At 49.1% G+C, this 62,189-nt stretch overlaps 1 protein-coding gene across 1 annotated transcript; it reads right to left on the reverse strand.

Moving 5' to 3' along the window:
* Positions 1-18,579: 18,579 nt before the first annotated feature.
* Positions 18,580-57,296, reverse strand: ADAMTS15 (ADAM metallopeptidase with thrombospondin type 1 motif 15). The gene is made up of 8 exons (XM_077305290.1): positions 54,446-57,296; positions 36,806-36,938; positions 32,935-33,102; positions 29,288-29,571; positions 28,424-28,601; positions 27,025-27,206; positions 25,721-25,896; positions 18,580-24,706 (listed from the first exon to the last, which is right to left on the reverse strand). The coding sequence occupies exons 1-8, from the start codon at positions 55,412-55,414 to the stop codon at positions 23,926-23,928; spliced, it is 2,871 nt and encodes a 956-aa protein (XP_077161405.1). The 5' UTR covers positions 55,415-57,296; the 3' UTR covers positions 18,580-23,925.
* Between the last annotated feature and the right edge of the window lie 4,893 nt (positions 57,297-62,189).

Genomic DNA, 62,189 nt, shown 5'->3' on the forward strand with positions numbered 1-62,189 from the left:
GCTTTCGTGGCCAGTCAGATTGGCCCTGCAGAGCTCCTAAGCCTCCTTTGCCTGGTAGCTAATGGAAAATTACATGCCTTGAGGGCATTGGGGATGTTCCGAAAGCTGCCAGGGGGCATACATGCCACAGGGATAATCAGCTTTAAAAGGGGATTGCATAGATAGGTAAGTCTATCAGTGGCTACTATTCTTGGTGGTTGAGGCTAACCTCCATATTCAGAGGTACCGAGCCTCTGAATCCCAGAGCCAGGAGGCAACATCAGAGGAAGAATTTGCCCTGTTGAGGGCCATCTAGAGCAGGGGTAGTCAACCTGTGGTCCTCCAGATGTCCATGGACCACAATTCCCATGAGCCACTGAGTGTTTGCTGGCAGGGGCTCATGGGAATTGTAGTCCATGAACATCTGGAGGCCCACAGGTTGACTACCCCTGATCTAGAGGAACTGGTTGACCACTATGCCAGGGAGGAGGCTGGACTAGTTGGACCACTGGTCTGATCCAGAACAGCTCTTGTTATGTCCCTGTACTGATTAGCTGCTCTGTGGGGTGCAACCAAGGCACCACCCTGCATCTTTTACTCCCTCCCTCTGAGCGACATAACTGCCCATCCATTGGCTGAGAGAAAAATCCTTCACGGGTCACTTTGTTCTATGGGCTGCAGAGTGGCATAAGCATTCATCGATCAATGCACACTTTAACACATCTTGAAGCCCCGCTAGAGAGCATGACTAGGGAATGAGTGCCCCTGAACGTTGCATTGGATTCTTACGCAGCACATCAAAAGACATATGGAAACTACAAAACCGGTTCCTTGTTCCTGTACTCTCTCACACCCCAGTGATTAAGGAACTGTATTTTATGAGCAAAGTTATTTGTGGGAGCCAAGCGTGGCTGTTTGCAGAGCTGCCTGTGGAAATCTCGGAGAGACCTCGTTCCAGAAGCACACATGTCTGTCATTTTCTAACCCCCCAACACTTTCCCAACCCCGACCTTTTCTTTTTCTGCATGTATTTCCCAAGCATTTGCCTTGTTTGTGAGCCGAGCCCTGTAGGGTGCCTTCCTATATAAGGTAACAAAGTGGTGGCTACATGTTACAAATAAACACACCAAGCTCCGGTTGTCAGGAAGCACAAGCCACTTGCCAGGAAACTGCCGTTTCCCAGAGTCCTTTGCACCTGGTCCTTTGACAGATCTGTTGGGTTACTTCTTAGTGGTTGCTGGCACTGTTTTTTTTCCAGTCTTTCTTTTCCACTTATGGAAGGCTTAGTGAGCACCCCAAAGGAAAAATGGTTGGGTTTGATGTCACTCCAAACTTTTAACAGGGAAAATAACACACACACAAAGCTGGGGTGGGGTGAGGAATATATTTTCATATAAACATAGCATTTTTAAAAGATCATTATCATGGAGACTTAGTTCTCCTAAGGACTCAATATTATGAATGCATTGCCAACATACTAAAGTAGGCAGGGTGATGCTCAGAATGGATTCACTAGATTAGAAGAGAGGCTATTAATAGTCACAAGCCCAATTTTGAGTTGGGCCCAAACATCATCAGGAATTACAACTGGTTTTCAGATGAGGTCCCTGATAAGGTCTATCATAGAATCATAGAGTTGGAAGGGACCTCATGGGTCATCTAGTCCAATCCACTGCACTATGCAGGAAACCCACTTGCCGTCCCCTTGAACCTTCACAGAATCTACCTCTCTGTCAGATGGCTATCCAGCCTCTGTTTAAAAATCTCCAAAGATGGAGAACCCACCACTTCCCGAGGAAGCCTGTTCCACTGAGAAAGTGCTGTGTCAGGAACTTCTTCCGGATGTTTAGACAGAATTTCTTTTGCATTAATTTCATCCCAGTGGATGTGGTCCATCTCTCCAGAGCAAGAGAGAACAATTCTGCTCCATCCTCTTCATGGCAGCCTTTTAAATACTTGAAGACAGTTATCAGATCCTTTCTCAGCTGTCTCCTCTCCAGGCTAAACAGACCAAGCTCCCCCAACCTTTCCTCATATGTCTAAGTCTCCAAATTCCTCACCATCTTTGTTGCCCTCCTCTGGACATGCTCCAGTTTATTGCCTCTCCAAACTCTGCCTTCCCCAGTCTGTACACCCAAATCTCCAAGAATTTCACAAATTTGACAGCCTTATGATTGAAGCCAAGTAGGCCCACTTTCTTGTGCTTTCATTTCCTCCCCGTTGATTATAACTCTACCAGTGCCATCCTAACCATTGAGATCAATGGGCTGAAAAGGATGCAACTCTGTTTGTTTAGGATAACACTGTGCATTGTGTACTGTTTTGTTTGGAGTGCTGAACCTTAGAGAAGGGTATTTTGACATGCTGAGCATGGAAATTAATTGGCCTCCTTTTAAGAATTCAGAATTTGATAGCAAAATCAATATCTGGCATTGCTCATCTGCCAGCCAGATGCAAGTATAATACACAAATCTTTTTGCATAACTGCAGCGTAATGATTCTCTGGGTGTTTTTTTTTCCTTCCGCAAGGAACAGATATGTGTGTTTTTGGGGCTAATCTCTCTGCTCTGAGCTTCCTCAGAGTTGATAACGAGGAATGTTTTCCTGCTTTCAAACTGTAGGGTTATTTCCTAGATGGACATGAATCCATTAGAGATCTCTGGTTTTACAAGAAAAACAGGAATGATTAGAGCAACATCTTTGCATTGGGAATCTCATCTGTGTTTCTCAAACGGCCTTAGCAGCTTGGGAAAAGGAAAGCTGACTCTGCTTACTGAGACATCTACTTGCTGCAGCTGCAAAATGAAGCAAGCCGGGTTTGACCTCCCACCAAGACAGCATGGCTCCCTCCAGATTCAGAAGGTGCCCCCTCTGTAGATGATGGGCTGGGTGACTTCTTCTGCAACGTTATGCATTTACAGTCAACTCACCAATTCCCACCTTCTGGGCTCCAATCCAGCATTCCAGCTGACCTAAATAAAAAATTCTGAGTGAGCCACAAAGCAAGAATTGACCTTTTACTTCAACTCTGTACAACTGCCCAAGTATGACACTATAAAGAGGCTAACAATGCCGCAGGGAGCTGCAGGAATGAATGGGCCCTATCCACTATGTTTGTTCTATAAAGTGCAATAAACAGGTATCTGAAAGCTCACCTGTGCCTTCAGGTACATTTCTGAGAAAACTGGCACAGACTTGCCGAGTCTATACTTCCTGGCAACACTGGCTTTGTTGCCATATTATGCACAATGACTTTGCTGGGAAAGCAAAAAATGAAACAGGGTCTAAAAAGTGAAATCTGGGAGAGCAAGAACTTTTTCTATTTGAAAAATAGATAGAATCAGCGGGCAAACCTAAGGACACTTTTCTCAGAGTAGGCCCCATTGAATAAAATGGGGCTTACTTCGAAGGAGGTCTGATTCATCCCCTGACTTGGATGGCCAAGGCTAGCCTGATCTCATCAGATCTCACTGTCTTTTTTTAATTTGAACATCTGAATCTGAACATCTGAATAAAACAGTAAGGGGGTGGTGGGAGGAGTTGGGACTCATCGCCTAACTATCAATCAAGTAGGCTGTCCTGGCTCTGAATAGCCACCCGTCCAATGAACAGCCAATGAGGTAGGATGCTCCACCCCTAACTGCATCCCCCTCCAAGTTCTTCCATATGGAAGAAGTGCCAGCCTGCAGTAAGCTAAGCAGTCAGTGGGAGCTGGGAGAGAGTGCAGAGGTCCTGGGACTGTGGGCATGGGGGAGAAAGGAAGGAGAGATTCCCCACCAGCACTCACCCCACCCCAAGCAGCCCCGGCTGCGGCCTTGCCAGGCCTCAGAGGTGCTCATTGGGGGAAAGAGGGTGAGCCAGTCCCTGCCAGCACCCCCCCCCCCATACATACCAAAAAGGCCCACCGAGGCCTCTCCAACTCCAGATCATTAAAGAACAAGTGCCAAAGCACCAGATCCTGTAGTACCCACTGCTTCCCACCTCCCACTATGAAAATTGCCCAATTAAACTCGCTCTCCTGTTAGTTTACTAGTTTTAATCCACAAGAGCACATGTCCTCTTATCCTATGGATGCTGAGTGAGTTAGGAGCCTTTGATTAGGAACTTTATCAAAAGCTTTCTGGAAGTCTAGGTAAACAATATCTATTGGGTCACCCTTGGCCACCTGCTTGTTCACCATTTCAAAGAACTCTAAAAGGTTCGTAGGACAAGGTCCTCCCTTACAGAATCCATGCTGATGTTTCCTCAATACCTTTTGTTCACCAACGTGTCTGCTAGTTCTATCTTTAATAACAGATTCCACCAACTTACCTAGACTCAGCATCAGAATGACCAGCCTGTAGTTTCCTGGAACTCCTCTGGAGCCTTTTTTTTTTTTTTAAAGATGGGAGTTAATTACCTTTTAGCCCTCAGGAATGGAGACAGATCTTAATGAGAGATTGCAGAAATACCTGGAGGTTTGACAGCAGAATCTGGTAGAATTGGATTTAGACAGGGAAAGGGTCTTCCTTCCAGAGTAGCCACTTTCTCTAGAAGTGAAATAAACATTTAAATAAATAAATAAATAAATAAATAAATAAATAAATAAGTGGTTTTTGTGGTTTACAGATCAGTTGCAATTCTGTGGAATCTCCAGCCCTCTCCCTGGAGGTTGGCAACCCTCTGTGGATCCCTCTTACAGCACCTTGGTCTTGGAAGGTGGCCCATGTTTGGGTTTTTTTGGCAAATAAATGCCTTTCCCCCAAATCCACACCAGCCCTTTCAAATCTATTAAACTGCTGAAAAGTGGTTTGAATGCTATTACACTCTGCCAATGCCTTCCCTGGAGTAATGAATTACAGACACTTTCTCAGGCTCTGAGAGCCATTTTGCTTGCTTTTAATCATCTTGACCTCTTTTTAACAGGCCTGGTCCAACCCCTCCCTCCCTCCCTCCGCTCTCTGCATCCCCCTCTAGCCCATCCCTAGGCCTGAATTCTTCTTCTCTCAACTGGCCCCAGAAGCCTCCCACCGCAGCCCCCTCCTTCAACCCAACAAGCCCCCTCATTTATCCCACAGAACAAACCAGATTTCCCTCCTCCCCTATAAAAGTGCTCCAAACACCCTCTCATTACGCATTTACAGCTGGCTCGCCCCTCACCAGCTAGTTAGCTAGGCCTTTAATGGCTCCCTAGTGGAAGCAATTAGTTAACAGAAAGTAGCTGACACCCACAGGGTCAAAGCCCTCAAATTCTACCACGTTGACACTTCCTCAGGGCTAAGGTTGCTAACAGGCCTTGCTAACAAGGAAAGGGCCATGTCCTTCAGCTTGGTGTGGTGGTTAGGAGCCCTGACTTCTAATCTAGCGAGCTGGGTTTGATTCCCCGCTCCCCCATACGCAGCCAGCTGGGTGACCTTGGGCTTGTCACAACATTGATAGAGTTGTTCTGATGGAGCAGGAATCTCAGGGCTCTCTCAGCCTCACCTGCCTCACAGGGTGTCTGTTTTGGGAAGAGGAAAGAGGAAAGGGAAGGTGACTGTAAGCCACTTTGAGCCTCCTTCAGATAGAGAAAAGTAGCATATAAGAACCAACTCTTCTTCTTCAATATAGTGTGGAAATGGCTAGCTGAAACTTTTTTGTGGCATGGAAATCAGAGCTGCCATAAGAAGAGCCCTGCTGGATCAGACCAGTGGTCCATCTAGTCCAGCATCCTGTCTCACTCAAACTGTGGCCAGCCAGTTCCTCTAGAGAGCCAATGACAGGGAATAGAGGTTGAGGTCTTCCCCCAGTGTTGATTCCCAGCACTGGGATTCTGAGGCTGCCTGCCTTGGAATGTGGAGGTTCCTCTATGTCACCATGGGTAGTAGAAGGCTTGCCAGCTCTGGGTTGGGAAATACCTGGAGACTTTGGAGGTGGAGCCAGGAGTGGGTGGAATTTGGGGCAAGGATCCCTCCCTCAGAGTTACTTTGGCATCTTTGGTGAAGTATGCTGTCAAAAGCCTCTTGAAGTCCACATACATAATGCCTACCAGGGCAGAGTCTGCACTTACTTTCTTTATTCCATTGTCAATCCTGTTGAATTCGCTTTGAACTCGGGTCTTCCTCTCTCCCCCCCTTCCCCATTGAAAGAGGAAAGTCTTCTGCACGTGGTTAGGGAGGCTCAGAAGGTGTGGGGGGGAGCTAAGCCTCTTTCTTTCTTTTCTTGAAGGGGGGGGGGGAGAGGAGCCAGGCAGGGAGCCTCTTTCTTTTCTTGGAGGGGAGGGGGAGAGGATCAAAAAAGGTAGAGGAGGGAGGAAAAATCCAGGACTGGCAGAAGTTGAGAGAAATTAGGGGCTTCTCCTATAAGGCAAGCATGTCACATGACCAGGTGTAACCTATCAGAGATTCTCTACCACGGAGCTTTCTTTCCCAATCCAGATATGGAGGATTAAAAGCAGTCTGAGATATCGCACAATAAAGGTAGGGTCACTCCGGATCAATCCTTCTTGCTGCAGAAGGAAAATCGCCCAAAATCCAAACAGAAATTGCATTCTGTGTAGAGGGCAGGAACTGAATTGATCTGGGGTTGGAATAAAAGCTCTGTGCAGTTTACACCCAGGTCACCATTGCAAATTCTGAATTCGGAAATTCCTGGAGCCATGACTGTAAGTCTCGGGCCAATCTTCTTGGACTGCCAAACTTTCCACTTCTTAAGTAGCTTGCCAGGGGATATAATGAGGCTCTGTGGCAGAGAAAGAAAATAGACCCATTGTCCAAATTTCCTGAGAACATTCTAGCCTTAAAACTACCTGCATTTTCCTAAGTCCCATTGTTCTAGCCTGATTCGCTTCTGGTATCCATCACAGACTCAGACGTCCGAAAGTTATCTGTCCACCACTTTGATAAGGCTGTTTTTTTGTTTATCATGTTTTCCCCAGTATTTTGCATGGGAAATTGCCATTTTTTAAAATCTCTTTTCTGTTGGAGCTTATCAGCTATTTATTCATTGGTCTTTTTGGAGATGGGATTAAATCTCCATTCTCTCAAGGGAAAATGAGAGCTGGTAGATGCACACACGTACCCACAAGCAGACCAAACCCCCTGTGTGTGTATTGGGTACATGCCAGTGAAAAGTCTCTGAAGTAGGAATGAATGAGCTTTTCCTGTTTTATTTCTTTTGATATTCAGTTTTCTGTGTATATTGTCAAAAGATTTGGTTTTCCGCTTTTCACTGTTGGTTTTATAGATACAGTTGCACTGAGCACGCAATTTGTGTGCCCTTTCTGTCTTTTATGCATATACCTCTAATGCATAATACAGCATTTGACACACAAATAAGGTTGAAATGTGCATATTTTCCAGGGTGGGGATGGGGGGGACTGGCGGAACAAAAAATGATGTGGAAATCATCACGAATTCAATTTCACCAAGGGAGAAATGAAATTAAAGACGGGAATTTGCAGGTCTCAAAAAGCAGGGAGGAGAAATCCCAAAACATCCCTGGAGAAGACTCCACCCACACTCTTTGGTGCAGGGCTGGGTGCAAGACGCACTTTGCCACAAGGAATTTTGATCCAGATGCATTCCATGAAATAATATTTCCCCCATCATCCCTGATCCAATGGATAGGAATGTCCAGGGGCAGCTCTTAAAGGCCTTGTTCAAGGTGCTGAGAAAACTTTACAGGGCCTGAGATAGGGTGGACAAGAATCTTAGAAGTACCAGGGATTTAAGGCAATGTCTTTATTTGCACAAATATAAATTTAAGGAGAGCAGACTATCTCCTACTGGGCGAATTGTCTGTCAGCTTGCATGAAGTGACATTTCTTGCCACTTTTCTAACCCATCAGCATCCACAAGGGAGAGCCTCTGAAGTGCCATCCATTATCCAGAACCAAATGGATCACCTAGGAGACCCCACCCACCCATACCAACCTCCAGGTGGGGGCAGGAGATCTCCCAGAATTACAGTGGCTCTCCTGATCACGTAGATTGTTTGTTTGTTTATTTAGTATCAAGATGGGTAGCCGTGTTTATCTATCTGTATCAGGAGAAAAAAGCAAGAGGCCAGGAGCATCCTCAAAAAATAACACCACTTGTGGCAGGGGAGGTGTGTTTGTGTATCAGTGCTCACCTCTGAAGACAGACCAAGGTGAGTGGCCGTGTTTGTGTGTTGGAGGAGAAAAGAGCAAGACCCCAATTGCACCATAAGGCTAACAAAATTGGTGGCATTTCCTGAGTCGTGGCACAATGCTGTAGCTGAAGAAGTGGACAGTGACCCACGAAAACTTTTACCCTGCTCCAATTCCCCTTTTTCTTTAAGGTGCTGCTGGCCGCTTGCTCTTTCCTTTACAATTTCTTAAATCTCTGAGATGGGAGAGAGGTGCCAAACTGGGAATCCTCAGGCCCCGACTGGAGACTGGCAACCCTAAATTCATGGGGCCGTTTCAAATTAGGATTGCCAAACTGGGAAATCCGTTTTCAGGGAACTCCCAGCAAGTCTGAACAAAGTTTCTCTTGGGGACCGTGTGAGATGGACTTTGGGACGTGTAAATCAGCCATCAGTGAGGCTGCAGCCCGAGAAAAGGAACAAGGCATGATGGGAAAGAGGAAGCAGGCTCCAGGAGACTGGAAATGGAATAAAGCCTATTGGGGAATTTCCAGGTGGCACTTAGGCATCTCCCACTACTACCATTGATCTCCAGACACCCCTGGAGAAAACATCTGCTTCGGAGGATTATTTCTATGGCCCTGTATTATGCTGAGGTTCCTCCCCCCCCCCACACACACACCCTGTCCTCCTGAGACTCTATCCCCAAATCTTCAGATATTCCCCAACCCAGAGCTGGCAACCATAAGGCAAACCGGAGCAGTCCTTCACCCCCACTGTTCAGCCACAGCCTCTTTATGATCCAAAAAACATTCCAGACATGAGGAGTATGACAGTGAGTAGATCATCTACATCGTCTCAGATTCCCTCGGATTACAAAGAAATCACTGTCCTTGTAACTGAAGGACACCTTTAAGAGTAAGGACCCTGCACAGCCAATAAGAATCAGTCACACATACGGTAAATGAACTGCCTGGAAACTCTCTGTGGGATGCAGCCATGGCGGCTTTTCCTCTTCCCCTCTTTCTGATCTCACAGCCAAAGCAACTGGCTGATCTTTGGCATGCCATTCTGGAGACAGACCTTGGGCAACCCAGAGCTGAACCCCTGAGAGTGTTTATGGTGTTTCTTTACTGTGGTTGCCATTTGCAGTCATTAAATCCCACCCCATCATTATCCTCTAACGAGACCGCAATCCCAACAAGGCCAATCGTCCTCAGAACGAGATCCAAGGCAGCGGATCCAATTAAGAACCTCCTTGAAGACAATACGAGGACCAGCAGAGGGCCTTTTCCCATGACACAGTGACCCCCATGGCAGCGTGGGGTTCCCCTCCCCAATCCATTTGAGAACGGGACGGCTTTTGTCAGGCCACCTCAAGCCCTGTGACTATTCGTAGCATGGGAGGAAGTGAACTGTGCTTGGTCCTTTACGCACCCCACCACCACCACCCTCCATCTCATAAAACACGACAACCACAAATAGCTGAGCGAAAATTCAATTATTCTCCAGCTGACCTTACATGGATTCAGCAACCTCCAGGGTTCAGCATCTTTCCACTGAGGTCAACGTTAATTGTACAAAATGCGAAAACAACTGGCGACAGGTGGGAAGGGGGTGGGAGAGTCTGCCGTAAAGTCCATCATGTTCAGGCCTGACCACAACTGCAGGAAGATTTACCAAGTTTAGAGTTATAATCTTTAACAGATGCCTGATTTCTTTCTTTTTCCCACTTGGGATAAATATGTAATAAATCCTGAAAGAGTTGCCTTAAATCTCTCCACTCTTGTCAAGAACCATTAGAGAGGTGAAACCTTACCAATCAAAGAAGATGGTGCTCCCTTTGAGGAGGGGCTATGGAAGAACCTTCGCTTTGCAGGTCCTGGGTTCAACCTCCAGCATCTGTTCAATGGACCAGAGAGGAGATGATAGAGAAGCCCTCTGTCTGAAACCTAGGAGGGCTGCTGCCAATCTGAGTAGATGATATGAACCTTGTTGGGCTGAGGGTCTGATCCAAGATGAAGTAATGTCATGTGTGTGTTCGTGTTAGCTTTAATTCCATTCCAGTAACACATGAAACTTCTTCTGTTGCTTGTTCCTATGCAAGGAAAAACATCACACTTACAGTTGCATATGTCAAGACCAGTTATAAAAAGTGTCAACCTTTTTTAAAGGTGATTATGAGGCTGGGACCATCCAGGTGAATTGGATGCAACAGCTGAGTAGGATTCATTGCAAACTGACTTCAGACCAGGATATAATCTGAAGCCATCTTGATCTATCTGACTGATGTCCTTCATTAAGAGATGATGGATGGATGGATGGATGGATGGATGGATGGATGGATGATGGATGGATGGATGGATTAAATGGCCTGTATGGCCCCTTCCAACTCTGTGATTCTATGATGCTATGGATGGATGGATGGATGGATGGATGGATGGATGGATGGATGGATGGGTGGGTGGGTGGGTGGGTGGGTGGGTGGGTGGGTGGGTGGATGATAGTGGATCTGCCTGGAGGGTGGACTCCATAGCATTAGACTCCACTGAGGTCCCTCCCTGCCCCAAATCCCACCCATTTCCAACTCCACCCTCAAAGTCTCCAGGTATTTCCCAACCCAAAGCTGACAACCCAACTTGAAACACCACCCTCTCCAGACACTGTCTTCCCCATTCTCCTGCGATTTGTCTGAACACAGATGCTAGCCTTAAAATAGTCTCCTTAGGCTTCCTCTGCAAAGAATGTTTTTAAATTGCCAATTAAACCAAGATGCTTCCTCCTGAAATCTGGGGTGGAGGCTTCCTTGGATGTAGAATTGATTCTCTGAACATTTCATTCCAGTGCACTTGGAGGGAGCGGAATTACAGGTAAGGAATGATTTCCCAGTGGAAATTACTGCCACGCCGATGGCCAACCCTGAATATGAAGCATGACATTCAACAAATCAAATAAAGGTTTCCATGAACAAGGCAAGCAAAATCCAAAAAATGTATTGGAACACCCCTAAAAAAAAAGCACCATTTGGCTAGTAGAAAATCAGTTTAGCCAATATATTCAAAACTGTCTCCAGAGCCGTGAAAGAATGGATGTTACAACATTTGGAAGCTATGATAGTTATGAGAAGAGGTTTGCTTTATTTAAATATAAGATTATGCATTTTTAGACATTGAGGAGTGTTATTAAAGTTACATGTTTTTGTAGAACTTTGATAACTTCACTGCTGAATTACTCTGGCTGTGAAAAGGTTTCTCCTGATTTCTAGCCGGTACCATTCTACATGTGATTTAAACCCATTACTGCAGGTCCTCTCCTCTGCTGCCAACAGGAACCTCTCTCCTTGTCTTCTTCCAAGTGACAACCTTTCAAATACATGAGAGCCATCCTGCCCCCTCTCAACCTTCTCCAGTCTGAACATTCCCAGGTCCCTCAGCCTTTCTTCTTAGTTCTTGGTCCCCAGGCCCTGGGTCATCCTCATTGCTGACCCTCTCAATTTTGTCCACACCCCTTTTGAAATGAGGCCTCCACAGCTGCACACAGGACTCCAGATGGGATCTGACCAATGCAGTATACACTACAGGTGCACACTACAGGCACACTATGCCCACAGATACACTACTAATACACATTACAGAGCTTGCATATTCCAATAAAATCTCCAGGTATTTCCAAACCCAGAGTTGGCAAGCCTATGTACAACACAGGAAGTTGGTTCCTCTTGAGTCCTACACCCCTGGTCTAGCCCGGGTCTATATTGTCCATCTACTTTCATTGGTGGAAGCTCTCCAGGGTCTCAGGGAAAGGTCTTCCACATTGACCACTGATCCTGATAACTAGAGATGCTGGGATTGAACCTGAGACCTTCTGCATGCCAAGCAGGTGCTCAGCCATGAGGAACAGCCTCTTCTCTATCATTACGCTTTAGGATGCTTAGGGCTGATCCTGCATTGAGCAAGGGGTTGGACTAGATGGCCTGTATGGCCCCTTCCAACTCTATGAGTCTGTGATTCTATGATTCTATGATAAAGTTCTGCATTATTCTCTTGTGAGGCATGCCAGCCATCAGGGCACGGTGCCTGCTGCCTGCCCCTTCGTAGGCATCCATGCAAACATACTTATTTTTAGCTGGCAGATGTCGGAGGGTATGAGACCCAAACTCTCTCCCCCACCTCCCATGTTCTCCTGCCAGGAGACCAAAATGTGCTGCAATGCCTCCAGCTCAGGGTGAACAGATTTTTTAAAATATGTAAATATTCACGTTACAAGCCAAGGATGGAGCAAAGCCCCAGAGAGCAGAAAATAAGTTGTTAAAACACAGAACAGCCTTCTCAGAAAAATGTGCAGTTTCTAACGCTGTCCAAAAATCACATGTTGAATGATTACTTAGACATTCCAGTGAGAATGGCTGAGGGGGATGGGAAGGAAGCAGAGGAGAAATGGAGATGGCCTTTGGGTACCTGCTAGGAATTGGGCTGGCCTGTTCCAAATTGAGAAGGCTTCAGTGGTCCCCAGTGCAATGCCCATGGGGGCCTGCAAATACCTTTCCCAGTGCCCATCGAGCATTTTGAGAAAGAGGGCAGGGCCCTGTGTGGCCATTGGCCATTGGCCATTGGAGAGTTGATCGTCCAAATGTAAGATGTGGCAGCCGTTCCAAGGCAGATGTTTTGTGGCTGTACCCACCACCATGTGCCATAATCCCAAAGGCACCCACAGGCTCAGAAAGGTCTGGGGTCTCTTGCTTTAGTTAGATAGATGGTTGGGAACTGATCCAGATCCTGTGGTGATAACATGGGAATACACCATCTCCAAGGAAGCCAAAGCTTGTCTGTCCAGGGTTGCCAACTCCATGTTGGGAAATTTCAGGAGATCTGAGGGGGAGGTAGGGTTGCCAGCCTCCAGGGGATTCCTGGAGATTGCCTGGGATTACACTGATCTCCCAGCAACAGAGCTAAGTTCACCTGGAGAAAATGTCCACTTTGGAAAGTGAACTCTACCTCATTGAAGTCCCTGTCCTCCCATCCATAAACCTCCTCCTCAGGTTCAGGGGGAGATCTGAGAAGTGCATTCTGAAATCGTCAAGCCATCTTGTTGGCCATCTGCCAAATCCCGATGACATTTTCATAGGCCGGAATGGGCCACCTGCAGTCTTTTTGACCTTGAAGCCATCCCGTCCCCGATTTTAAAGTCATATGATCTCTTTTGGAAGGTGAGCTGATGCACATCTAAAAGGTTGTGGCAGTCTTAAAAAGCCATTCTTATCTGTGCATGTTTTTAATTCCAACCACTTGAGAGCTCCTCAGCTCTGGCCTCCAAGGAGCAAACGTTGCTTCTGCTTCATTTGTTGATATGCTCAAGAGCTGCTGTAGGAAGGAAGTAAATTAAGAGGTTGGAGCTAGGAATCATTTTTTTTAAAAAACTGGCCACTTAAAGTTGGCCCAGGTCCTGAAAGGAAATCTATGTAGAGACGTCACAACATAGTGCCTTCTGAAGAGCAGATGAAAGCTCCGGGGTTACTCTGACCTTGCTGGAGAAAAGTGGAACAAGAGGTTCTCAATTTAATAACAGCTTTGCAAAGTTCACTATATCCAGAGAGAGTACGAAGGGTTTCACGAGGAGAGCCAGAGAGAGAAATCATGGGATGAATGATTGACAGACCTATGAGTGGAAAATCTTAAATGCTTTCTTGGGACAAACATCTGGTGCCACTTTCTGAAGCAGAACCCTTTTATGGCACCTCCATTGAGCTCAGAGATGGCCCAGCAGTCGCTTTCCTGGCCTTGAACAGCATCTAAGAGCTGCCCCTGGTGGGATTCACACTGCCTGGAGGCAGGAGCGGTCCTGGGAACGTAGGACAAAAGGCACTGTGCAGAAACAGTGACAAATAAGGTAGCATCATGTGCATCCCTGAGAGCATCCAGCTTAGCAGACATGGAAAAATCTCAATCAGAGGAAATGACAGCTTGGGGACAACTTCTCCCATCGCATCCATAAACAATCCTGGACGAAAAATAGCATCTCTCACCCAGACTTGCCAAGAGAGTCCCCATTGTTTCTCAAGGACTTCGAAAGCCCTGAGGACTCCAAAAGCCATATGAAGATGAGTCACATGTCCTGTTCGTACACAATAAATTCCACTTGCTGGCAAACTGGTTCCCAAGAATGGCTCTCCTGTGAAGAGTTGGCTTTCTGAGTCTTTATTTTGTTATCCCGCCCTTCCTCTAAGAAGTCCTGGATGGCTGAAAGAAAAGTCTGACAAAGAGTGACAGTCAACTCATGGAGACTCCATGAAGTTCCATCTCATGTGGGCTTTCAAGGTGAGTGAGGAGCAGAGGTAGTCTGCCATTGTTGGCCTCTGCATAGCAACCCCGGACTTCCTTGGTGGTCTCACTTCCAAGTACTTGGCCCTGCTTCACACCCAAGGTCTGACAAGATTGGGCTAGTCTGGACTTTATGGTCTGCTACTCGGGACAGATGGCTTATTTGGTCTTACTCATGTGACCTGGGGAAGTCATGCTTGGAAATAGTGGTTTGGATCCGACAGACCTCAACGGCAGCCTTTCAAAGGGCTGAGTGGGGAGGGGAGAAGCAAGAGTGTAGAGATCCTTTCTTCCAGAACGCTCCCTTAGATCCTAGCCTGGGAGTTGTCGAAGGCTGCCCAGAGCTGACAGTGGTGTTGAAATCTCTGGAAGAGATTGGCTAACCTACCCTGATGTCACAGAGAAGCAAGCAATCACAGAAGAGTCTGGGCTCTCGGTGCCATTGGCAAAAAATGTTCAGTTCCCAATAAAAATAGACACGGTGGGTGTAGGAAAGGTAGGATTAAAGATGTCAGAATTGTCCTGGAGAAGACAGAAAGAAAGGGAAGCAGGGGGGTTGGGAAGCAGGAGTTAGAATTCAGAAGGGGAACAGGAGGGAAAGCAGAAGGCTATGAGGACGAAACTGGGAACAGGCAGACAGGAGAATCGGGCAGGGCCAAGGGTTGAAGAGGTGAGGAACTGGATATGCAATTGGAATCACCAGCCAAATCTTTGACAGCAAAGTCTCTGGAGATACGCTGCTATGCTGACTGCAGGGTGAATTTCAATGCCATGTTTTTCCCAGAACAGAAGAGGAATGCATGGGAAGAATTCATGTTGAGATGCGGGAGGGGGGGGGGGTCAAAGCAAAACCTATTCACAAGGTCCAGGAAAGATCTGTGAACAAAAGCATGCAGGCATCTTGGTTCCTAAGAGCCACTCTGATTTGAAGCCGGAGTCTGAAAGGAGCTCAGCACAGAATGGGCCTCAGGTCTCCTATGCGGACCTTGGCTGAGGCCATGTACTGTATAGCAGACTGTGTCAAGATTGAACCGGATCCAGAACCAAGCAAAGAAGCAGCCAGTTGGCTGGCAACGCAATTATTATTCCATCATTCTTCTATAAAATTTACCATCTCTAATGCTTTGAACCCCAGAGTCAGGACAGAAGTGATCAACAGGGACAATTCTCAGAACCACGTCACAATTCCATTCAAAGAGCGCCCAAGAACACCAGTCCTTTTCTTGTTAGCACATCTCCACCCCATCCCCAGAAGGGTGTGCCTTTCTTGACACCATGGAAATACACGTCATCTCTATATGACAGACATGGATAGGGTTGCCAACTGCCAGGTGGCTCCTGGAGATCTGCTATCACAATTGAGCTCCAGGCTACAGAGATCACTACTCCTGGAGAAAGCAGATGTTTTGGATAGGGGGCTTTATTACTAGGGGCCAAGCCTGTTGCATTTAGGAATGCAACAGGTGCTAGATTAGGGGGCTGGAGTAGAAGAACTCTGCGAATGGCCTCCCCCTCCCCCCCAGGACCAGGAAAGGCTGCAGGCAGCTGCAGTGGTCCCCAACCCCCGGTCCGGGGACTGGTGCCAGTCCGTTGATCAGTTGGTACCGGTCCGCGACTCCTCCTCGTCCTCCTTTCTGGCTGCTGCCTTGGGGGCTGCCCTGCCACTCTGCCGCCAGCTCACCTTTGGTGCTCTCTGTCGGCCGCCATGGCTGGGGCTCCCCCTTGGCATGGCACTGCGCAGCTGCTGCTGGCAGAGCCCCCCAGCGGACGGCGGGAAAGCAAGCGGAGCAGGGACTCAGGCGGCGGTGACGTCCATTGGCAAAAAGACTACCCCCCGTTCGGGCCTCAGTAAAATTGTCAAGTGTTGACCGGTCCCCGGTGATAAAAAGGTTGGGGACCACTGAGTTAGAGAACTCACCAGCAGGGGCAGCTCTCATGCAGCAGGGATCTGCAGTCTCCAAGCCTCAGAGGGAAGGGAAAAGAGGAGGGGGTAGTCAGGGGTGGGGGGGCAGAAGGCGATTGGCTGGCCGCTGGACAGAGAGTCAAGCTGGTTGGAGGAGGAGGCACTCAGGGGCAGGACAGCCACCCTGAGTGGGTGTTAAGAGCTGAGTGGCACTTAAGCCATGAGATCAGCTCCTCCTCCAAAGCCTTACCAGAAATATATTATGTGGAGCAGATACCTTGCTGTGGTCCCCAAACCCAGCCCTTCTCAGACTTCACACTCAAAATCTCCAGGTGTTTCTTCAACCTAATGCTGGCTCTCCTAAAACATATCCGTTTTAGTTTGGCAGTCATATCATCTCTGAGGAATCCTGGGGATTGTAGTTTGACAAACATGCAAAGGATCCTACTGGTGATTCCTAACCACCAACCTTGTACTCTGTTCCTGGGTACCCAAAAGCCTGAAAAATATTTTAGGGGTTCTCCAGAGTCAAGAGAAAAGCTGCCTTATACCATATTGGATCACTGAGACCTCCTAGTGCCTGCCATTGAGTTCTCTGACCCACAATGGCTCTCAGACTACTGTCTCTCCCAGTGAAATTTTTTTTGTGAAGGCCAGGACTGAACCGGAGGAGGCCTGCATGAAGGGCTTATTCCCAGTTAATGCTGTGTCATGGCTCCTCTCCTTACTAGATTCGATGGCCATGTGTTCTTAATAAAGTTGTTTGTCATAGTAAAAAGGGAACACAAACAAGATCCTTCTTTCGTGGAAAGAAAACCATCCATCACGTTCTGTGGATTTTTTTGGAGAGCACTTCGGGAGAGAATTTTTACGACACGGAAGTTTTCTCTCGTCCCTTGACGCAATTGGATCTCTCGTCTTTCCCTTCAAATGGAGATGACCTTGGAATTTGCTCAAGCAATTACAAAAAAATGACAATCCAGAGGCAACATAATTCATTTGCTTGAGAGGGGGGAGGGGGGAAAATGCCCTTACGACGTGTCCTCGAATGGCATTGCCAAGAACCTCCCTAGAAGGATGGAAAAAGGGCTTTATCTCAAGACCCGTGCTGCTGTTGCTGGCAGAGGTAGGACTGAGTCATCCTGGGCTGGGCTGGGAAAGAGGTGGCAAGAGATTGGCCAACACACTGAATTTTAATGGGGAGAAGTGTAAAAGATTTGGGTAATAATAACATGATGCACGAATATCAAACAGGGGGCGCCTGACTTGATAATCCTACATCTGAAAGGGACTTTAGGAGTTCTGGTGGACGATAAGTTGAATAGGAGCCAACAGTGCAATATGGCTGCATTGCTAGAATAGAATCCAGAGCAAGGAGAGTTATAATACTCTCATTGGTTAGATCTCTTTTGGAATATTGTGTCCAGTTCTAGGCCCCACTATTCAAGAAGGATATTGACAAGTTGGAACATGTTCAGAGAAAGGTGACTAGGATGGTTGAGAAATTGGAATCCATTCTATGAGTAGTGGTTGAGAGAGTTGGGTATGGGCAGCTTGGAGAAGAGGAGGGCAAGGGGTGATATAATAGCTGTGTTTAACTACATAAAAGCTCGACATGTTGAAGGGGGGGCAGCTTGTTTACTGTAGTTTTAGAAACAAGGACTAGGAGCCATGAGTTCGCATTACGGGATAAGAGGTTCCACTTAAATATTGGAAAACATTTTCTGATGGTGAGGACTGCTCATAGATGGAATGTACTGCCCCGGAGAGGGGCAGAGTCTCCATTGGAAGTTTCTAGGAGGAGATTGCATGAGCACCTGTTGGGAAATCTTGGCTTAGCAGCAATGTGCATGTCCCATCTTCAGTCATTAGTCTCTCAATGAAAGGATTTCAGGGAACAGGTGGCGGGAAAGTCCTTTCTCCCTCTGAGACCCAGGTAAGCTGTAGCAAATCAGATTAAAGAGCACTGAGACAGTACAGTTCCGCAGGTTTTGCAGGACAGACCAGTGGAACGCACTGCCAGGTTACCAAAATCAGTTCCCCTAGAGCAGGGGTAGTCAACCTGTAGTCCTCCAGATGTTCATGGACTACAATTCCCATGAGCCCCCTGCCAGCAAACACTGGCAGGGGGCTCATGGGAATTGTAGTCCATGAACACCTGGAGGACCACAGGTTGACTACCCCTGCCCTAGAGGAAATGGCTGCTTTGGATGGTGGACTCTTAGCTATATCCTAATGGGGTCCCTCCCATTCTCCAAACCCTCTCCATGCTCCACCCCCAAGATGTAAAAAGATGCCCCAAGGGACTGCTGGGATTTTAAATACTTAACACATTTATTTCAGGTTTGCTATTGACACACAAACAGCAGAGACCAACATACAGTATACACGGTATACACAAAGCAGCCAGTACAATAGGCATCTCTATCCTTTTGCCGTACACTTAGCAAAAGAACCATATTCAAAGGTGTTAAAAGCCCCACCCCCTCCCTCCCCAATACACCAGAGTAGGCGTGGATGTCAGTGCTGTACAGTTTCTGGGAACCAATGTTTTTATCCGACCTTGTGAAGGGAACCCTCTCGGAAAATCAGAAGCTGATCAATACATTACTAGTATTCCAGAGTAAACAAGGACAAAACCCACCAAATAATGTGCATCTTTTTTTCAGGAGGAGTGCATAAGTAAACTTGAGAGCTATGCAACCCATGGAAACGACAGATTATCTAAACAACAGACTTGAACCGGTTCAATAGTTGTTCTCTTTCCCCAGGGAACTCTGGGAACTTAAGTTTTTTAAGGTCTTTAATGAATGATTTTCAACTGCACTCTACAAAGCTACTCACCGCTCTCAGCACATATATCTAAATTACACATATATCTAAACTCACACCAATCCAGATGCTGAAGTATCTACTGTGGACTGTGAATACCTCTAAGGACAGTTCATTGTTTGCTCAGTGGAGCCTCTTGGAAGCATTTCTCTGGATTTGGAGAAAAGCAATTTTGATTTGCGAATGTTTTAAACCACAGTCCCAAAGATCTGTTGCCCCCACTTTCAAACCAAAATCATTCCTACATCTCCCAGGGGAGGAATGACAGGGAAATGATGGATCTTAATGCTGAAGAATGATGCTTAGGGATGGGTATGAACTGGCTGACCAATTAATTTGTCACAAATTTTGGCCATTTGTGATTCACAAAGTAATATTTGTAAACTGAAGAACCAGTATGAACTTCCATGAATTTTGGTGCAATTCATGGTGGTTCATGAAGAGAAAGTTTCTGCTCTTCACAAAAACTCTTTGGTTTAAACCTTGCAGAATTTATTTTCTGGAAACCCTTGCTTTCTGCTCCCCACAGCTTTCAACAGGGAGCAGAAAACAGGATTTAAATGACTCCGAGCCATTTAAACCAAGCAGCTGAATACTCTGCTGTTTGAAAATCGTTGCTTTCTCTTCCTCACAACAATAATATGGGGAGCAGAAAGCAGGGGCTTAAAATTCACGAACAAACTTCCTGGCTCCTATGAGTTCATCATTCAGCCACAAATCATGAACTAAACTACCCAAAAGAGTTTTGTGCCCATCCCCAATGATGTTTGCTATCCTAGTGCTGAAGAAAAGGTAGGGCAATGAAATGAAGTCCTGGTTTCTAGAAACAGAGAAGTTCATCAACAGCCATTAATTAAGGATACGGAGGATATTATGTTCTGCACGATTGTACTGGATCACAAAGAGAAGAATCTGTGAACAATGGGCAAAGTTAGGAAAGCAACTGCCATTGTGAATAAAGGTTTATTTAACCTACAGTCTTACAGAACAGTCCAAAGCACCATTATGCTAATAGACTTAGAAGGATGTAACTCTGCTTAGGATCACATTGTTCAGGTGCAGAAGTCAACTGCAGATCGAGTTATCAACTTCCAGGAGGGGACTGGAAATTTTATCCCCTAATTAAAATGGCTGCTTTGGAGAGCAGATTTGGCGGCATTATGCCCTTCTGAGGACTCTCCCCAGGCTCCACTCCAGATCTCCAGAAATTTTCCAGCCCCATCTGGCAATCTGAGCAGCACCCAAACAACTAAGCATCTCCTGGCAACTTAAAGACTCACAAATATATTGTGGCAGAAGTTTTTGAAATCCAGAGCCCACTCGGTGCCATCCTGTTCCAAGAAATCCATACAGAATACGGGCCAAGATTAGGGTTTTGAATGGTGGAGGCCTTCTGGCCTCATTCCTCCTTTTGATGCTCATGTCTATCTTCCAGCCGGCTGAAGGCATTAAGTAATTCAAGCATTTGAGGAAGAGGCCCCTGAGTTGTGAAAGCTTGAACACACAATGCTGCCCTATCATGATGAAACTCATTGGTCCATCTAGCTCCCTCGGGCCTCTAGGAACTCCTGCAGACAAAACTATTATTCAAGGGATGCATCTTGGATGTTTTTAATGGGAGGGATCAGACCTGGAACCTTCGGCATGCAAGGCATGTTCTCTGACACTAGGCCACAACTTTCCCCTCAAAGACTGTGAAGAATAAACTGGATTGTCTTTAAAGCTCCACACTGCACTCTGGTTAAGCCTAAGTGGGATTTAAACAACTGCACCCTCTCTCCAAGGAAACCCCAGAGCCATAGTTCTATGAATGGTGGTAAAAGACTTCAAATAGAGAAATCTCACACCAACCTAGGGAAGAATTCAGAAGGCCACGTCATTATTCTAATACTACTGCGAAACCATTCGTTTCAATAGCAGCTTTTTGATGTTACAGCAAAACAGTGGGCCCTGCTTCTTTAGGTATCCCATCCCATAATTTCTTTTACGTATAATAAGGTGTGTAAAAAAAAAACTGTAAACAGTCTTGAAGGAAGGGGTGGCATGCTACTCAAAGGCTCCTCTAAATACTCCCAGAACAAGCGCCATTTTGAAAGCAGCAGAGAGTTTGTATTTGCTACACGTGGCATCAAAACAAAGCCACGACAGTATTTCTTGCTCCAGAAAGAAAGCAAACCCCTCTGCAAGGAGAATGACGGCAGGAAACTGGGCTGGGTTTTCAAGTTCTATGGGAAAATGTTTGCTGAAGTGAACTAAAAGGCACAGATGGTAGAGGACCCAAAGTTCAGTAGCCAAGAAAGACAATTCAGGGGGGGGGGCAGGTAAACCATCCAGGAAATGGTACCTATTTTCACTTGGAAAGGAAATGTACGTTGGCTCTTCCTCACACATCTGCAAGTTGCACATTGGGTCTTCATTGTAACTCGTGAACAGGCCCGCTGACTCCTCATCATGCAGGAAATAGTTCAGTCTTTGGGAAGTCCAGGTTAACGCTGACTTATTTTTCCAGGTGTGGGGGGGAAACACCTGCCTTTTAAGAAATAAACTGACCAGCACACTCTAGTACCTACACTCCAGGGGAGCATGCTTCAAAATGGACAGACACAGGAAGACCTTTCCAGATAAGGGCTCCAGAGAATGAGATCTAATACAACAAAGATCCTGTAATATATTTTACAAAACGGCTGACTGAGATCTGGGCTTAATAGTGGCTGTAACTTCCCACAATTGCATAATCTTCCCTGTCACACATGCAGTTGTTGAAGTCACCTCAAAGGATCACAGTGGTAACAAGTGTCTGATCTTAAGATTTTAGTGGGGGATGCTACAAACTTGGCAAGTCTGCACATGAACACGTGAAGCTGCCTAATGATCAGACCCTCGGCCCGTTAAAATCAGTACTGCCTACTCAGACTAGCAGTGGCTCTCCATAGTTACAGGCAGTGGTCTTTTGCATTGTGTACTACTTGATTTTTAAGAGGGGTTGAACCTGGGACCGTCTGCAAGTGCTCAACCACCAATGAGAAGGAACAAATGGTGCAAAGGAAAAAGAACTTTTAATGGTTGAATAACCCCAATGCGTTTTGCACCCAGCATTGGCAGGGGGGATTTACTTTTCGGTACTTTTTCAATTCATAGAATCATAGAGTTGGAAGGCACCTCCAGGGTCATCTAGTCCAACCCCCTGTAGAATTCAGGGAATTCACAACTACCTGCCCTACAACAGTGACCCCAATTCCATGCCCAGATGATGCCCCGCACAGACACACAAAACCCCCCCAGAATCCCTGACTTCCCATACATACACTTGAAACAGAGTGAGCTGTCCAGCCAATTCCTGGCTCTTACTTACATGAGCGCCTGCCAAGAGATGTTCTCGTTTTGAAGTATGGGAAGGAATTGAAAAAGGATCAAAAAGTAAATACCCGGAATGTGAAATTCAAAGGGGTTATTCAGCCATCAAAGATTCTTCTCCTTTTGCACCTTTTGTCCTTCTCTTTGTTTTGCCTTGCGGCGGCCCTGTTTCTCTTCGCTCTGCCACCGAGCCACAAGCTCTCCCCAAATACAAAACGGTTCACGTACAAAGCTGCCTTATACCAAGCAGACCATTGGTACATCCGGCTCCGTTAGGTCTTTTCTGACAGGCAATGGCTCTTCAGGATCTCAGGCAACATCTTTCCTAACTTTCATTTGAGATGCCAAGCCAGGGACCTTCTGCATACAAAGCCTCATACCGGAGCTTCCGTTTAGGCAAAATTCAGATGCATGTTTTTTTCTGCAAAGGGTTACACTGATCTCTGGGAATATACACATAATAGCAAACATGGAAGATGTGGCTTTTGAATAACTGAAAAGCCCATAAAAAATAAAAAATCTGGGTCCACTAGATCCCCTTCGTGGTAAGTATTTGGGATAGGTAAAGTGCACCTCTGCCCCTCCCCCGCTCTATGGCACAGTCTTCTGAGAAGAACGGCTTGGACAAGCGACCAGGGGAGAGTAGGCTTCCGCCAAGGAGGACTCTCAAAAGGAAATGAGGTTCAGCACCATAAACATTTGCACTGTTCAGTCCATACAGGTCGACAGAAATACTGCTACTGAGCCAAAACTGGCTGCCAGCCCTGCATGAAAGCAGGAAGGAAGGAAGGAAGGAAGGAAGGAAGGAAGGAAGGAAGGAAGGAAGGAAGGAAGGAAGGAAGGAAGGAAGGAAGGAAGGAAGGAAGGAAAAGTTTCTGGATACCCGCAAATGGATCAGGACTGAAGCGTCACATGTCGGTAGGCCTCAGAGGTACCTTATTGTACCAGTTGTTAAGCCTTATCTTTTTTTTTTTTTTGCAGGTGCAAAGATAATTCTGTAGGGTCCTCTCCCTATTGCGGGGAAGGGGGAACCTCAGGAGAAGGCCCTTTCTTATACTTCACAAGAGATCAGGCCATAGCTCTAAGGATTGACCATCCCTGCCTTCAGACCATCTTGGACGGCAAGTTGTTTCCATCCCAATCTGGAACTCTCTCCTACACACCGTTGAGCTCTGATGGAGTTTGGGTGGTTTGGCAGCTTCGAGGTAGTTGTTGATTCCTGCGTCATCTCTGAGCAACCGCTATCGGCAACCCGGCCTCCCCGCCCTGCCCCTTCTTGCTGGCACTCTTGTTTCAGCCCACTTAAATCCTTTTGTTTGTTGAAATGCATTATGTAACAGATACCCTCCCCCCTTTCGACTCGGTCAGCTCCCTCTCCCTCCCCCCCTGGAGGCTCTTGAAACCTCCAGCCTCTCGGCTGCTGAGAACCGGAACGGTACATCAACGTCTCGGTCAAAAGTGGGTCCAGCCCGATCAGCAAGGTCTCGGGGTACAAAAGTCCAGCTCCTGGGGCTTCTTCCTGAGGTTGCAACGGTCGCGGGGCAGCAGGACACCCCCCCGCCCTGTGCATTTTAGTATGCGCCTCTTGAACCCCCTGCCACAGGTTTTGGAGCAGGGTGACCAGGGCCCCGCTTCCCACGCAGGGCAGGGGTCGCCGCATATCCGGATGTCCATGGGCCGCTGGGTGGCGTCACAAGCGGAGGCCAGCTGGCCGAGGGCGTCGCGGCACAGCACCATGCGCTTCTGCAGCCCGTTGCCGCAGGTGACGGAGCAGTCCTCCCAGCTGGTGGTGGCCCACTTGTACGAGGGGCGTTTGTAATCCGGCCGGCCTGAGTCCAGGCGGTTCGAGAGGCTGAGGATGCTGTTGTTGAGGACTGGCGGGCGTTTGCCGTCTTTGCGGTAGGAAGACTTGTCCTCCCTGTTCTCCTTGGGCAGGTAGAAGGAATAGCGTACCCGGGGCGGGGTCATCTTCCCGACCGACAAGACCTCCACGGTCAGGGGCTCCTGGATGGGCATAAAGGCCTGGAGGCTTTCTACCGCCGTCCCAGTTCCGCTGTAGCGCAGCACACTGCCCTTCACCATCAGGTCCCTCTCCACCGCCGAGACGATGAAATGCCCGTTCAGGAGGTATTTGCCATGCCCGTTCTTCACGGCCAGGTAGTTGTCGTCGCTGATTAGCCCCTTATAGCCACGCTGTCGGATATCGATGCTGGAGGCTCCCGCTGGGATGAGCACCACAAAGTTATAGCCGTGCCTAGAGAGGGAGAGAGGCCTTTGAGACGGGGCAGAAAAGGTCACGCTCTACGGATTGTCTTACAGCCCTGACAATTTATTTATTTGTGTGTTTGTCTGTTTATAATTACATTTATAACCCGCCCTTCTCGGTCATGCTATCCTGGGGCACTGTATATCATAGAGCAATAAGAGTACAGCGTAAAACATACAATAAAGAGTTTAAAATTTGATAGAAATGTGGTCCAATGTTTTCATCTGTTAAACTGAGAGCTCACCATCATTAATTAGTTTTTAAGGGCACAATTGTATATTTCAAGTTTTTTTTAAAGTGGACAAGTGTCTCAATTTCATACCTTTCTGTCCCTCTAAATGTATTATAGCAGCATTTCTGCATACTACCAATACCTATTTTGTCCTAATGGTTGCAATGAAGGAAGGAAGGAAGGAAGGAAGGAAGGAAGGAAGGAAGGAAGGAAGGAAGGAAGGAAGGAAGGAAGGAAGGAAGGAAGGAAGGAAGGAAGGAAGGAAGATTTTATTTCTCTACCATGCTTTCCTGGAAGACTCAGGTGAATCAAAACAAAACATTTTTACATCAATAAAATAATAAACACCACCTCCTTTAAAACTTTGTCCCTATGAGGGCTGCACAGAGTTTGGAGGGGTTTTCTAACTGCGGGTTGATTTTTCGGCAGGGACGCCCAGATGTTATTCTTCTGGCCTCAACCACAGGCTTGGCTGAACAGAAGTATTAAATAAAAGCGACCCCCACTGGGTTTTTATTTGTTGGGAAGCTACAGTCTTCCTGTAAACCAGTATGTCTGCCCTAGACCAGCCGTATAACCCCGAGAGTTACACCTTTCTAAGTCCATTGACCTCAATGGATTTGGGAAGACGGTTTTGGACTGCAAATGCTGAATGCCGTAACAAAGGTCAGGAAGGAAACACAGGTATTGCCCTCTAAAGCCAGGCATCCCTTTGCTCGTTCTCAATGGCCGAACAGTTTATCCCCTGCCTGAAAAAGCAGTTCACTCACATGGGTTTGGTGAACAAGCCGGAGACTTTCTTACAGCTCTTGTTGTCCCCGCCGCACACACCGCACTTATCAAACTTCGTCTTCGAGCCAAGTTTCCCGTCGCATCCAGCCTTGATGCATTTGCCCTGGACGCATAGCGAGGTGGAATCTGGGGAGCACGGAGTGCCATCTACCACCTAGAAGTCATCAAGACAGAGGGTGCCTTTTATCGGTCAAGGGGGGGAGCAGTGGGGGTGCACAACATGGTCTTTGCAACAAGCGGAACACATCCTTATTCGCACTACCTGCGCGCTGAACATAAAGGAGGGCGCACACCGTGAATGGTGAAGAACACCTGTTTTATCTGGCCGCAGTGCTGTATTAAATAAATTTGAACCTGCACAAAGTAGGAGCAGCTGTAGACCAGATTCTAGACAGAGTAATTAACACATGAGGGAAAGGGAAAGGCTTTTCCTTTGCCCTTTAAGGCCTTACTTCATAAAGGATGTGGACAAAATGGAGATCAGGAGAACCACAGTTGGCCACCCCTGGTCTGGACTATCCCAGTCAGGGCTCATCCCTGCAACATCCGGAAAAATAAAAGATTTCCAAGAAGTACCAGACTTTTTCTACATTCTCCAATCATTTTCACTATCCAGAAGTGCCATTAAGGCCTCAGGAAGCTTAAACACCAGGGATTCAAAATAACAGGCTGCTCTACTGGGCCCTATACCACCAGTAGGATTGTGGGTAGCACTTTCTGGATTTATTCTAGAGGGTCCCTTTCATGTCTGCTACTCAAAATGTGATGCCGTTTATCCATGGTTTCAAATAACAGAATTAGTAGCCGAATTCTTGGCCATTTGCAGTTGGTGTACATGACTGATTGCTGAGCATTCTAGGGAGGAATATATAATTGGTTATTACTTATTTTACCTCATTTATTAGTTTTATCTTAGACTAGGCAATCATTATTTAATGACTCATTAATTATTAATTATTGCTCTATAGACGTTGTCTTTATATGCCATTAAAGTTTTTTTTTATTTGAATTTTGCATTTGATTGCAAGTAACGACAACCTATTTGTGCATTTCATATATTCCAAGGGAAGTTTATTCTCAATATATTCAAATCTTTGCCCTTTTATGAGAGTCAAAAGATTATCTTTGGTCCCAATTTGAATGTTTGTAAAGCTCCATTGTTTTTACTTCAATTCCCATGGAATGGGTCTCTTTTGCCAGCCCGCTCTGCCAACTGGTTGTGCCTAGAAATGGACTTCTTTTCCAACGTGGTGCCAACAAGTTGACTGGTTCCGCAACTCACCTTTGGAGCCAAGACATAAAAGTATCCGGTCCCATTGGCCCTGCAGATCAGCTTGCATTTGTCCCGCGGAGAAACTCCGGAATATTTGGGGACCCAGGAGACGGTGGCGGTGAGCCGGTTCGTGCTGTGGTTGTACCCGTTGAAAGCCTCACACTGCTCTTCCCGAAAACTCTTCCCCGGGACTGTGAGAAAACAGTTCAGTTCAATCTCAAAGACCATTTGGGGCTCATTAGGTTGTGGTCGGTACATAATGCAGCAAGCATACTGTAGCTAAGCATGAGCAAACATCATGGATATTGTTGAGTCTCCCTGTTCCAACATGAGTTCATCTGGAGGGCTATGGTCTTAAGTTAAGGACTTGGCATAGTCACTGCCAATTAGCATTGACTCTGAAGCGGGTTTACGTCTCAGTTATGCGTATTTGAGTTCTGGGATCTGAGCACAATGTACATATACCATGTCATAACAAGGCAAGAACTGGTTCTTTGCCACATGAGGGTCCACCCAGCTAGTCCATAAACTGTGTACCCTAGGAAATATGTTTTTGTGCAAGGGGGTTCCATTCAGCAGAGAACATATGAAGAGCACTGCCGGATTAGATCAGTGGTCCCATGAAGCTGCCTTCTACTTGACCATATCATTGGTCCATCAGGGCCATTATTGCCCATTCAAGACTGGCGGAAGTTCTCCAGGGTTTCAGGCAGAGGTCTTTTCCCACCCCTCCTCCATGATCCTTTGACCGTAGATGCCAAGGATTGAATCTGGGACTTCTTCCATGCCAGGCAGATGTGCTTCCACTGAGCCAAGGCCCCTCACCGAGCCCAACATCCTGTTTCATGCGGCAGCCAAAATGTTGCCCTGCAGGGCCAACCAACAGGGCAAAGAGGCCTCCAAGTGAATGGGTGAAGGCTTTCATGGCTGGACTCCACCAGCTGCTGTGGGTTTTCCAGGCTGTGTGGTCATGGTCTGGTAGTTTTATAGGGATGCCAGTCCCCAGTGGGACCTGGGATCCCCTTAAATTATAGCTTAGAAATGGCTGCTTTGGAGGGTGGACTTAATAGCATAATACTCCACTGAGGACCCTCCCCACCTCAAATCCCACCCACTCCCATCCCCCAAAGTCTCCAGGTATTTCCCAACCCAGAACTGGCAACCCTATCGTTTTATTCCCTGCTGCGTCACACCAATAACTGTGGCTGGCATCATCAGAGGTAGGATACGGCAAGAGGGGAATCTCTTTGGCACAGAGAGAGTTACCTGTCTTGCTGTGTCCTACCCCTGAAGTTGCCAGTCAGTGTTACTGGCAAAACATTAGGGGTTAAAACTACCAGTCAGCAGCCGCACAGCCGTGTGGGATAGAAAAGCCTGTATCCAAGGCCACATCATTACAGAGCCTCACCTGAGTCAGAGCAGGGATCCAGACTGCAGGAACGGTACTTCACTCGGACCCCTTCACAGTACTTCCCTTCATTGGCGGGTGCGGGGTTGTTGCAATCACGCTTTGCCAGCTGGACTCCTCCGCCACAGGTCCGAGAGCACGGGCCATAGGGCGCCCACTTCCCCCAGTTGCCATCCACCTGCAATAAAAGAGGGCATTGAGCGCATGCAGAACTCACAGCCATCACTGGTCGTGCTTGAGTTGGCCCTTGCTGCCATATTCCCGTGGAGCTCTCTAGCCTCTGCACATCAGAACCTGAACTTCCTGTTTCCTGTTTTGTGCGCCGGCTAGCTAGCTAGGAAACAACATCTTCGAGCATCAAGTGCTGATCTTTCACCGCAGCCAGTCTGTACACAAAACAGGCAGCAGGTTTGGGAATGTTCTCACCTGCTCCGTGGGGATGGGAAGCAGCAGCTCGATATACAAGAGCTAATCTGCAGTGAGGCCAGTGGAAAATGAAAGGCACATCCACGATTGAGGCGCTCGCCGCTTTGCTTAGACAGCCGTGATCAGCACTTGCGCAGCAGGGGAAAGTTGGTGCACAAAAGATGTAGGAGTATATTGCAAAAATCAGACAGGAACATGAAAACCTTGGAAGTCCAAAATCCCTTACAGCACAGATTTTTGCAAATTAAGACAATCCCCCACCGCCCCCAGAATTAATCTTGCTTCCAGAATTTATAACCTTGCAGCAGAGAAAGCCCAGCCTTGGCAGACGTGGGCATCGCATTGCATTCAATGACGGAAGAGAAGCCAAAGTGCCATCAAGAACTCAATCCCACCACCCGGCCTCTCCCTGGATCCACACAGCGCACAGGTACTCACCCGGTACTTACTGATGTTATGCCTCTCGACACAGACACCCTTCAAGCAGAACCTCCCTTCTCCGCAGCTGGTGCCATCAGCCCAAGGGAAGTGACGGGTCTGGCACATGATGTGGCCGCGAGCTTTGCCCGTGCACCACAGCTTGGTGCAGTACTGCATGTACGGGCAGGGCTTGGAGCCGATCCCAAAGGCCAGCTCGCATTGCCGGTTGAGGTTGTAGTTGGTCCCGGGGAGGTCTTCTGGCAATGCAATAGGCTTGGTGGGCTGGTCCAAGAGGCAGTCACCTGGGCAGGCAGAGAGGGGAGGCGCAAATTGAGCTCCCTTGCTATGGTGGTCTGAAGCAGCAAGACAAAGTTGGAGCCCAGTGGCAGCTTGAAGACCAACCAAGTCTTATTCAAGGTATAAGCTTTCACGGATCTGAAGAAGCATGCAGGCACAGGGCCGGTTTATCAATGAAGAACATGTAGAAGGCGACTGTAAGCCGCTTTGAGCCTCCTTCGGGTAGAGAAAAGTGGCATATAAGAACCAACTCTTCTTCTTCTGCGGGACCCTTCAACGTTCCGCAGGGCCTGCAAGACGGAGCTCTTCCGCCAGGTCTATGGTTGAGGCTGGGGCTGCTGGGGTACATCGACTGCTCTCCCCCGGGCTTCTTGAACATCGTTGACCTCCTTCTCCTCCACCCCCCCCCTTTTTTAGGAATGGGGGTAGGAAGGGGATCTTATTATTGTGCCGCCATGTTGTGACATTTTAAAGTCTTTTAATGGGAGTTTTAATGGGGTTTTTAAGACACTGTAACCCGCCACGAGCCATTTGGGAGTGGCGGGAAATAAATCGAAATAATAATAATAATAATAACAATAACAACAACAACAACAACAACAACAACAATAATTCTACAGGTCCCGCACTTCCAGGGCCCGACAAAGTGGCCCCCCCATGGATCATGTCTGTAGTCTCTCTACTCTCCCCTTTTCTCTCTTTAAGGACACTTGGAGTGACACCCCTTTCCACTATATGGCACCCCTCTGCCTCCAGTCTGGGTACTCCTGCCAATATTCTGCTCTGCTAGGGCCCTATGAATCCATAAACTGGCTCAAGTGCTGCAGGCCCCACAGATCCTTAGCCCAATCCTGTGCATGCACACAGAAGCTGATACCTTGAACAAAAGGTATGGTTGGTCTTAACGGTGCTACTGGAATTAAACTTTATTCTTCCTCATTCTGCTATTATTGTTTTGTTTTTTTTTCTGGCAAAAGCGTCATGCCCACCAGATGGCATGTTTTGCTCTATATCGGAAACAGTGTTTCCCAGCAAGCGTGTGTGTGTGTGTGTGTCTTGGTTCCTCCACGTACACACCCACCTTTCTCACAAAACGCTAGTTGTGTTACTGCTTCTGCAGACCATTCCTCGAGGCCAGTAATTATCACCCTCCCCTAAGATCTCTGTCCCCTCCCCTCCCTGTGATTCTCTTGTCAAGCTCTGTGTTTGTGCTTATTGTGTTTTATTTTGTGTTTGTGCTTATTGTGTTTTTGCTTATCGTGTTTTATTCTTCTTCCGTTTTTTAAATAAAGAAAGCTTTCCAGTTGCACATCTGCCTGGTTTATTTCAAGAATTCTCCTCAGGGGGAAATCCCCATAAACATGGGTGGAGAATCCCAGCTTCTCTCCCCCTCTCCCTCTCTCTCTCTGACTCCTTTAAGCTAATTCAGCTAATTAGGAGACCACCTCTTTGGGTGATACCTACCCACACTCAGCTCCCCCCAATGTCCAGGCAGTCTGAGTCACTCACTCCAACATTTTAAGTGCAAGCGAGCCATCAGGACAGAATCGATGGACTCATATCTTGACATCAAGGGATATAAATCTCAAAGGTTATGCTTACTCAAAGAAATATACAGCTCAGTCCAGGACCAGTTCTAAACAGCGATACATTTACTGTCGGAAATTGTCCCCAATTAAAAAAAAAATTAGAGAGCCGTCCAGATAGCAGACTTAGGAGCAGCCAGACTCTGAAATCTTGTCTTTTTCACATGGGAGCAATCTGGAGCAATCGCCTCCAGGTGCAAACCCGATATGGTCCAAACCTCCAATGAGGACTACAGCATCATCCAGATCTGCATCAGAATCGGCCTTGACACGAGCAAGAGGCAGGAAACCAGGCCCTCCTTTCCTGCCCATCGACAAGAAGCAATGGATTCCGAGCGCAATTAGTCCGGAACGCTGAATTCACACACATGCCTCGAAGCATTTTTTTCAGAACTCGGTGCCCACGTGGGCAAACTGAAAGGTGTTTCTGAATGTGCGAGAATCAGGCACTGGACATTTAAAAGAGCAAGATGGTTTTTAAAGCGCTGAAGCTATCGGTGGCCCTGCAGGAAGGCTGATTTACAACTTGCATTCCAAAACTTGCCGGGTTTTACGATGCAAGTGCGATTTCGGTTACAGCAAATGAAGACTTCTTAAAAGACAAATGAGCCGGAGTTTGCCTGGCCCTCCGTCAGGCATCCTTCAGCCCCTCTCTTAGGTGGCTGCTCCGGAGCGGTTTGTAATGATTTACTGTCCTCCAAGTGTAAATTGTTTAATGGAAAGGGAGAACCGGGCCAAGGCGGCAGGTCAGGCAGTATCCCTGCAGCCTGTGATGACGCCGACCTGTGAACAGCTGGTCCTAAGGAACGCAGACAGCCTTTGCTTTCTTCTGCTGGGTCTGAGCCGCGGCTACAATGGCTCAGATGACAGAATCTGCCTACATAGGGTTGCCAGGGCCACTGGCCCCACCAGGGCCCATTCCGCACACCTAGGATAATGCACTTTCAGTGTGCTTTGGCAGCTGGGTTTTCCTGCGCAGAACAGGAAAATCTACTTCCCAAGTGCATTGAAAGTGCATTATCTATTGTGTGCAGAATAGGCCCAGGAGTCCCTCACTTTGCAGACACCCCTTGCCTCTGATCCCCAACCCGGAAGAATGCTGCATTTTAACACAATGTGCTGATGTCACCCACAAGTGATGAAGGTCATCAGGAAGAGAAGGAAGCACCATTTGGTAACGAGGGATATGTTCAGATAGGAATGATTGTTCACGTAGTACTGGTTTTGGTAGGGTTGCCAGCGCTACTGATCCAGGAGATCCCCTGCTTTCCAGGCTTACCTCACCTGCACTTCCCCCCCAAACACATCCAAACCTGGAAGAACGACCCAAGATGCTGACATCACCTGGAAGTGACATTGGGACACTGGGGTCTTGGTGTGTGTGTGTGGGGGGGGGGGTTGGGTGCAAAACTATGGCTTGAAGCTAATTCTAACCTAGAGTCTTGCCAAAATGCCAAAGCATTCTCACCTGATATCTCTGACATCACCTCCAGGTGATTTCAGGATGTGAGGGGGCTCCCAGAAAGGGTCCCCCCCACCCATCCTGCACCACTAGCCCAATTCAACATGGCAACCCTAGGTGCTTGTAGAACACACCTCTCTTTTCTCTCTTCTGTGACTGAAGCAATAAAGGCCCAGGTCCAGAAACACGGCTGCCTGGGGTGGTTGGTCCATCCTGTGACCACTCAGGAATCTAGGCCACTCAGCTCTTCCACCCAAATTGCTCTCACTGCCTTGCCCGACTTTTCCTGCATCAGCACCCCCCTCCCATCCCACGCTCACCATGCCCGCTGTCCAAGAAGTCTGTGATGATGGCGGCACTGCAGGCTGACCAAGGGTTGGTGCGGTCAATCTGTATGAGAGTGGGCGACATCATGTGGTTGGTCCTCAGCTTCCCGAAGACCTCCTCGCACACCTTCACGTTGTCATGGGGCATGTTAAACACATGGCCTGGAAGGATAAAGGTTTCAACATCACCAACAGAATTTGTGCAACCTCCACAACGTGGAGCTCTCGTTTTTGAAAGAGCCCCCATGCTTTTCCGCAGGTTAGGGCCGTCCCACCTGAAGCGGCAACACACCTGGCCAGCTGTGTTTGGCAACCAATACACCATTTGTCAGTCCGTGGGCAACCAGTATGTATAGAAGCCCTTTATGATCTGAAGCCCACATACCTGAAGGTCCATCTCTCCTTGCTCATTCCTATTTGGCAGCTACAATCATCCCAGCAGGAAAACGTAACCCTAGGCCCTTTTGTTCTTTGAAACTTCCTGCAAAATCCATGGCACCATTTTTGCACATGGGGGTCCCAGAGCAGGATATACCTCCACAGTACAGTTATGGCTGCCCTGGATCTCCTTCTTGGCTCCGCCAATTTCTCTCTGCTCGTGTTCTAATCAGATTGCCCCCAAAGGTAGACAAAGTTACAACAGATGCGTGTCTCTTAGCCAACGGGAAGACTGCAAGCCAGCAGTTCCCTGGCCAAAGTTCACACCATCTGCTTCATGCATGGACACAAAGTTCTCGCAAATGCAACAAGAAGGAAACCTGAGCAACGCAGAGCAGGAAAAAGAGGAATTTAGAAGAAAGCCCAAAAACACCCGCATTTCCTTGTTCAGGCTTCCTGGCCGCTCCAGTTAACAAAATTCCACAGAAGGGGGCACAGAAGGTCTGTCCCGCTGCTGCATGCATCTTCCATCAGCAGGATGTTTACCCTGGATCCAACCCAGCAGTTCCTATGCCAGTCAAGCTGGTCGGAACTTGAATTTGCAGTGAAGACATAACTGGTGGCTCCCAAACATGTTTTCCAGGTGACCAGCATATTTGGGAGTCCCTAACTTCCTCAAGTCAATACAAGGAATCACCAAGTTCAAATGACAGGCAGAGGGTCAGCATGATCCATGGGGCTGTCTGTCTTGTGGTTACAGTACTGGACTCAGACTGGGAAGATGTGAATGTCCATCTTCAATTCAACCATGAAGTTCACAGGGGCCCCTTGGGCACGTAACTCTCTTCTGGCATGGCCTGCCTCACAGGATGCATGTGGAAGGGAGAATGATTCATGTCATTCCCAAGCTCCTTGAAGGAAGGGTGAATTAAAACAAGAGGGTGCCTTGCAAAATATGCAGCACATGAAGCCTTTTACTAACTGGCACATCTTTCCAGCATTTCGTCTCCCACCCGCCCCCCTCACACACACACACACACACACACACACATTCTATAGACATCCCATTTAGTCCTTTAGTGTTTATCCAGCCAATGGGGATCTGCCATTGGAACAAGATTCTGCACTCTAAATATCAGACTTTAATGACAATGATGATGCTATGCAGAGATTCTCTGAGATCATTACATTCCCCCCCCCCCAATAAGGTTTCCAAAGCGAGAGACATTCAAAGGTGGTTTTGCCATTGCCTGCCTCTGTGAAGCAACCGTGGTCCCCTTTCTGAGTACAAACCAGGGCCCATTCCGCACACAGAGGATAATGCACTTTCAACGTGCTTTGGCAGCTGGATTTACCTGTGCAGAACAGGAAAATCGACTTCTAAAGTGCACTGAATGTGCATCATCTATCGTGTGCAGAACAGGCCAGGGCTGATCTTGCTTAGCTTGAGATCTGACCTGGGCCATCTGTCCTGGGCTGAATCAATCTGCCAGCTCCATTGGATAATACTGTGGGTGCATTTGACCACAGGTAATCTGGAAATTCTGTCGGCAGCACTTAACCCATGGCTGCGCATCCCCACATGCAAGCCACCATGGCTGGATGCTTCAATCCACGATTCATGGGCCAGCTTACTCAGACTGAAAAATCCAGTTCCCCGAAAATTCTGGTTCAGTGCAGCTCGTTCCAAAACTGAGTTTCAACCGCCGAATTTCTTGCGCTCCTAATCGGAACTGGAGTCTCTTCCTGCACAACGAAGAAGAGCCAAAGCAAGTTGGCTGCAAACCCTCGACAATCTGGCACGAGGTTTCTCCGGATCTAGGTGTGTGTCTAATGCATCCTGGCCATGACATGTTACTGCAGGGTTTCTTAAGCCTGGGAACGGCAGCAAAGCCAGAAGGCCTGTATCCGTGGCTTGGGCGTCCTTGCCTCGCTAGCAGCTGTGCTCTAACCGTTCCAGTCAAACCTCCTGGTAGTATCGGGAACAATGCTGCAGGGTCTCTTTCACTCTTGCTCACACACACTCCGAGGCGGAGCCCCCCCCCCCACCCCCCTCCCGAAAGCTGTCCTGGAAGCTTTGCTATTGTCTAAACTTCCCGAGCGAAAGCATTCGGGGTTATTTTAAACATCAGGCCTGTCCCCTCTCCTAATTACGAACCGAGAGGCTTTCAAAGCCAAATTGGATCCAGTCCCTCCCCTACCCCCACTCCTAAATCCGCCTCACAGGTGGCAACCGCAGAAACAGGCCCTGCCTCTCTGCAGTGGCTTAGATTTTAAGTGGCCATTTCCTAAGCCACAGGATGACGGATGAAGGCGCCGAGCCAAGAACGGTCTGGCACACACTGGATGGGGAATGCGCAAGGCCAGACAGACGCCGAGCAGAGGCAGTGAGCATCGATGCTGCTTCACTTAGGGTTGCCCGCTCTACGTTGTGAAATTGCTGGAGGTTTGGGGAGGGGTCTGGGGAGGGCAGAGTTTGGGCCGGGGAGGGTATATTGGGGTATAATGGCACAAAATCCAACCTTTGGGTCAGCAGTTTCCTCCACCCACCTCCAAATGCTGGAGAACCGCTGTCATTGTGGGGGTCTCCAGGCCCCACCTAGAGGGTTGGCAAACCCAGCTTCGGTACAAGGTTACATTGTTGGTACTGAACAATATCTCAGGGTTCCATGCTTCTCTGGGTTCTGGGCCAGCTTCCCTTTTCTGGCTGCATTCACAAGACCTCTATGGTGGTCGTTATAGACTGGGAAAACAACGGACAACGCTGGAATACCGGCAAGTTGGAAAGTCACAAAGCCAGCCTGGGCCATGGACAACCTCAGGAAGCAGAACTGGAATGTGTGTCTCCAATTCAGGACAACTCCATATCCTAGACCAGGGGTAGTCAAACTGCGGCCCTCCAGATGTCCATGGACTACAATTCCCAGGAGCCCCTGCCAGCATTCGCTGGCAGGGGCTCCTGGGAATTGTAGTCCATGGACATCTGGAGGGCCACAGTTTGACTACCCCTGTCCTAGACATTGCAGGGAGGTTCCATCGCTCTAAGTATTCATAAGTGCAAGCTCTTTGAATGGGATGCCTCCCTTTGCCTTGATCTGGGGGCTGCCCTCTGACCCCTTCCTCTCTGGCTCGCTTTGTCCTCTCACCGACTCCACATGGCCTTCCACGGAAGCACATGTCTCAGCAGGTCTCTTCTGTACTGACAATGTCAAGGCTAGCCAGCACCCAACCCAGGGGTCACACGGTCCCCAAAGCAATAGCAAACAACCCCGGCAGCACGGCCGGTTTTTAAACAGCAGAGGGCCCAGTCTTAACCAAAGAAAACATTAACGTTGCGCTTCATGTCATGTGCAGCCATGCCCGTGCACATTATAACCATTGCAATGAGCAGGCAGAAATCCACAGCAAAAGGCTGTTTTCCCAAGAGACCTCCATCACTGCATCTTCCAAAACATACGATCCCACCACATCACTCTTTGCTCCTTACCCAGCTCGTGAGCCGTGGTGAAAGCAGAAGGGAGGCCATCGTCTTCGATGACTGAGCAGCTGCGCTTGGGGTCGCACATGGTGCCCACATCCGCCATTCCCAAGGTGTCGCAGGTGGTAGCTCCACACAGATCCTGCAGGAAGCATAAGAAGGATTCATTGGTGAGACCAACCGTTTTTATCTCATCCAGCATCCTGCGTCCCACAGTGCGTGTGCATCCAGAGATGTGTGTGTAAGGTGTTGTCGAGTCACAGCCTATTTAGGGTGACCCTATGTGCTTTCCAAGGCAAGTGACTGAGCAAAAGTGGTTGGAATTGCCTGCCTCTGCATAGTCTTGCTTGGTGGTCCCTCATCCAAGTACCCGTCTTGCTTAGCTTCTGAGATTGGACAAGATCAAGCTGTATTACACCACTCCACACCCCAGCATGCAGACGTACCCAAGCCAAAATGAAACCCCCAAATCCACTGTTTCGAGTAATCTCAGGATCACTGAAATCACCCCAAAAATGGCTGGCATTTCAGGAATGCTGGTCGTCTCTTTCCAAAATTTCAGGAGTGTTTCAAGGAAGCAGAGGGATGCAGGTGAAGGGGAAGGAGGAGCAGAAGAAGAAGAAGAACAAGGAGGAGGAGGAGGAGGAGGAGGAGGAGGAGAAGCAGAAGAATGGCCCAGATCTCAGCAGTTCCACGGTACAATGTCCCTTGAGACATTAAGGAACCATTGTTTTCTATGAGAAGACCCAGCCTCCAAGCTTGCACTGAAAATAATGGCCTTTTACAATTGTCAAGCACTGCCACTCAGCTTGACATAGGGACTGAAGACAGACCTGGCATTAGACCTAGAAAATAACAGCCCCAGTAATTCCTACAAGCATTAAGGCTGGCCTCTTTACCACCCCTAAGAAACAGCAGGGTCATTGGTGCACAAGGCGTTTAACGACCGGCTGAGCAAGATCCCTCTTCTTTTCGCTCTGCCAAAGAGATCAAGCCAACAGAGTCATTCTTCCCGTGCTTTCCCTACCACTGTTCCTTCCTTGCTTTTCGTGCCATGGATTTGCACACATCGTTTTGGTTGACAGAGCTCTAAGTCCCAAATTGTACTCTGGGCCAACCCACATCGTGAAGGTGTTCCAGGTCATGTTGAGTCATGATCCGCATGTGAGCAGAGCCAGTTGAACGGGCTCAAAGTAGAATTATTTTGATAGCATGAACAGGCCACAACCAACACAGGAAGGCACCTTCTATTGACTCTCAACGTGGATCTATCAAGACCAGTATTGGGGATCCTCAAATATTTGCTGGTCACAAGCAAGGAGGTGACCCCACAAGGGGCCCTATCAGACCACTCCTCACCCACCCACCACTGCCACTCAGCAGCCCACATACCTTCCGCTCCCCTGCAGATCTGCTGCCACTCAAAGTCAAAGACATGCAAGGCTCAGCCTGCAGCATCCCTAGTCAGCATTGCCTGCTCCAGCTGGCAGCAAGTCTCTAGAATCTCCGGCATGGATCCTTCATGCCAGATTTTACCATATCCTGGAAATGCCAGGGATTGAACCTGGGACTTTCTCCATGCAAAGCAGGTGCTGAGCCCCAGCGCCTCCCTCTAAGTAAGCAGGTTCAAGCAAACAGGGATGCACTTTCCCAGGTTCCTTACAAACCGTCACGGATTAAATGGCAAATCTGCCTTTTATGTGTGCACAAACTTCAACTGAATACTGGGATCATCACATAATCCCTGTTTTGTTTCTTTTCATAGTCATCGGTGCATTTTCTCAATAGTTTTGCTTACGTGTTCATATTGCACATACATGCATGTGTGTAAAGTGTCATCCATTCTCAGCTGACTCATGGCGACCCTGTGGCGTTTTCAAGGAAAGAGCAACAAACGTCACTCAGAGGGCACAACTGCCCCCACTGTGACCCCTAAGCAAAGACATACACAGCCTTATTTCCGATTGCAGTACTACAGAAACCTCTTGGTCAGTCTGCTCCATGTATCACCATGCCTCCACATACCTACCCTATATATTGCTAAGGGTAGTGCCAACAATTCCAGTGTAGACCACTTTCTCTGCCTCTAACTGGCAGAAACCCAGGTTGAAGGCTGCCGATACTGTTGTGGTTACCTAGCAACCCTCATAATGGATGCGGTAGAGAGCATTCATTTCTTAAAGGTACAGGCCTCCAATCATCCTTTCCTGCTCCATTGCTCTAATCCCCCCTTAGATTCTAAGAAACTCATTCTAATAACCAACCTGACATGTTTTACTTGATCCAGACATAAAAACGCCAATTAATGTATGACATATAAGGTGCTGTTTCCAGGTCAGATCTTAGTTTCCCAGATACCAAAGAGAGCAATGGGAAGGTCAGGGGTCCCCACTAGGGAAGACTGACCCGCAACCCCCTTTCAGAGGCTTTGTGACCTATTTCGGAGTCCCGACCCACAGGCTGGGCATTCTTGCGAATGAGATCGATGTTTCTGAAACCTGAGGGCCTATTCTGCACACAATAGATAATGCACTTTCAATGCACTTTCGAAGTAGATTTTCCTGTTCCGCACAGGAAAATCCAGCTGCCAAAGCACATTGAAAGTGCATTATCCTATGTCTACTAGACCTGGCTGGGGAAAGACTTCTTCCACCGCAAACGAGCCAGGAAAGGAGAAAGAAGATACGGAATGTCATTTGGAGACAAGATAACTACTTGGAAAAGCATTCGGAGAATGGGGCAGAGGAGGGGAAATTTGCAGCGCCAAGAACAGAAGCCAGGCAGCTTTGTTTTCAGAACTGAAAATGGTTGTTTTCCCAGTGGAAGACATTCCTCCAGCTATTGACAAGGTCTCCCTTGAGGGAACTTCCAAGCATGACAGAACCCACAGCAGCCTGGAAAGCCTGAAATGATGTTTGCAGAGCAGCAAGAGGAAAAAGCAACCTCCTCCCCTAGCTGGGAGCTAAAACAGGGACTGGCCTTCTGGAGTTGCCAACCTCCAGGTTGTGTCTGCAGGGCTCCTCTGGAATTGCAACTGATCTCCAGGCAACTCAGATTTAGTTCATCGGGAGAAAAGCTCTGCTTTGCACTGAGGTCCAAAGTAGTGCTTCACTCTTGCACCGAGGCCCCTCCCCTCCCCAAATCTTGCTCTCCCCAAGGATTTCGCAGCCTGGAGTTGGCAACTCTACTGCCCTCTCCTCTCACAGGCCTGGTGGTGCGAAAGGCCAAGAGCGCCACCCTCCCAATGGCAGCAGAGGGACTCGTGGTGCGGCTAGAAGCCCTCTGTGGGCGGCTGCCAAGGACCAGGAGTGACATTGTGGCTCCCAGATGTTGCTCGGCAAGGCCGGGGCAGAGCCATTATTAGTATAAGACAAATTGCTTCCATGCCTAACAACTGCAAAGCAGCAAGCCTCAGAAACACAAACCAGCTTCCAGCAGGAATGCCTGACGGAGTCATGGGGAGGGCGGGGAGGGCAGATGGAGGAAAGCCCGGCCCAAAGAGTTCGGCTGAAGTGCCAAAGGGCCTGACGTGGCAACAGCTGTTTTGTACGTTACAATCATAGAATTGGAAGGGGCCCTCCAGGGTCATCTAGTCCAACCCACTGCAGAATGCAAGAAATTCACAACTACAGTAAGCCCAATTCCATGCCCATATGATACCCCCCACCCAAAAAAAACCCCAGAATCCTTGGCCAGTCTGGGCAGGAGGAAATGCATGAACCTCCTGATGCCAAAGTGGCGATTGGCATTCCCCTGGCCATGCAAGAAAGGGCCACAAGAGCCAAGCACCAACACAGTCCCTTCTGCCCACCCACTCACCATCTGCCTAAGTTCACAGAATCCATGCTAAAGGTAAAGGTATCCCCTGTGCAAGCACCGAGTCATGTCTGACCCTTGGGGTGACACCCTCTAGCGTTTTCATGGCAGACTCAATACGGGGTGGTTTGCCAGTGCCTTCCCCAGTCATTACTGTTTACCCCCCAGCAAGCTGGGTACTCATTTTACCGACCTCAGAAGGATGGAAGGCTGAGTCAACCTTGAGCCAGCTGCTGGGATCAAACTCCCAGCCTCATGGGCAAAGCTTCAGACTGCATGTCGCTGCTTTACCACTCTGCGCCACAAGAATCCATGCTACACAGATGCAAACCTGTGTTTGCTACTGTCAAGGGTATGTTCCTCGTTGTGGCTGACAGAGATGGCAGGGAGCCATGTGACGCTGCCTTCTGCTGAATCAGGCCATCCTGAGTGTAGTCTGCACGGGGCTTTTTACCCAGTCCCAGTCTGAATAAATCCCTGTCATCTACACCGATTTCGATATGCATTTTGATTTCGCGTGCTTTAAATTTCCCCTCTGCAGCACGCAGGATTGATCCGGAGTGACCCGGCCTCAAATAAACGGGGACTGCTGTGTCATGGTACCAAAAAGATTGTGAACCGCTGCCCTAGAGATCCCACAGGGGTGGACAAACAGTGGCTCTCCAGTCCATGGGCATCTGAAGAGCCACATTTCGGCCACCCCTGCTGCATACACCCCTGCTGCTTGGTTTTCACGTTGGCAGAAGGTGGGATACAAATAAGCTTCCTTTATTAAACAGTACAGTTCGTTGTCTTAAAAAAAAAGGCTCACATTCAGCACTTCCCCTTGATGCAAGTGAAAAATTACTTCCTCTGGTCAGTCCAGACCAGGGGTAGTCAAACTGCGGCCCTCCAGATGTCCATGGACTACAATTCCCAGCAGCCCCTGCCAGCATTCGCTGGCAGGGGCTCCTGGGAATTGTAGTCCACGGACATCTGGAGGGCCGCAGTTTGACTACCCCTGGTCCAGAAGCTCAATTTGATACCTCTGCACCTGCAAAGCGGCTGAGCTTTAGGCCTGTGTTACAAGAGGGGCATTTTCTCCCCGGAGCATCAGAATGGGGCTCCCATCCAGAACTGTCAGATCCCACAAAAGTCCTCAGGTGTGTCTCTCCCTCCCAGAGGCTGCCCCGGCCTCCTCCTTCCCACCCCACCCCCCGGGGCTCATCTCCTTTGAAGCGCACCCACACAGAAGAGTCAAGAGGGGTGGGAAGATAAACAGTTCCCTGGAATTTACACAGACGGCCATTCTTCATCTTCAGGGCCTGACCCGAGATGTGTTTTTCATCCCTTTATCGTCCTCTGAGATCTCGCCGACAGCTGCAAGAATCCAAGATGAAGATGCTTCTGGTATGAGCGCCGGGGAGTTGGCCCTCGCGGTCGTAAATGCGATGGAAAGAATCAGAGCCATGCTTGGGATATGACGACACAAGCCGGCCACTGGGATGGAAGACGGTCTGGAGGAGCAGGGGGCTATTTTTGCTTTCCCCACATGCCATTCTGGGCATTTTGGGTACACCCATTTTCGTTCCCGGTGTCAACGATGCGCTGATTTCTTCTAACACATATCACTCGCTGTTTGTCGTTGCTTTGCAATTCGTGTCATATTTTTGTCTCGAGATCCTTTTTCGTTAGTCATTTATAGATCAACCGGGTGGATTTAGTAACATACTAAAAAATCGTTGAAATTGAAATATATATAATATACTCAGTGCAGGACAAAGGTGGGTTTTTTTGTTTAATTTATTTAATTCATACCTCATTTTTCCCAGTTTGCATCCTTCTCCTCTCCCCCATTTTAGCCTCTCAACAACCCTGCCAGGTAGGCTCGGCTGAAGTGGTTGACTGGCCCAAGGCCACCCAGCAAACTTCCATAGCAGAGCGGGAATTAAAATCTGTGTGTTCCCCACTCTAACCTAGAGTAGCTGGGTCCTCCATGACACCCAGTGGGGGATGGTAGGGTAGGGTTGCCAGATCCAGGAGGGAAATTCCTGGTGATTTGGAGGTAGATCCTGGGGAGGACAGGGACCTCGGTGGGATACCCTAGAGCCCACCCTACTAAGCAGCCATTTTCTCCTGGGAAACTGACCTCTGTAGTCTGGAAATGAACTGCAATTCTCTGTAGTCTGGAGATGAGCCCTACCAATCCCTACTTGAACCGCTGCACCAAGGGAGACTTTGCAGAGAGGGCTATGGCGGACCATCTCTTCCCCTCACTTGCCTCGAAAGCTTTCCCACTTCTCCTTCTCTTTTCTGCTTCCTGTTCATGAAAGTGTGGCCCAAAACCTTCCTTGCTCACTTTCCTTTCTCTTCAGTGCCGCTTCCCTGAAGGTTCCAGGATCCAGGGTTTAAGGAAGAGAGAGCTTCCCGTTGTCTTCCTGCAAACTCCATTTCTGCAGCCAATCCATGCTTCCCTTTAGGTAGTTGCTGGTCAACAGAGCAGATCGTCTGGCACAATCCCACAAACTATCTTGCATCGAAACAGAGCAGGGACCAAGTAATAAAACAGAAGAACCTTCTGCTAGGCTGTTTCAGTGACCGGCCCTCCACAGGAAGCCCATAACATAATCAGCTGAGTGGGAACCATGGACGAGAAGCAGAAGTTTCGGCCTGAATTCAGATCAAAAGGAATCAGATTGATGGGTTTGCTTGAGTCCCTAGTCAGGATGTATCTCTCTATATATTTTAAAAAGCAATGCATCATCTATAATTCAACATGACAGCTGGGAGACAGGTATCCCAGGATGCACATAAAAGGAGATGAACTGGCAGCTCTACTTGAGAATCCAAGCCGGTAGCAACGGAGAAGCCATGGGCCATTTCCAAAGGACAGCTGCGCCATGCGAAAACTCACACAAGGCAGAGGATGGTGGAGGGGAAGAACTAGGAGATTGGGAATGAAGAAGCAAGAAGAAGGGTCCCTTCCATTGCACCGAGACCAAGAGCTGCACTGCCAGGTTGCCGGTGCACACATCCATCCTCATCCCTTGCTAGCTTCAATGAGAGACTACAGCATCATTAGGGTATGGCAACCAGGGCTCATGCCCTGGATGCCACATCTGATGGGGGTGCACTAGGCCCCACAGGTCAAGGGCCTAGTGCACCCCCATCAGATGTCAAGGCCCCACAGGTGGAGCACAGCTGTGGACCTGAGGCTGGGCATGGCAGCTGTTTGCATCAGATGCAGCAACACCCAATAGTTGCCCAGCGTGAGTCCCCGTGGCCTTCCCTTCGGTATGGGCATCAGTGTGGCCGGCCTCCCCAATGGCTCCCAGTCCTCTCCCCACCTTCCTGATGGTGGAGATGAGCCAAGGGACTCACGGCCCGAGGTGGCCGGCTTCTCTGCCACTGTCCCTCAGTCGGGGTGGCAGGACGTAAGGTGACAAGGAGGGGGGTCCAGTTTGCAGGCAGGCATTTCTCTGTGAAGGCTCCACCCCTACCAAAGTCTGAGTCCAGGGACACCTTAAAGACTAACCAAGTTTTATTCAAGGTGCAACCATTTGTGTGCATGCACACTTATGTGTCTGAAGGAGTGTGTGCATACACACAAAAGCTAGTTCCATGAATAATACTTGGTTGGCCTTAATGGTGCCCCTGGACTCAGACTTGGTTCACCTAGAACAGCCTTGCTCAAATTTTTTACCATTAAGAAACCCCTGAAACATTCTTTAGGCTTTGAGAAACCTCAGAATTGGTTCGATGGCTGGGAAACATAGCTATGTACATGCCCACCTGGAGCCCCTCCCCTTCTCACCCCCTCCAGGCCCATCACTGGCCATTTTGGGAGGGGTGGGAGGGTCAACAGGACCATATATGGTTATAACTCCCGATGAATGTTTATTTTAAAATATATTTTAACTTAATTCACTCCCACCCATTTGGGAAACCCTTCCAAGGCTGTCGAGAAACCCCAGGATTTCACAAAACGCTGGTTGAAAAAACCTGGTCAAAAACCATGACCACAGGACCCAATCCACTTTCAATGGCTACTGCAGGCCCCCTGATTTAAAACCAGAAACCTCTGCAGATAGAAATCTAAAGGGCCGGATCGTTCCAGGTCTTTCTTCAAAGCGGACAGTCAGAGGAAGCAAAGCTTCATGGGCTTTTGTAAACCCAGCCGTCTCTGGAACCCAAATAGGCTCCATCAGGAGAACGCCGGTTTATGGACAAAAGGGAAAGTGTTGCCGGACCAAAGCTGGCCGCTCGTTCATCGTGCTTGACTCATTCCTCTCTTCTGGGGCGTGGGCGTGCTGAGTAGATTGCCGTTTCCTCGCTAGCTAAAGGGAATCTCTGGCTCCTGGCCCAACACCTGCACTGACACACTCGCTGCTGTAAGCCTTGCCTGCTCTGCTCGGGCCGAGATTCGTAAACAGCCCTTCGTGGGCCCTCCCTTCACCCCAAAAGGAACTTAGGACCAAATGATACATTGCAGCAGCCTCAGCCTCGAACCACAGGAAGGTTGTCGGGATCCCCGGAAATCAGCTGGGGACGGGGGAGAAAGGTTGCTAGACCCAGGCTGAGAAACTCCTGGGGATTTGGAGATGGAGCCTGGGGAGGACAGAGATCTCAGTGAGGTATAATGCCATGGAGTCCACCCTCCAAAGCATCCCTGGAGATAAAAACGTAATTCCAGGTGATCTCCAGGTCCTGCCTGGAGGTTGGCATCCTTAATCCATGGCTGGGGTGGTGGAAGCAGGGATGTTGGAGCTACCCACTGGCCCTGGTGGTGGAGGAGATGCCACCTTGTGTGCCAGGGGGTGCAAGGAGGGCAAGGCCTCCCCACCAGTTGTCCATGTGACTCTTGCTACAGCATGTCGGTCCCACAGCAGGGCAAACGGACCCCCCAGCAGCCGTTTCAGCCCGGAAAAATGTCACAAATGGGAAGGAGTCCCTCTTTCCCCCTCGCCATGCTCCCCAAGTGGGCCTCTGAGAGCTGGAGCACTAGGGTTGCAAAAAATAAAATGCTGGTTGTAAAATTTATTAGATTTTCATTTTAATAGAGAGGGGAACTGTCCATTGGTGCAGCAGGAGGGATGATGGAAAACACCCAGGAGAGCGGGGAAGAGAGAGCAAGAGAGAGGGAGAGAGATTCCTCATCCTTTTAATTCACTTAGTCCCATCTCAGCATTTCACTAATTCCCAATAACAGAAAACAATATAACTCTCCCATTTATCCCCCGCAGGGCCCCTTGGCGTCTCCTTTACACATTCCAGTTCTGATCCCGCTTCGGCATAGGAAGGGGGTAATATGAGAATAGTAACTCATGCAGGGATACAACGAGCAGCCTCCTCTGAGCTTGCCCTTCTGCCAATAGGGACTTCAGTACCAACGGGCATTCTACTGGCTATCCAAAACACTCTGTGAAAATGTGCAAAGACACATTATGTCCAAAGAACGAGGATTCTTGTTCATGTTTGCACAGGAGGTCTAAATAGCCAGAGGTGGAAGACAGCGAGCTCCCCGGAGGATGTATCCGAAATCCAAGTGGCCCTCGGTGCTTTCGCAAGCGCCTCCAGGTGCCAGCGTGAGAACAAACAGCCCTGTGCTGTCACAGATGTGTTGACTGCAACTGGAAACTGTCGATTATCGAGCTTGTCTCTCGCTTTTTTAATGAAACCAGAATTCAGGTTTACGTAACGGCCTTTCGGCAAGCAGATAAATTGTGCAGTATCAAGAGACCACAGATGGAGGAGCTCGAGAAAGGCAGATGTCTGTGCTGATCCTGTGCCCTCGCGCTGGGATTTAAGGAATGAGCAGCTCGCTCATGTGCAAAAAATGCAAGCGGGCTGCTGTATGAGAGTCGAGGCCTTAAACCTGGAGGAGAAAGGCAGCGCTGCAGGCAACTCCGTAGATTTCTACAGGTTTGGACAGGGGCTTCATGGTCAATTCTACATAGGGAGAGGCTGGGACAGTCTCCCCCTTTGCTGCTGATAAAAATGCAGAAGGGCTGGGCTTTTCATACCTCACCCAAAGGAGTCTCAAAGTGGCCTTCCCTGCCTCTCCCCACCACAAGCACCCTGCAAGGGAGGTGAGGCTGGGAGAGCTCTGAGAGAACTGTGACTTGCCCAAGGTCACCCAATAGGCTGCCAGTGGAGGTGGAGTGGGGAATGAAATCTGGGTCTCCAGATTAGAGGCCGCCACTCTTAACCACTACGCCAAGCTGAGGCCGCTGTCCTCTCCAGCCTCCATCCCCAAATCTCAAGGAGTTTCTCGACCTGGATCTACAAGAAGCTGGCCAGTGATAGTTAGTGGCCTTGGGGAATGTGGCTTTTTAACACACCAGGTGTGGCTCTTCTGGGTGTATCCTCCATGGTGGCACCTGCCCTATGTTTCAGGAAAGTGTTCTGGTGGTTGGCAGGTGGCTTCCACCTGGAAAGAGTTGCCAGCAGAGGAAGCAACACATTGCAAGATTTTCTGAGGGGCAGGCCTCATGCCTCATGCTGGGGAGCGAAGCATGCACCTTTTTTGGCTGATGGTAATGGCGAATGTGACTCTCTGTGGTTCAGGGAGTGAGAACGTCTGGTGAAAGCTTATGAGGAAAGGCTGTGGGACAAAGGAATGGGGAAGAGGATCAAGGAATGAGGAAGAGGAGGTTGAAAGGGGACAGGATTGCTGTCCAACTAGTGAAAGGCTATCACTTGAAGGAGGACAGAGAGCAGTTCCTGTGGGCAGCAGAGGAGAGGACCCGCAATAATAGCTTTAAACTATGTGTAGAACGGTACCAGCTAGATATCGGGGAGGAGGGGGATTCAGTCAGAGTAGTTCAGCTAGATATCAGGGGGGGGGGAAATTCACAGTCAGAGTAGTTCAGCAGTGGAATAGGTTGCCTAAGGAGGTGGTGAGCTCCCCCTCACTGGTGGTCTTCAAGCAGCGGATGGACAGATACTTATCAAGAGTGCTTGAGGCTGATCCTGCATCGAGCAGGGGTTGGACTAGATGGCCTCTATGGCCCCTTCCAACTCTATGATTCTATAAATTCAAGTAGCCAGAATCGGATCCCAATCCCAAGCAACAACACAAGTGGTGTGTGTGCTCACATGCTGCTCCACACAAAAGCGAAAACAAGGCCTTGCACATAGAAAGCAAGTTTTCTATGTGCTCCCCCCTCTCACTTCCTAGCTGCATGCACACAGAGACTAATTTTGCACACAAGAGCATTGGAGTATGTGAGGGACCTCATGCGTGAACTGGTACTGAACAGCCATGTACTTATCCCTGCAGAATGGAAGCTCTGCACCAAATTGAGATCTATGGTTCATGCATTGTCCACATTACTTTTTTTTTTAAAGACCCCCACCCAAAAAAAAAACCCCTTGCTGCAAACAATTTCCTGTTTTTCCAAATGTGTATAACTTTAGAACTCATTACAGAAAACCCCACCTTCTTTAAAAAAGAAAAAGAGAGAGAAGGGAGTGTTACTCATCTGCTCCGGGATAGAATTCCACACAATCAGGAAGAGAATTTAAGGCACCTTTGCTTTATCTATTAAAATATCATATTTTTCTTTTTATTGTTCCCCAAACAGCCATGAGACAGCAGGGCTCTTTCAGACTGCCAACAAAGGGGGGGGGAGTCCTTTCTCCTCCATCTCTGCCGCCCTCGCTCTTGATGAAGATTATGTCTTTTGAAAAACAATCCAGCCAGTAATATCACCTTGGTCACATTAATATTCCACCCTGCATTGTGACACAAAACAATTGGAGAAACACTCAGCTCTGTTCCAAAGTCAGTGGAAGGGTGCCAGCTCTTGTTTCGCTAAGACAAGGGCCTCATCCACCGAGCCACATCCTGCTCTAATGTATTCCATGTGAAGTCTGCAGTCCTACTCAATAGCTAAGCAGACAAGGAACAGTCAAATCTGGTATGTTCCAGCTGGGTATCCTGGGGGAAATGCAGTGAGGAGGGAGAGGGGTGTGTGGGGGGAAGAAAACAGGGATTCACATTGTCACTAACCAAACAAATGTTTGTGGTTCTTGCTAGAAGTTGCATCTATTAAATTTATTTCTTATTCTTGCAATTCGCTGAGCTGGTTAGGTGAGTCCATGTGACATTTACCTTGTGGCTAGACTACTGTAATGCACTGTACATGGGTCTGCCCTTGCAGTCAACTCAGAAACTGCGGTTAGCATAGAGCACTGCAGGTGAGTTCCTATTGGGAGCCCGGAAGAGCCAGGATATCACACCTTTTCTGCAGTAACCTATTACAGGGAGAGGGAAATATGTCTTTATGCGGTGGATAAACTCTTTTCAAACAAGTTATTCTTTACCGGTTTTCCTGGAAGTATTGGTGAGAATTCTAGTTTCTCAAAAATCTACAGGACACACGAAACTGTTTTATACTGAATCTGACCATCAAGGTCAGTACGGTTACCTACGCAGACAGGCAGCGGTTCTTCAGGGTCTCAGGTTTTCACGTCACCTGCCACCTGGTCCTTTTAACTGGAGATGCCAGGGATTGAACTTGGGACCTTCTGCATGCCAAGCAAGTGCTCCTCTGCTGAGCCAGCAGCCCTTCCCACGTGCAATCCAATAAAGTTCTCACCATGTACCAATGGTGCGATTGAATGGCTGCCCATGCAGTACATTGCCAACCAGGCATTATAGTTGAAACACTGCTTCACTTCTTTGGCTTGTTTCATTGCTGTTTTTTTTTTCAATCCCACTGTGCTAAACCTGGGCTAGGCCAGTGCCTTAGTGGGGCAGGAGAGTCCAAGCACAATTTTTGCACTTGTTGGGAATCCAAAACCTCTTCCCATGAGATGCCGTGGGTCACAATGTGGTTACTGTGTGAAAAGACAGCAGAAGGAGAGCAGGTTTTGATACCCCTCTTTTCTCTACCTTAAGGAGTCTCAAAGCAGATTCCAGTCACCTTTCCCTTCCTCTCCCCACAACAGGCATCTGGGGAGGTCGGTGGGGCTGAGAGAGTTCTGAGAAAACTGTGACTGACTGGCCCGAGGTCACCAAATGGAGGAAGGAATGGAGAACCGAACCTGGTTCTACAAATTAGAGTCCACCGTTCTTAACCACTACACCACACTGGCACAAAGTCCCATGGCACACCAAAAAGTAAGCCCTGAAGTGGAAGACACCAAAGAAGGTGGTTCCCCATGTCTCCATTCAGTTCAAGCTTATCCAATCCCCATCTTGTGGCTGGCTCCGCCTTCCACAGCAGCCATTTTGAGGCGGCCATTTTGTAGTTCAGCCCACAATGCTGAGTCAGAATTCCAGAGGTACCCACAAGTTCAAAAAGGGGCCCCTCCATTACAGCAGTGACATGATATGGTTATTGTACTGCGGAATAACCACGGTGGGGTCTTGTAGACCAGGGGTAGTCAACCTGTGGTCCTCCAGATGTTCATGGACTACAATTCCCATGAGCTCCTGCCAGCATTTGCTGGCAGGGGCTCATGGGAATTGTAGTCCATGAACATCTGGAGGACCACAGGTTGACTACCCCTGCTGTAGACCGCAGCATCCCTCACACAAAAAGCATTCTGTTTTTCCCAGCCATGTTAATGAAACCCACAAATGTCAAAACATAACATAAAACAACCACACACGTGCACATAAGCGGAAATTTAGGGGAGAAAGCTTTGTGTTTTAATGAATCCCACTCTAGAGTCCATGAGAGTGCCAAAACCATGCCATAAAAACTGAGAACAGCAGACAGATTCCAGAAAACATGGACTTTGACATGCTACGCATGTGTGGCGATGCCCCTGACATCTGTCAATTATAGCAGCCCACTGCAAAGGCAGGGAGAAGGCAGTCTTGCTGTACATGCTGCAGAACTGTGGAAAAAATGAAGTTAGCGATGGTGAACGCAGAAGCCGTGAGGACAGAACATGCCGTTTGGCTGAAGCTCCTGCCGCGTCAAACGAAAAATCCCTAATGAAAGCGTGAAAATGCTTCCCATGAGCACAACTGGGATCCCTGCCATGAATCAGAACAATATTGATCCAGAGTTCTCTCTGCACATGGCTAGTGGTCCCATGAACAAGCTTGAAGTCTGGGGTGGCCAATCTGGGGCTCTCCAGAGACCCATGGACTAAAAGTATCATGAGCCCCTGTTAGCACATGGTTATTGTAGTCCATGGATATTTGGTGAGCCATAGCTGGGCCACCACTGTTTGAAGTCAATCACCTATCTTAAAGCTGGTCCAGGTTCAGAGGTTGCTGACAGGCCCTCACTGTCACGTGATGAGGGTCGGTTAGAGGGTAAAGAAGCATCTGCATTTCTATTGGGCAAGATGACAACCTTTTCGACCAATCACAGCTCTGAAGGCCAGCATCCTCCTAAGGGAGAAGGGCCAAAAGGACCATGCAAGGGAAAAGCCAAACATGGGCCTAGTCATCTCAAGGCATCTCAAAAGAAGGTTAATTTCAACACATGATGACAGTTCCTTGCTTTTCCAGGATTGTAGCTATGCTCTCTGAAGACCACAATGGATTTTGCTCGCTTCAGACATGTTTCCTTCAACTGAATGAGACCCTCGGTCCATCAGGTCTACTCAGACTGGCAGCAGCTCTCCAAGGCAAGGGTAGTCAAACTGCGGCCCTCCAGATGTCCATGGACTACAATTCCCAGGAGCCCCCTGCCAGCGAACGCTGGCAGGGGGCTCCTGGGAATTGTAGTCCATGGACATCTGGAGGGCCGCAGTTTGACTACCCCTGCTCCAAGGTCTCAGGCAGAGAGCCAATTTGGTGTAGTGGTTAGGAGTGCGGACTTCTAATCTGGCGAGCTGGGTTCGATTCTGCACTCCCCTACAAGCAGCCAGCTGGGTGACCTTGGGCTCACCACGGCTGTTCTGATAAAGCTGTTCTGACCAAGCAGTAATATCACCTCCCTCACAGGGTATCTGTTGTGGGGAGAGGAAACGGAAGGCGACTGTAAGCCGCTTTGAGTCTCCTTCGGGTAAAGAAAAGCAGCATATAAGAACCAACTCTTCTTCTTCTTCAGAGGTCGTTCACCGTCACCTACTGCAGATACCAGGGGGGCTGGACCTGGGACCTTCTGCATGCCAAGCAGATGCTCTGCCCCTGAGCCACAGTCCCTCCCAGAGAAGGAGGCAGGGGGAAAGGATCAGCATGTTTCCTTGTGCAAGCGAAGGATCCGTCATGGAGAGGACTCTTTAAGAGCCCAGCTGCACGGCCAGATTAACCTAATTTATTTACTTCCAATGTAAATAAATGTGAACATGAAAAATGACTCTGGGAGAACAAATCCAACTTCATGCATGAGGCTGGGGAGATTAAGCCATTTCCAAAGCGGGAGGTCGAAAGGCATTGGTAGGAAACGTTTCCTCAGTGGTTTGGGTGACGGGTCGGTTCAGAAGACACGGCAGATTCCTGGCCTCTCGGAAAAGAGTGACGATGCTGCTAGAGCAGACCAAAGAATTCTGGACAATTAGCCGCCTGGAGGAACCTCCGGCCACCACTGGAGGGGAATCAAAGAGGGAACCCACTCTTCCTGGCCACCATCAAGGGATAGACGCAGGGAGCACCGCCTTGGCACCCTGCAAGGCTCGAACCAGCGAGCAAGTTTCAGCGGCGGCAGGGAGGCAGCCAGAGACTATGGCCTCACACAGCGCCAGGACCTCCCGCTCCGATCACTGCCGACACTTTGCAGCAAGGGTTGGCTTCCCCCCAACACACCCCTGCAGCAAGCCGCTCCCAACCACCACCTAATTGGCTGCTGCTCATGGCCCCCGCCCACCACCAGCCAATCAGATGCTTTCAGGAAGCCAATGCTCCCCTCCTCAGTTTGCCTCCACCGGTATTCAGAAGGCCACTGAACCTCAATTGGAAGATTCTCCTTTGGTGTCACCACAACAGCCCTTCTCTCCTGTCTACCGGCCTCATCTCCTTTCAGCGGTTCCCCCCATCTTGGGGCAGAGAATTCCTTAGGTCAATCAAGTGTGCGTCATGAAGAAGAAGAAGAGTTGGTTTATCTATCCCAGTTTTCACTACCCAGAGCCTCAAAGCTGCCTACAACCGCCTTCCTTTCCTCTCCCACAGCAGACACCCTGTGAAGGAGGTGAGGCTTAGAGAGCTCTGAGAGATCTGCGAGTGGCCCAAGGTCACCCAGCTGGCTGCACATAGAAGAGGGATGGGGAACCAACCTTCACCACGACACCCCTCTGATTCTCAAAAGCAGGCAGTCCCTGGTTGTGCTTGACCAGAATCTAGGGCTAATCAGCCACACGTACGGATCTCCAGTTCCTTCTCCACTTCCTCCATACCTTTTGTAACTGGATAAACCCCTGCCAATCCCACCATGACCTGGATGGCCCAGGTTGGCCTGATCATGCCACATCTGGGAAGCTCAGCAGGGTCGGTCCTGTTTGGGATTTGGATGGGAGATCATCAGGGAAGCCCAGAGTCCCTGCACAGGCAACGGCCAACCACCTCTGAATGGCGCTTGCCCTGGAACCTCTGCATGATGGCCACAAGCCAGCCATGACTTTAGCACTTCCTGCCACTGTCTTGCCAATCCCCCACCTGGTTATTACCTTTTGGGCCCCCAACTGAAAATCCGAAATGCTGTGGAGGTCGATGCAGCCTGCAAATCGTCAGAGCCACACCGCACTATAAAGTCAGCGCAAATGGGGGACCAGCGTGTGGAGGCAGGGGAGGGCACCTTTGTGGCTCCTCCCTCCCCAAGGAAGTGCCCACTGGCACACTGCTGAAAATGCCTTTCCTATGACCCACTTCACAGTCTCACTAAAAGAAACTGTGCCAATGTTTTCTTCTCTCTCTCTCTCTCTCCCCTTCTGAGCTGCTGCTCAGAAGGAATTCCACATGTGCCAGGAGGGCAACTCACAGAGTCACCACCCGCTACAAGAGGGGCCACAACTCACTGACAGCTGCATGATTTGCTTGTGCAGAGTCGCAGGTTCAATTCCTGAGATCCCCATTTAAACCATCTCCAGGAGCACAGCTAGGAAAGGCCCCCTCCTGAGATTCAGGGGAGGGAGGGGACACTAGAAGAAGAAGAGTTCTTTTTTACATCCTGCTTTTCCTTACCTGAAGGAGTCTCAAAGCGAAGGCAATCACTTTCCCTTCCTCTCCCCACAACAGACATCCTGTGAGGTAAGTGGGGTCAAGAGAGCCCTGACCTAACTGTTCTGTGAGAACAGCTCTAACAGGACTGTGACTAGTCCAAGGTTACCCAACTGGCTGCATGTAGAGGAGCGGGGAATGAAACATGCCTCTCCAGCTTAGAATGCCACAGCAGGCTGGCTCCTGGTCACACACGACCCTCTTAAGCAGGCATTGCTACAAAAGATGAGCTGATCACTCAGTTCTGTGCAAGGCCGTTGTATCTGCTCTCTGCATTTTGGTGGCAAGGGACGGGGGGGGGGGCACTGTAGAATTAAACTCAGAAGTTGCAGTCGGCTAGACTCCGTTTGATGCAATGATTTGTGTTCTGCACGTTGACTGGGGGAACGAGTCAATGCTCTACCCATGAGCCACAGTTCCCTCCCAAAGGTCATTGCTACCTCACAGGGTTGTTGTGCGAAGGAGCGGTTGAGAGAGCCGCGCACAAGACCGAATCAAGGAAAACCGCGGAGCTCCTTGGGAGAGCGCCTCCCGCTGGCCGCTCGGAGGGATCCGATCCGAGCCCGCCACTCCGCTTGGCAAACGGGCTCCAGCAGCGCCCCCTACCTCAGCCCCCCAGGCGCCGCTCCGGGTGCCAGCCGGATTTGGAGGGGGGGCTCGCCGCTGCCCCGGGAGGGCAGGCCGGCCGGTTGACCCGGCGTCGGGGGGGAGGGGGAGGGTGTCGCACCCACCTGCTTGGTGAAGAGGATGGCAGTGTCCCAGTACTCGGGGTGCTTGTCGCTGCCCTTGTTCCACTTCTTCTGCCACACGCAGAAGTTGCGCAGCGACACGGCGGCGTTGCTGGTGACCTTGGGGCCCTTGTCGTCCTGCCCGATGACCAGGAACTTGACCACCACCACGCTGATGGGGTTGAGGATGCTGGCGTGCCGGTAGAGGCGCGCCGCCGTGGCCATCAGCGTGAGCAGGTAGTGCTGCAGGTCGTCGCCGTGGAACTTGACCATGGACTCGTCGGCCACCACCAGCGTCTCCACGAAGCGCGGGATGGAGACGAAGCGCTTGGCGCGGCCCGCTTTCTTGGCCGCCCGGCCGGCCGTCTCGTTGCCCGGCCGCGGCCAGCCGGCCGCCTGGGCGCCCTTGTACTTCTCCAGCGCTTGCAGGATGGCCGGGTTGAGGCTCGAGCCCACGCCGCAGCGGGAGGTGGGCCGGTCGCCTTGGCCCGGCGCGCTGCGGCGCTGCAACAGGTGCTCGCCTCGGCTGCTCCACAGCGCCCGGTTGCCGCTGTCGTTCTTGAGCGGGCTGATGAGGTACTCCGCCCCGCGGTAGCCGAAGGCCCCCGTCAGCCCCCCGCAGAGGCTCAAGGCGGCGAAGGAGTCCCGGTCCGAGTTGACGTCCCCGGAGTAGAAGCAGTGGCGCGGCGCGCCCTCCTCGCCTCCCCCGGCGCGCGGGCCCAGGTACTGCGTAGAGAAGTGGGGCGCGATGAACTGAGCGTCCGGGCTCAGGTTCAAGTAGAAATCCTCGCGGAAGGCGGTGATCTGGTAGATCGCCCTGTGCTGGGGAAGATCCACGGGCCCCCTCTTGAAATACTGCCGCCCGTTCAGGTCCGGGTCCAAGCGGATGGGGGTGACGATCTCCGTCTCCAGCGGGGCGCAGATTGCGGGCAGGGCGGCCAGGCAGAGCAAGAGGGAGCCCCGCAGCAGCATGGCTGGTCGGGCCAGGGGGCGGAAGGGAGGCTGGGAGCGGCTGGGGTGTCCGCTGCTGTGTCAGTTTCCTCGGGAAGTTCTCCGCAGCGTCAGTTTCACCGGGCTCTTGTCCGCGCTGGTCAATTTCACCGTGTCAATTTCACAGGCGCGGTGCAGGAAAAGGCAGTCCCGGGGCGCTCCGGGGGAAGCAAAGAAAATCTGCTCGCCAACCCGGCGCGCCCTCAGCCAGCCGCCTCGCCCGCTGCGGCTCTGCAGCTCCAGCTTCGGCTTAAAGGGGCATCCCGGTCGAGGGGGTCTTCTTCCTCCCCCACCCCTGCACGGTACCTGGCTTTTCAAAACTGCATCTGACTTGTCAGCGCTTTCTACGCCTCGCTGTCATGTGCCAGCGCGAGAGAGCGGGTTTTCTTAACCAGAGTTCCCTTTTTGTGTGTGCGCAAGGGGAGGTCCTGAAGACGCTTATTGGACCTGCCCTCAGCCACTTGCCGCTCTCCCAGCTGCGAGTCGCCCCGTGCGGCGCCTTCTTGCTCGGTTTTTAAAGAGCCAGGACGGTTTGAAGACGCAGGCCTGCAAAGAAGAGGGAGGGGGAACCGCCCCGGTTTGAGCTGACTTTTGCAATTGTCAAAGGCCCGGGGACGGGACGGCTTTTGCAGCCCCCGCTGGGTGCGCGCTGTTCCTTTTCCTGTCGCTTTCTCCGCCGCCACTTCGCCCTGGTTGCTTTCCACGTCGGGGCTCTGGCTCCCTCGCTAATTAAAGGCCCCGTCCCTCTGACCCGGCTCTTTTCCGTAGGGCTGAGGTTTTGTTTAGGAGCCTGAGCCCCGGGACAGCGTGGACTAGCCAAAGGCGGCTGCCAAACGGATGTTCATTTCCTTTCTTCTCTTTTGCTTTTAAAGATGCCTCTGAATGGAGCCAGAGAGCGCAGAAAGCGGCCTGGCTCCCTCCCTCCCCCTAATTAGAGCGCTGTCTATCATTTCCGGCTTGGAAAGCTCTCCCCCACACTCCGGGCTGCTATGGGGCCACTTGGAATGAAACAAACACAGGCCCCATTTATTGCATTGCAGGTTAAAAGGGCTGCTAACCTCTGGGTGAGGCCTGGAGTTCTCCTGGATGTGCAACTGACCTCCAGAGAGTGGTTGCCAACTCCAGGTTCAGAAATACCTGGAGATTTGAGGCTGGAGCCAGAAAGAGTGGGGTTGAGGGAGGGGGGGCCTTGGTAGGGCAGAATGCCATGCAGCCTAACTCCCAAAGTAGTCCTTTTCTGCAGGAGAAGTGGGGTAATTGTTTTACATACAGCAACATGCATGCAGTGTACGTAGACTGGAGCTGTTGTCATTCTGGGAAATCTCCAACCTTCTGCGGGACACTCTTCATATTCTGCTCAGTCATGCACAATGCAGATCTTGCCTATTCCGACAGAAGAACGGGCTAAAATTGTCATCCTCAAAATAGCCCACCTTGCAGAGTCATTAAAAGGACCACATGGGGGAGGGCAGAGAGAACCAGCGTGGTGTCGTGGTTAAGAGCACCATCTTCTAATCTGGCGAGTCTGGTTTACTTCCCCACTCCCCCACATGCAGCCAGCTGGGTGACCTTGGCCCAGTCACAGTTCTCTCAGAGCTCTCTGGGCTCCATCTACTTCGCAGAGGGTCTGTTGTGGGGAAAGTAAAGGGAAATTGTAAGCCGCTTTGGCAAAAAGCAGCATATAAAAAGCAACTCTTCTTCAGAGAACCTGTTGGGCTGCCGTGAACTCCCTGGAAGAATGATGGGATAAAAAGAAATAGCCAGGCCATGGGGTTTTGGCCCAACCACCTAGCCAACAAGGGGGTTTGAGGCCCAGCTCTTTCTCCATGGCTGGAGACAGAAGGGGTCACTGGGGGGAGCATCTCCCAACAGCAGGGGTCCCACAGGGAGCAACAGCCTCCCCGATGTAATTTAACATCTACATGCACCCCCTTTGTCCAGTTGATCCAGAGTTTCAGGCTGGGTTGCACTCGAAAGCTCACGCCTTGCATAAATCTTTGTTGGTCTTAAAGGTGCTACTGGACCCTATTTTTATTGTGCTACTTCAGACCAACACGGCTACCCACTTGAATTTAGCATTAGGAACAGGGTTGCCACCTCTGGGCTGGGAAATACCTGGAGATTTGGAGGGCAGATTCTGGAGAGGGTAGGGTTTGGGGATGGGAGGGATCTCAGCGGGGTATAATACCTTAGCCCCCACCCTCCCAAGCAGCCATTTTCTCTGCTGTCCGGAGACCAGCTGTCATCCCAAGAGATCTCCAGCCATCACCTGGAGCTGGCAACCATCACAGGGCCTTTTTGCTAGGAGTCCAGGCACAGCAATAACAGCCATCAATTCCCCATGAATAATAAGTCAACACAACTAAAAATCTAGGATGTGGTTTAGGCTTCAGTTGTTGCCATTCCAGGACATGCTTATCTGAAGCAGATCTCCAGCTCCCCAAGTTCCTGAAATGGAGATAACCCTGACCGTGAAATCAGTTTAAGTCTAGTGTACTTTTCAAAATGCATAACCCAAACAACCTCCTTCCGGAGGGCTTGCTGTGTTTGGCCTGCGTGAAGTATGTCTCTGGCAAAGGGAAAAGCTTTGCAGTGCAGTTCTGTGCAGGTTTCGTCCCTCGTTTTGCCGGTGCTTCTGCGACTTGGGCCAAACAACTGGGCAAACAGAGTACCGGTGCACAATGCTGGACACCTGACGTCCAAGCATCGCCCACTGAGCCAGCTTGCATCTATTGAAGCCCAGTTCAAATACAAGGCCATGCCCATGCGGAATCATAAGAGGGGGAGGCCTTGTGTTTTATTGGGGCTGTCTAAATCGAGGTGAAGCCTGTTGCAGCAGAAACAAAAAATGTGCCACCTTACAGGCTAATTCACATAGCAAGCCTTGCTGAGTGGGGCTGAGAGGGGGAGGGCTGTGGCTCAGTGGGAGAGACTCTATTTTGCATGCCAGAAGGTTCCAGGTTCGATCCCCAGCACCTCCAGTTTAAAAAAACTCCAGACAGGAAGTGGTGTGAAAGGCCGGTAGCTGAGACCTTGGAGAGCCGCTGCCAGTATGAACAGGCAACATGGAACTTTAATGGTTTGCCACTCTCCAAGTGGCACCTACTGCTAGGGATGCCAGCCTCCAGGTGGGGCCTGGGGATCCCCTGGAATTATAGCTCATCTCCAGACTCAAGAGATCAGCTCCCCTGGAGGAAATGGCTGCTTTGGAGGGGGGACCCTGTAAAATTCTACTCCATTGAGGTCCTGGCCACTCACAGCTTCATGCCCAAATTTAAAAATTATATCTTTAAACCAGCTTTCTCTCAGGGTTTTTTTAACCTCCTTCAATAATAAATACATTATTTTGACCTATTATAATGTTTCTAATTCTTCTATGTAGCATACTTTTGACATCTAGCCACATGTTTATATTTATTTAACATTTTGGTTCTTTGACTTTGTATTTTTTTAGGGGTTAAATATTTTCGCCCCTTTTTTCTGGGCAGTGTATACATGCAGCAGAAAGTACGGGAGAGGGCAGTGTCACAAAGAAAAACTGGTTGGAAACAAAATCCGATCCAAGTGGGTGACCCATTCATTCCCAATGCGTGTTAGATGCTCCCAAATGTTTTTAAATGGGCAACATGCAAAACTCGGGGCAGAATGGTGGCCCAAGCTAGCCCGTCTTGGAAGCTAAGCAGGGCTGAGCACCCAATCAGTGTTAGGATGGGAGACCACAGAGGAATTCCAGGGGCCCTGTAAAGAGGAAGGGAATGGCAAACCACCATCCCAAACGCTGGCAGGAGCTCATGGGAATTGTAGTCCATGGACATCTGGAGGACCACAGGTTGACTACTCCTGCCCTACAGGGTTGCCATGAATCAGCTATGACTTGAGGGCACTCTGCACTCACACAGTGCAAAATAAATTGTCTTGAGCAGATGAACAGTCAGTTGCCGGTGAATAATTAACATTGGGAAAATGCTGGAATTAATTCTGTTCATCTTTAAGGTGCAATTGGACTCTCTTTTTGTCCAAGCAAGTCTTTCTAACCCTCTTGTAGCTATCAACTGGTGCCAAGTATCTACTAAATATCTTCTGAAGGCATTCCCATTCGTTGCATATCTGCAGTCACCAGTAATGAAGATGTAGATATGATACTCAACCCTTTGGTAACCTCTGTTCTTCCTGTAACACCATCAGATGAGAATACCATGCTGACATCAGCAAAACCAAGCAATGCTATTCAGTCTCTCTCTCTCTCTCTCTCTCTCTCTCTCTCTCTCTCTCTCTCTCTCTCTCTCTGTGCAAAACAGAGTGATGAAATTTGGCCAAAGCATAAACTGGAATCAGATTTCTGGAAAGCAGTTCTGAGTTTTAAGTTATTACCTACCATCTGCACTTGAAACAGATTCAAAAGCCATTCTAATGAAAATAGCCAAGCAGACGTTTATTGACTTGCCTGCTAATGAAGAATAATATTACTTTTTGTTTGACTTTTTTATTGGCACTTCTGTATGATTAATCGAGAAGACAAAGAGCAAGGGTGCAATAGTGGAGGGTGGGAAATACCTGACTTGCACAGAGTGTGTTGGTGATGTATATGCATACATTAAACTTGCTTCGTTTTCTGCATAATCAAACTACAGTTTGGTTACCTTCAAATATGAAAGCCTCACGCTGTCCTTTGAAAGGTCCAAAGCGTAGGCTTAGAAGACAAAGCTGTCCAAACCACAGCTCACTTGAACTTTTTTTTGTTCATAATCCTCTGCAATTCTTTTGCAATTCTGCAGCCATGTTTTGTTTAGTATTTCTCTCTCCAAACAGATGAGTAAGTTTTAAAAATAAAAGTTGGGTTTCTGAGAATTCTAACTCATCTTCCTTGGAGACTATATGCCGATGTATCAGATGTTCTCCATCCCAACTACTTTCTTCGTTAACTTCCTAGCAGAAGAGGCGCAATTAATCAAGAAGACACAATTTAGGGATTTGTTTTTCAAGCGCTGATGCACAAGACTGAACATGATGATCCCCAAGGAATCTTCCAGTCTCCTCACAATAATTCTGAGTCTAGTCTGAAATCTAGGGAGGAACAGTACACGTTTTTAACACCTCTGCTCAAAATAGCTCTGTGCATGCTAAGAAGTAGAGTTGGTTTTTATACCCTGCTTTTCTCTACCAGGAGTCTCAAAGCGGCTTGCAATCACCTTCCTTTCCTCTCCCCACAACAGACACCCTGTGTGGGAGGTGAGGCTGAGAGAGCTCTGACAGGACTGCTCAGTCAGAGCAACACTATCAGGGCTGTGACAAGCCCAAGGTCACCCAGATGGCTGCACATGGAGGGGCAGGGAATCAAATCCGGCTCGCCAGATTAGAAGCTGCCGCTCTTAACCACTATACCACGCTGGCACTCAACTTCACAGTGAATGCGCCAACTAGGTTAAAATGCCTTGTTCGAGCATGGAATCCCACAAATGAGTTGAGACCCAGATTGGATCGTGTCACCCTCACTGTTTGCTGCTTGACTCCAATACCAAGCCAGGCATCCTTGCAACTGTGCAGTGACTTCAATAGAGAAGTTTCGTTCCTGTTCGTGTCTTGTGACCAATGGGGTGGTCATTGTTTAGTTATCTGTGCATGCGCTGCAGGCAAGGCACCCCTGTATTATTTCTGCAGGTACAAATGTAACAAACCATATTTTAACTGCTATGGAGAGGGAAGAGGCTACAATCCCCCAGCTCTAGCTGGAAAGAGGAAGAGAACAAATTGTTCTGAGAAGAACAGGGCAAAACCTCAATGAGCCAATTAGAGGCAAGAAGGGGAAATATCTGAAGCAAAAGAAAGTCCCTAACCTTGATATTCTAGCTAGCTGTCCCCTTTAATGCCCCTACATAATTTTCCAGTCTCTTTTCTGCATATATGCACAATAGCTTTTGCATATTCCAACAAGGGGAGGAGCTACAACATGCATTTCTGTGCACACCTGAGATAGTACTTCTATGGAGGACATATTCAAGTGGATCCAGGCCAAAGAACAGGATAGCAACATGATCTGGGTTCTCAAGCACATATCTTTCCCCCTGGCGTGCCTTTTTATGGAACTGGCGAACAACCAATTAATAAGCATCAGATGCTCAGAAAGGACATCCTACTTGTGTGACATGTGCATGCACTTACACGCAACCACATAATTAGGTTTTCTGCTTCTTGTAATTGCCTTGAGAGTCTGGGTGCGCAGAACACAAAATGTGCAATCTATTATTATTAGCTACGTGAATGCCTTCTCTCCCCAACTCCATGCTGAGTCTGGGACCAGCCCTGACAAATCCCAGCAGCAGCCAGCTTCTGGGGCTGCTTCCCCTCAGATCTTTGAGTCTGCCTTAGCATCCTTATGGGGGCCCTGTTTTCAGGGACAGGCACAAGGCATCTGCTGTTTTCAACCCCCTTTTGTGTTTCTCTCCAGTTTCCTGAAATCTTTCCCAAAGCTGGTTTGCTGTGATTGGGTGTGGGGGGGGGCACATCATTTAAGTGTAGTCATTGCACACTGTATGGAAGGGAAGGTAACCTTTTTGCACCAATGGCCTGGCCTTCATCCATCTTTCATTTTATTTCGGCTTGAAAGTTGGTCGGCTTTCTGCTAGAAAGGGATATGTGCCCCTTCAGGCATCCATCCAGCCTCTCCTCGTTGAATGCGTAGTGCACATAGTCAGAGTAAATGCCTTTGTTTTACAGGCCAGAGCAGGCTTAAGGGTAAATTAACCCGAATGAAAGTTGG

Source organism: Paroedura picta, chromosome 12 (assembly GCF_049243985.1).
Source record: "Paroedura picta isolate Pp20150507F chromosome 12, Ppicta_v3.0, whole genome shotgun sequence".
Lineage (NCBI taxonomy): Eukaryota > Metazoa > Chordata > Lepidosauria > Squamata > Gekkonidae > Paroedura > Paroedura picta.

Coding starts and splice junctions, on each gene's coding strand:
- ADAMTS15 (XM_077305290.1), bottom strand. CDS start 55,414: ATGCTGCTGCGGGGCTCCCTCTTGCTCTGCCTGGCCGCCCTGCCCGCA. Junction 36,939..54,445: donor CCATCCTCTTCACCAAGCAG/GTGGGTGCGACA, acceptor TGCTTCCTGCAG/GATCTGTGTGGAGCTACCAC. Junction 27,207..28,423: donor GGATCCCTGCTCTGACTCAG/GTGAGGCTCTGT, acceptor GTTTTCTCACAG/TCCCGGGGAAGAGTTTTCGG.